This window comes from Elaeis guineensis, chromosome 1, assembly GCF_000442705.2.
Source record: "Elaeis guineensis isolate ETL-2024a chromosome 1, EG11, whole genome shotgun sequence".
NCBI lineage: Eukaryota > Viridiplantae > Streptophyta > Magnoliopsida > Arecales > Arecaceae > Elaeis > Elaeis guineensis.
In genome coordinates, this window is record NC_025993.2 from 3,812,465 (window position 1) to 3,884,553 (window position 72,089).

Genomic DNA, 72,089 nt, shown 5'->3' on the forward strand with positions numbered 1-72,089 from the left:
TACATTGGGCCGGCCCATGTGCTTACCCGAGTTAGGCCTGCCCGCGCCTGGGCCGCATGCGCGCTTGGGCCCGACCGTGCCTGGGTCGGCGCACCTGTGCTGGGCCCATTTGTGCACTGGGCCATGTGCGGCTGCGTGCTAGGCGCGTCTCTGTCGGGCCAAGGCACGCTCCGCTAGTCACCACCGTCTCGTGCATCGTGCCACCACTTCGATCGCTCGTATCTCCTCCGTTCGAACTCCGTTTGGGATGATCTTGATCTCGTTGGACTCCATTTTTTGTCGCGAACCTCACTGTAAGCTCAATATGGATCGAATCTCGAAGCATCAAATCCTAACAAGAAGAACACAATTTCAAAATATATATTGATATTGTAAAAATCTGTAGAATATTATTCTCTCGGGCTTCTGTTTCACTGATTTATAGAAAGAAAGTAATAATTTCTTGCAAAACAAGAAGAAAGGGGAGAGCATTTAAACTCAAATTCAAAGACAGGATCTAAGCCTTAAGAGTAAACTTACCTTATCATGCCACCATATGAATAACTTTTTTGTGGATCATATTTTAACATATAAAGATCTTGTATCATCTCTTTTCTATATTTTTGGACAGATATAAGGTCTTTGTACTTTGTGATCTCTGGTCAGTCCATAGAACAATAACCTACACAAAATTGAGCAACGAGACAGATTTAGAAAAACTTGAAGATGATTAATATAAAAAAGCATGCCTCATAAACTATAAAATAGACTGTTTACAAATAAAAATAAAAATAATACATATTTATAATAAATTTTTTTCATCGTAAAAATAGTTTATTTATAATAAAAAAATTTCATCGCAAATAATAATCAATTTTTGATTTTTTTAACTATTGGCAACGAAATAAGTTTCATTGCGAATAATTTTGTATTTATGATGAAAATAATATTTTCGTCATAAAAAAAGTCATTTACGATAAAAAATTTTCATCGCAAATAATCTGTAATTTTTATTTTTTTTTAATTTTTAATTTTTTTAGCTATTTATGATGAAAATATTTTCATTGTAAATAACTCTATTTACTATGAAAATAGTGTTTTATCGCAAATACTTGAATTATTTACGACGTAATATTTTCATCATAAATAATCTATAATTTTTATATTTTTTTAAATTTTTTATTTTTTTTGAAATATTGATAACGAAACTGTTTCATCGTAAATAATTGAGAATTTACGATGAAAAATAATTTTTATCGTAAATACTCATTTATTTACGACGTAATATTTTCATTGCAACTAATCTATAATTTTTAAATTTTTTATTTTTTTTAAAATTTTGATGATGAAAATATTTTCATCATAAATAATTACTTATTTATGATGGAAATCAGTTTTCATCGTAAATACACAATTATTTACGACACAATATTTTCGTCGCAACTAATCTGTAATTTTTAAATTTTTTATTTTTTTTAAAATATTGATGACGAAAATATTTTCGTCATGAATAATCAATTATTTATGATAAAAATTAATTTTTATCATAAATATTTAATTATTTATGATGTAATATTTTCATCGCAACTATTCTGTAATTTTTAAATTTTTTAAATTTTTTATTTTTTTCAAAATATTGATGATCAAAATATTTTTAATGTAAATAATCTATTATTTATGATGAAAATCGATTTTCATTACAAATAATCAACTATTTACGATGAAATATTTTCATCGCAAATAATCTATAGTTTTTGAAATATTTTAAATTTCTCATTTTTTTTCTAGATATTGACGATGAAATATTTTCGTTGGGAATTAGGTTATTGCCGACGAAAAAATATTTTTCATCATAAATAATTAAATTATTTACGACGAAAATATTTTCATCGTGAGTATTTTAAAATTTAAAATTAAAATAAATAATATATTATTTACGATAAAATATTTATCATAAATAATTTGTATTTATGATGAATTTTTTTCATCATGGTGAACTATTTGCGACGAAAATATATTTTTATCATAAATATTTTATTATTTATGATAAATTTAATTTTTCATCATAAATACAATTATTGATGATGAAAATTATTTACGTTGCGAATAATTCCGCCACAAATTTTTTTTTTTTTTATAGTATTATATCAATAATTATATTCATACTTCCAGAATTCAAATTATATCCGTATTTAATTAAATTAAATATAGATATAATTTTTTACATCTAAATAATATCTATATTTATATTATATTCATCAGATAAAATAAATATGAATATGAATATATTGGTATCCAATCGATATCAATATCGAGGGCCATCGAGCTGCATGAAAGATGCAGATTTTCTCCTACGAATGTACGTACGTAACTGTTATATCCACACTTCTTGAAAAAAAAAAAAACCAGCATCTTTTTTTTTTTTTTTTAAAGGGTGAAAGTATAATGTTCGTCAGGAATGTTATCTGCCCATTCACATATTTGTAGCTTTTCCACTCTGCGGCGTTAGTTTGCGCTAACCTTTTCGGTTGAAGAACAAGGATATGATTTTAATGTGCATGTCAGCAAAAACTTGCAATCTAAGACTTAATGCGAAGCTGCGGCTTTCAGGGTCTTCATCGATCTTCTGTGCCATGCCCTATCTTGGAAGGGTTTATGAAGAAAGTAAAGCTATTACGCATAGCAAGTAAAAACATTATTTGCTTATCTTTTCTCATGCTACAGCACAAGTAAACCAATGCAACATACATGCTTCAAGGGGCTGCCTCAACTAGACCACCATCAGGGAAAACATTCAGCAGAAAACAATAGCAACTCAACATTAAAGCTGCTGAACTTAGTACTTAATTTGGCATTTAGAATAATTATATAGAAACTTGTAATCAAATATGAAAACCATCCACCTTTATGAAACGACATTTCCTGTATTAACTTAAAAAGGAACTACCAAAAAAATTTACAATCTAGAGAGCAGAAGATGAGGCAAACTGAACGAGATTGACCATTTGTTTGCCGCACCATGCTTTTCTGAGTTCTAATATATCTGTTTATGTCCAAGGAAGTTTCTAGCATTTCGGATCTCCTTCACGTTTGCCCAGAGAGCAGGGACCTGAGGAAGCTTTTACCTAAATTTTGCTCAATGTATATATGATCTTTCCTTTCAGCAAGCACATTTTTGTCCACATCTGCAGCTTCGTCGGACACTGCATGTTCATGAAATTGGGAAAAAAAAGAAGAAATGGAGTTCTCAAAAGATCCCTTGGACCAAATCTGTGAAGGTAAAAAGGAAGTGATAAAGAAAAAGAAGATAAATGACAGTGGCAAATTAAATGCTAAAGCGCCATGCTAATTCCAGTTCATATAAACACTTCTTTCACCACCTTCACCTCAAGAGCTAAAGAAAAGATGGGCATGCTTAGAGGACTGGTAGTTGATAATCTTCAATAAGATCCAGTGACACAAGTCTTTGTAGGCATAAATGTAAGTGACAAAAAAGAAAAAAATGAATGGGCTGAGTATTAAAATAAACACCTTGCCACAAATTGGAGTTCATAACAAAGTAAAAATGTCAAGGAAAAACTAGTTGAATTTTATTAGACGATATAACAACACAGTTCGTCAACATTGTTCAATAGAAACAACAGGCAATAGGGTATAAATACAAGCACATTAGCAGCTAGATACAGACAATATTCTGTGATACCCTAAAAATCCTTTTGGATTAATAAAACATGACTATCAAATCAATGTGCAATTTAAAGCAAGATGACTGTGTCACATCCCAGACATTGACAAATAATTAATTGGCCCCGGCCCAAATTATGCGGATGTGATCCTCATTCAGGGAATGTGTCCACGTTCATAGGAATGAGCAGCTGTGGTGCATAAACAGAAAATATCTTTACGGGGAAGTAAAAAATACATCATTCTTTTGAATAAGGTATTTGTCCTCATATTGCTAGTTTGTGATATTATTCAAGGCCTTTCTTGGTCATTTCTTGTCTCTGGGCCTGAATCCTCTCCTTCAAGATCTTACTCTTTTCAAAATTAGCCTTCCGTTTCAAAGCTTTCTGAAACAAATCAAGAGATACAAAAGAGGCATTACATAAAGAGACGCATTGGGGAAAAAAAAAAAAAGGTAGCTCAGTGCACAAGGCTTCAGCCACGGTAAGGTCTGAAGAGACTCCAGCCCTACCCCTGCATATGGAGAGACTGTTTCCATATTTCAAACTGTCACAATGGGCAACTTTAGCATTGCAGCTAGGCTTGCCCTCTAAAAGAGGTATGCTATAAATAAAGAAATTTAGCAAATTTGAGATGATTACTGTAGTAGCAGATGGAAAAGGAAGGAAACCCACTTCCTCACGGAAACAGCGGTCCAGCTTTATCTTCAGCTCAGTACATTGCCCAAAGAATTTTGCAATAGGATGGTCTATATGGCACTTTTGAAACTGTTCAATGATCTAAAATAACAAAAAGCAAATTAGCAAACCCAGAGTTACAAATTTCTAGATGAAGGGATAGAAAGAACACATTAGCGATGGAGGAAATGGCAAGAGAATATATAAAACACCATCAACTGATCTCATGAGTTTAAAAACAGGGACCTAAAAAATAGATAGTCATTGCTAATTTCAAACAAAAACTTTATCCTTTTTTTTTATATATATATTGATGGGGAAAAGTCATTTGGTTAATTCTAAAAATCATGAGTACTTGGCTTGCAAATAATTATTTTGTACTAATATTAACTTGTTTTACATTATTTTACCTGATAGCAAGCATTTAATGACCACAGACAAGCATAAAATGCACAGGCATCAGGAACCAAAAGAAATGGAAAAAAAAATGAAAAGGATGGCACTAATATAACACAATATGAAGCCAATAAGGAGATGAACTACCTCTGCACACATCGGATGCCTATGCAAAGTCAGAGGAGGGTGCATTTCCTGCAAAATTCCAACATTCTAAATTAAGAATGATGCGAAAAACTATAGAAACTGAACCCAATCATATTATAATTAGTTGCATTTTTGCAGATGAATGCGGTTAAGTAACTTGAAAGTACAAGAAACGCATTAGATGCAGCCATTTATATTAAGGCTGGTAAAATTTAATTTTGGATAAAAAAAAATGATGGGACAAGGCTAACAGAAAGACTTTGATATTATCACAATTGCCACATTACTTTCCTGCACCAATTTCCAAGCTTAAGGGCCACATGAATGTGAAGTTTCCCTACACTATCCATCCTCAATTGCTATGTTAGAGAAGCACTTCAATGGTCAATGTAAATATATATGTCTTCACATCTAATGTCATTATTCTGTAGAATATGCAAGACCTTAAGTGAGACACATTCTCTGAAACCTGGACTAGAAGTTTTGCACTATAATTGCTACTAAACCTTGAAACTAGGCCAAGCACGGTCCAAACAATTGGCCAGCCTATGAATCAAAGAAGCTTCTGAGGGTTGCACAAAATTCAGCCCAGTTATGCAAGACCAGATCAAAACATAATCCTTCTAGTTTAATTTAACAGGAACCCTTATGTCATCGATTGGAACCAACTGAGAAAACAGCCAAAATATGAAGATTACCTTATTTGATCCATTTACTGACAAAACAACGTATCAGCTCTAAATCCAGTCTGCTCAATTAAGATGGATCATATCATGCCAATTCCTAATCTGTATCCAGTCATGCTCACCATACAAATACATTCATTTGTTCCCATACAACATGATTTACTAGCACCACATCAAACATATCTTATAAATTGAAAAAAAATATTTTCAGGCATACCAACAGACATAAGTCCTAATTTCAGTTGACAAATGATATTCATGATAATATCAACATAACAATATTTATACAAGCAGAAACAGTTTAGGGATCCTTCCCCTGTTGCTATTATGCTGACAATGGCGTAAGGCCATACAATAGCAGACTCATGGTCCAAATAAGGGATGAAATGATCAAAATGGAAGGAAAAATTGTCGCTTATTCAAAAATGAAACAGGGAAAGGATAATACAACTCCATGTAAATCGATGGAAGTCCATTCTATCACTCCATCTGACAAATATAATTTCCAAAAATGATCCACCAGAGCCATTCACTAGCCTAAATTTTGCTTGAGAAATGTGTCAGGGATCTCACCACCAGGGTTCACATGAAGACCTTCCCCAGATTGAAAGTGATGCCAACCAGCTCAACTAAGACTGGTTGGCCTTCATTAGGCTACATTTTCTTCTTTAAAATTTCTAATAGATAGTTACACAATTGTGAAAAAACACTGAAAAGAAAAGTTATTGACCAGTTCTTGATCTAAGTATATAAGGTGTTTGTTTAGTCCAGCAATATATGAAACCTTCTGGCAAAAACAAACTATCTACCACCGATAGCATATACAAAAAATAGGTTGTGAAGGAAATTCATCACTAGCAAAATTGGTCAATATGAAATGTCATGAGAAAGAGTGCAAGTCTTCAGAATTTAGAATTAGTTACTTTCTTAAATACTGCCTTGATGATTGAGGTATCTTGTTAGGAGTCACTCTATGCACGGTTCAAATATCTTAATTAAGTTTAATATGAAAAAAATAGCTATTCAATTTTATCAAATTCAATACAATATAGTGCTGTTTGATGTCAATTCATGACTTATATTATTAAAGAAATACAAGGGTCCATTCAAACTCCCCTTTTTCCTGGTCAACATCAACATTCATTTTCAATAAATATTTAAGAAGTAGGGTACAACTTCGACATATGCACATTGTTATTCATTTTCACATTTTATTATTGGGTAATGATACAAGTATCCATACAAGAATATTGAAATTATTATCCACATTTGGTAAAAATGGACATGGATGAGAATTGGCAAGAGGAATAGCAATGTCCAGTGCAAACAGATACAAACAAAGAGTATATAAGAGGAACACCCAAATGCAGTGCTACCAACTATGCATTGTCAAAGGGTCTAGTACTTGGATTATCGAGGAGCCTATCCCTATTGTATCTTTCTTGTGGGCTCTAACTTCTTAAGTTGTCGACACAAGGGTCCAAAGGTTTAGGTTCAAAAGGAGATGGCAAAATATGAAAGAAGCAATTCTAGAAATTTAATAGTGATCAGGTCTTGATCAAGTTAGGTGCATTGTATGCGTATAAAGGCATTCATCTTTATATTCATAACCTACAAAGCATAATTGCATCTGTACTTAATGCAAGACCGATATGCAATCCACATGTATGGGATGTGGACCTAATGTGCTAGAATATGCTACATATTAACTCAAAACAACCACATGTCATCTACCATCAAAATAAAGGACAGATGTGTGAATTTGCACATTTAAGCATACATAGAAGTTTTCTGGATTTGTCTTATAGTTCATAGATATGGATACAAGGGAGACAAACCTGGAAGATTAAGTTATAGGGAGATGTTTGGCTGTTGGTCCAAAGTTGGAAGTTAGGTACTATGATGCATAAATTAAAATCTGTGCATAAAGAGACTCTTAGAGTTTGTCACAAGTTTCGTATCACTTTTATCTCCCAGGATTATGCATAGGTGAAACAAAGAAAAATTAGTATATATGTCCAGCAGAGAAAGAAGAACAACATATAGGAAGATGAGAGAAAAAAGAAGAAGAGAAAAAGAAGGACAAGGAAAAGCAAACCAAGTTTCTCCTGAAACATAATGCTTCAACTGACCAGTGTTGGCATGTACATGATTCTTGGTATGGGAAGGGTGGAAGGCAAGAATGAAAATATGTGATTTTTTTCATATAGAACTATGGCGGTTACTTATTTAAATGTGCTGCAACATTGTTGATAATCACCCAAAGGCAATTGGTACTTCAGTATGGTTTACATCTCTCTCAAGCTTTGCACTTTAAAAGCATCGCGCATTAGAATGTACCAAAAAAAACATCATACTGATTCCAATGTTAACATCCAAGTACCATGTAGGAAACAAGAAATTCATGCTAATGGGACTATAGAAGCATATTCTGCCATAAAGAAAACTATAGTTATAAATCAACTTGGTTTATTTATCAGGTTCTACTTCACTGTTCATTCTTCCTGCTTTGATCAAAATATCCCCAATCTCCTCTTATGAGTTGAAGCATGTTGAAGGAATATCAATGCCACTTTGTTGTATATTCCCTAGTCTTCACTACAAACAGACAAGTCAATGCAATTGTTTCCACATTACTTCAACAGCACTACTCCTAAGCTCTCTTAATCAGAAATTTCCACACATTCACTTCATCATTCTAATTTCTGAAATTAGTCATCCTATCTCATTTATCTATTCATTGCAAGCTGCTGTATCCACATTTATCTGTCAGATTAAATCAAACAACGGTTATCTTCTAGCCTGACCAGCAGGCAATTGCCATATGACATTTCAAAAAGACATCTCCACTTCTACCACCTAAATCCAGTTCAACATGAAACTTCAAAGATTTTTACTCAGTAGCAAGTAAAGAAAACCTCAAGACCTATATATCCCTACTAAAGTCATATTTTGCCCGTGAGCATTAAGTCTCATGACCTGTCATCTAAAGCATATGGGCACCAATTGGAATACTATTGTAAATTGGAGAATCATATCACGGCAGTAGACGATGGCTACCAATCTGACAGTCTATAAAGCTAAAGAGCAAGCATTAACGAACTGAAAGACTATGAAAACAAATCAAAATACGATTGCAACCATATACATGTGAAAAGGAAGTTTTAAAAAAAGCATTAAGCCGTAACATCACCAACACGAAGTGCCAGTATAAAAATAGGGAGAATTTTTTTTTTTTTTATATAGAAATCCAGGGATGGATCTAATCATCATACCTATGATCTTGAATTTGGATGAGAAGATCGAACAAGAATACAGGGCTTTCAGAGGCAGCAATTATAGTGTCATCTTGGGCTCCATGCCAGCATGGAGGCCGAAATGGGGATGCTGATGACCTGTATCATGCCGCCCAGTGACCCAAGCCAAACCTCAGTCTCAACCAGACAAGGAAACCTGGGAATCTGGGATATTGATGGAGGATTGTGGGCATAGATAAGAGAGAGAGGTGGCCCGAAGCCCAACAATTCAGAAGGAAAGCCGAAAGTTGGACTACCAAGCCATCAAAAGGAAGGCCATAGCCTAGAAATCGAGAACTGCAACCCATAACAGACGACTAATGAACCTATTGAACGACAAGCCTTAGAAACCTAGATTTTCAATTATAAATGGAGGAGGTAGGAGGTTTTGGGCTCAGATCTAGGTGCTATTGTTTTGCAATTCTTTTGATCTTATTAATTTAATTTAATGATTATATTATTATATTCATATTCAAAGCCAAAATGTTTAATGGCCACACCATCCAAAGATATCTGCATTCCATCCAAATTCCACATTAGACAAACAAGGCGGCAATACTAAAACATTTATACCACACCATGCTCATTTGTTCTGTCTGATTGCAAGACCAACCAACTTGAGAAACCTGTCATGTATAGAAATACAAAGCCCAACACCCTCAAGATGTTTGGCAGCACCCTGTTTGCAGTCCAAACTCAATGACAGACCAAAAAAAAAACAGTCCATGTAAACAGCATGAAGCACAAAACCTAGCAAAAATAGCACATCAAGCATTTCCTGGTTACAGTCAAGGATATTGCTGAATAGAATGCCCAACAATCAAAATTTAACATTAATTCTCCATGTTTTCTTTGAAGCAGATAAACGGTGCTATTCTAAACCTTCTAAGAACACTCGGAGGGAAGGGAGGTAACATTAATCTAATGCAAGTTAGATATTTAACCTTATAAGAACAATCAAACTTTAACAGTTATTCGTCATGTTTTCCAGCTATTTCCGTTAATCTAATGCAAGGTAGATATACTGCAATAGGATTCACGGCAATGGAAGGATAAAATCAAGAGATTACGGTATGACTTACTCGGATGAAATGAAACCCTAGAAACGTCAATGGATGGGAACTCTGGCAAAAACTCAGCAGAGGAGAAGCCGAGGATGGTCACAAGCTGGGGGAAAGGAGGACGGCGAGTGGTAACCGGCTTTGATCGGAAAATCAACGAGAGGAGCGTCCGCCAGCTTTGATTGTAGAACGGCGACCGGCGACGGCACGATTCAGGGAGAAGGCTCTCGCACGTGATCGAAGACAAAGAGTAGGGAGAGGCGGCGGAGGCAGAGCAGAAGAAGAAACCCTGGTCCGAGAAAGGAGCGGGATCTGGGGAGGGGAGATTGGGTCGTCGGTTTCACCGTGTCAGGCTTTGCGATTCGAGCGGGATCCCAGCCCGAAAAAGCCTCAACCCGGTCCAAGCTTTTCGGGCCCAGCCTGAAGCCCGACCGGGCCCGGCATGATGGGCCTTGAGCCGGCCACGAGCCCATTGTCATCACTTGAAAAAAAATTTCCGTTCACTTTCTCCTCTTTAGGAAACCCAAGGCATCGTGGCCGAGGAGAGAAGGCGAAACAATAGAGAGATGAGCGAAGACGTACACGGAAGAGCCTACCGACAATTCGTCCTCCTCGCCGTGATATCTCTTCAATTCATCTTAGGTTTGCGTTTCTTCTCCGACCCGGAATCAACAGTTCGCAAGAGAGTTCTAAAATTTCAAATCTTCTCGATTTCCATCGTCCTAGATCTCAAAGACACCAGCTTCATTTTCTGGCGTCAAAGTCCCCTTTTTTTTTCGATTTTTTCCGCGATTCATGTATCGGATATTCCTGTTTTACCTGAATTCCGGATCGCTGGATTTGTACGCGTGTGAAAATTTCAGAATCCTTTGATTGTTGCATTAATTTCTTGAAGATACGTCGATTTCGTTGCTATGGTTTGTTGTTCAGAATTTGTTTCAAATTTCTTCACTCGTTTTCTGTGTATGTGATCTATTTGATTATCAAAATTCGGTCTGATTTGCCCTGCCCTACTTTATATAATGTTAGGGGTAAACGGAATTTGGTGACATTGCGTCAGTAGAATCACTTACTTTCATATCGTGGGACGAAATTCAGTTTGATTTATAACTGAGAACCAAATGCCAGTGTGTGATGTTTGTTCTGCGGTTTGTAGAGATGTTTATTACTGGAAATATTACAACTTGTTTCCTCTTTTCTGTTTATTATGAGTGTTTTGTTGTTCAATCATTTGTTTAGGCTGTGTCTCGTGGCTTGGTGAATGTTGTTGGACTCTCTTGGATTCCATGTATATGTGGTGTATATTCCCTGCAGACTCCATATCTGAAACTCCAGGGGATGAAAACTTGAGTAGGGTGACATATAGAAATTGCTTCCTAGTGAAAGTATGGTTATCAAAAAAAAAAAAAGAGAAAGAACCAATACGAGAGAAGAATTGTTTAAATGGAGATATAGGATGCAACAAGAAGTGTGAAGGGCGATTTGATCACCAGGATTAAATTTTGATGATCAACAGGACAAATTGAAGCAAGCTGGATTGAAGAACCCTTATTTTGTGAAGGAAGTTCTCTTAAAGAAATGTTGTTAATATGTCAAAAAGTTGCCCTATATAATGTTCAAAATGATATTCAAAATATGACTTAATAATAATGAAACATGCTAGAATTATTTTACTGCAAACATAGAAATCACTGGCTCTCGTAGAGCTTGGCATAAGCCAGCTGGTCATAATACCTAGTTGCTGCACCCTATGCTACATCCCTCGGTACTATATTTCTCTTTTTTTTCTATACAGAAAATGTTCTTGTCAGTCTTGGCCTAAAGCAATGGTTGTTGGCAATTGTTTTAACCACAGTGATAGCTGTTGTCTCCTTCTTATGTGTCCTACTTGGTGTAAAATCAGGCCTTAATGCTTCTGTTGGGAAGGAATCCTCACGAGTGTGGAATACGGATCCCCTATCTAAGATCGCTAATTCAGGTGATGGTGTCAATACCGCAATAAGAAGAAAAAAAGATAAAAATAGGACACAATCAAATACGTGGATCAGCGCAAAGCCAACCTCCATGGGACATATAAGCTTCACTATAAAAGAAAATAAATACAGGAGGAGATTACACACTCTCAACTCTCATAAACCTCTCTTTCAACAAGAAGCACTTCTCTTTACAATGCTCTCACAAAGAATCCCTAAGGAGATCCTTTGCAGCTTCCTTTGCTCCATGGGCCGTTCTCAGCCGCTACATCTCTCTCTCAGCCCATGTACCCCTTTTTGTGGGGCCCAAACTCACTCCAGATCGAAATCAAAATTTTATTAGGACTCAAAAAACACCTCTGATCGTTCAATCACGACCGCAAGCTCTTCTGACCTTCAGATTGCGCAAAACAATGCATGAACCGCGCATAGACCGCCCTTTGCATGAATTGGTTATGAAATAGACCCTATCCATGCATGCTGCATGTTGCGCACTTGTCCACGCACGTGTGAGCCATGATAAACTCGCTATAGACCGCGGCGGTCCACGCGCGATGCGTGGACTGCGACTTCCTGTGGATGCGTGGTGGACCGTGCTGTGCACCATGTGGGCGCGCTAGTCTGGGCTGAGCATGTCCACGCACGTGTGCGCACCTGCACAACTGGGCCACGTGCTGGACGGGTCGCATGCGTTGTAGCGAGCTTGGGCGGCTTGCGGGCCTACGAGCCACGCTTGTAGGCTTGCCGCCTGTGTCTACATGCCTATGGGGCTGGACTTCTCTTTCTTGGGCTGTTGTGGGTCAAATTCGAGGCATCAAAATTCAACAATCTCCACCTCGACTCGACATTCGGCCTTCACCTAACTTTAAGAACTTCTAGATCATCTTGCCCCCATGTCTTGGGGCAAATGTTTGGCTGCTCATGGATGGGCAAACATGGGAGTCGAGCCAGACCGCTCGATACCATCTTTGTTATATGCTGTGATCTGTTTGACCTGAGATCTGATCGGGGTAGCCTCCTGCAGTAATAGAAACTTCATTCTGCGATGTATCCTGTCATCCTTTCGAGTCTTTCGTCTCATGCCCAATCCATCTGTATCTGGAGCTCCACCTCGTTCTGAGCTCCCATTGGCTCCTAAAGCTCTACCTCATGCTGAGCTCTCTGTCAAGAGGTAATGTTCTCCATACCTCTTCCCTTTCATCACAATCCTACTGTCGTGCAAGACTTTAGGATTTTTTCCTCAGCTCTCCATCTGTAACTGTTCGAATCCAGTCTACTCAGTGAAAGTAGATTATTTCTGAAGCTGGATATATATCGGATCTTATCCAACTTTCTCACTGCTCCATCAAATATCTGTAAGTTGACAATCTCAATGCCCTTGATCGCACAACTTGATCCATCCGATAAATGAACAGTGCTTTCACTACTTTTTAGAGAGTCAAACAGCTCATCTCTACAACAAACATGATGAGAACATGCAGAGTCTAAAATTCACTATGGAAAAAAAGTAGATACCTCATCAATCACCAAAAGAACATTATCACTATCTTCTGTATCGCTATCTTGGACTGCCATCGCAGTAGCACTCATCCGATCTCTGAGCTATGGGCAATCTCTGACTCGATGCCCCAACTCATCATACCTGTAACACCTGATCTTGCTGTAGTCCCTCGATTTGGATTTGGACCGCCCATCTTGAGATCTTCTATTGCTTCGTTTTTTGCCACCACCTCCTTCAGTCACTGCCATTGCCGAGTCATCATCTGAACTCGAAGCTCAGTTCTTCCATCTGAGAACCTCATTCTGGAGAAGTGTAGAAGTGACTTCTTTCATCTTGATGGTGCTCTTCCCCATTAGAAGAGTAGTCACCAAAAACTCAAAAGGAAAAAAAAGTAATGAAGGCAAGACCAATGCCTTGGTCTTCTCCTCAACCTTCTTGCCAATGCTGAGAAGATCAGTGAGGATTTTTTGAAAGTTGCTGAGATGCTCCTGCATGCTTTGTCCCTCACTCATCTGCAGCTGATAGAACTGCTTTCAAAGAAAGAGAGCGTTGGTGAGTGACTTCACCATGTACATCTCGAGCTTCATCCACATCGCTATCGAAGAAGTGTCGCTAAGCATATGGATCACCACATCATCCGTCAAGTACAAGTGGATCGTACTCACTGCTTACATCTGGAGCCATCTCCAATGCTTCTTCTCCATGGTAGTCGGCTTCTCTTCGCACAAGAGAGTATCAATCAACCTTTGTTGGATGAGCACATCCTTCACCCTCGCTTACCATAGGGAGAAATTGCTTTTCCCATCATACTGATTGATCTCCATCTTGATTGAGCCTGTCTTCTCTATCTTCTTCAACATCGATCAATACCACTACAACTTAGGCAACCACGTATGCTCTGATACCACTTGTTGGAAAAGATCCCTTACGAGTGTAGAATACATATCCCCCGTCCAAGATCGTTAATTCAGGTGATGATGTCGATACCGCAACAGGAAGAAAAAAAGGATGAAAATAGGATACAATCAAATAAATAGATCAGCCTAAGGCCTACCTCCATGGGGCATGCAAGCTTCAATATGAAAAAAAATAAATACAAGAGGAGATCACACACTTTCAACTCTCATAAACTTTTTTCCTTCAACAAAAAGCACTCCCCTTTATAATGCTCTCACAAAGAACCCCTAAGTAGACCCTCTACAGCTCCCTCTGCTTCACGGGTTGCTCTCAGCCGCTACACCTCTTTCTCAGCCCATGTATCCCTTTTTATAAGGCCCAAACTCACTCCAGATCGAAATCAAAATTTTATCAGGACTCAAAAAAATGTCTGACCATCCGATCATGACCGCAAGCTCTCCTGACCCTTAGATCGTGCAAAACAATGCATGAACTACGCATAGACCGCCCTATGTGTGAATCAGCTGCGAAATGGACCATATCCATGTGCACCGCATGTCGTGCACTCGTCCGTGCGCACGTGAGCCGCAATAAACCCTCTGTAGACCGCCGCAGTCCATGCGCGGCACATCTTGGGCTGTGCGCGTCCGTGCGCCTATGCGCGTGGGCCGCACGCTGGATAGGTCGCCCACGCTGTGCAAGCCTGGGTGCCTGCAAGCCGGGCCTACGGGCTGCACCTGTAGGCCTACTTCCTGCATTTGCCTGTGGGGTTGCGCTTCTCCTTCTTGGGCTACTTTGGGTCGAATTCGAGGTGCCAAAACTCAACAGCTTCATCATTACAACCCTTACTACATGAAAGAAAATACCTACCATTAATCTAAAACCATCAGTCTGGAAAGAAGAATTTGGAGGTCACCTTGAAGAAAGGACAATCAGAGGAATTGTTTGTTGATGTAGTCTGTTAATGGTAGCTCAATCATTAGGGAGGTCGACACATAGAAACAAAGAATTATCTTACTTAAATAAAATGGGAGTAGGCATGAGAGCAGATTTATGTATATGTGTGGGTAGGAAGTTTTTAATATCATACAATGAAAGTTTTTTTACCTTTTAGCAAGTTTAATTGAAATCTCCCACTTTGTTTCATTTCACCTACTTTGTTAGAATTGGAATTTTGGGAGTGTGACTCCACCTTAAAGTTTTTTGTTTAGTGGCATTCCAATGGTTTAGCTTGGTTAGAAAATTTTTGAGGATGGGCCTCTTGCTAGCTAATTTATAAAGTGATTGAGGGTGACCTCTACTCAACTCTTACCAGTCGGGGGTGTTACCAAAAGATAGATTGAAACAAAGGATATAAGGGCTCTTTTCGTCAAATCTTGACTCATCAAATACCATGTTCATCAGTGGTGATATTCTGATAATTGCTTGCCTTGCCTGGCTTTTTTACCCCATTAGTTCAAAGTGTGACTTTAGTGTGAACAGAATTCAAGAGCATGTAGAAATAAGGAAGAGCCACTGGGGCAGCGAGGAAGCATGCCAACATGGAATTCTTTCTATTTTCTTTCTCTCTCTTGGGTCCCAATGAATCTTCCTTTAATACCTAGATAATGATGCTTTGTTAGAGGGTGGTTTACTTGATTCCCGCTACTGCTTGCTTTCCCCTTGTCTGCTAACTTAGCCATTAAAGAAAAAGGAAAAAAGCTACTAGGGCGGGCCATGGTAGAGTTTGAAGTTAGAAGTTGCTATTGTTAAATCCGCTCCTCAATCTTGATCTTATGGATGATTTGATTTGTGAGTGGAGTGGAGATTCCCGAAAAAGCCTTTGCAACTTTGCTATAAAACAATATTGTCAAAATAGCATCTCTGCTATTCCCTTCTTCCCCTCCTTCCCACCACTCTCCCCTTAATGGATTGTCTCGTTCTATGTCCTACTAAATAGGTTGGATGGACTTAAATTCCACTTTCTGTTTTTCTAGAAAAATGCTTTTCCTTTCCATGGTGACTTTGCTTGGTGTCATTTTCTGCTCTTTATCATGCTAATTCCTTCAACAGAACCAACTCGGGGTGTTTGAGACCTTTGTGAGTCGCATGCATTGCATGTCCCTGTCTAATAATTTGTGAAATAAATGGACATAGACTTACTCAAGAGTAAAGCTCAAAAATCACTAGTCAGTCCAAATCACACCAAGGTATCCAACAGAGAGTAAAATAATTAACATCATTTTATGCAACCTCCAAAGTCACAACCCAAAAGGCATATAAAAAATAGTAAGCAATTTCATTTTTCCTATACTTTAGCAGGGGTATTGTTCTGCAGTTGCAAAGGGTTGTCTACTAATTATCTGTTGAAGATGGAAAGGCCTTCCTGGTTGTCGATTGCATATCATAGATGCTTGGTATAGGATGTCCAGGATGATAGAACACTGAATGATGGATTTCTAATGAACTATAATTATACTTGAAAAATGAGTAATAAAATATACTTGTTTGAAAATGGGTTTAAGAATTAGGAAGCAGGTGACCAAGCAGGTACACAACCATAGGAGAAAATTTTTGGCTACCAGGCACAAATGCACATCACAAAATCTTGATTCATTGTTTTTGATTTCTATAGATTTCTCCCTTTTTCTTTCCTCTTCTTGATCTGAGAATTGCAGCGATATCTTATGCATAAACAAAGCTCAATTAGGTGCTGGTCACTGAATTCATGGCTACTAAAGCTTTTTCCAATTTTCTAAAGATTCAAGAGTCGGAGAATCCGGTTAATAATGAGCTTAACTTTTGTTCTTTGAGGCTTGAATGCATCATTATTGATTATGAAAAGTTGTCTTTGATAAACTGCTACTTGTAGAAGGAAGCCAAGTGGTTTCTGTACATCAGAACATATGAAGAGATGGTCTTTTGCATGCTATTCTTTCCTAATTCTTTGGTCGTTACTTTATTTTTTGGTTATATAGATTAACAGTTTTGAAAGTTTAGTGACCATACTATCACTTTAGATTCTTTAGACTTGTTTTGAGTTAAACTCAATTATGTTGATGGCATAGGATAGTTCCTACCAGAATAAATAAACAAATAAGTAAATAAATAAATAAATCAATAAAAAACACATAGGCTAGCTTATTCAAAAAGATCCAATTGAGTTCATGGAGGTTTAAAGTGCACAAGGCTTAACAAAGGCCCTACTTTCTTGAGGTTCATATCCTAGATTTCATTAGCAGTAAATAGCTAGGTTGAACTTTTACAGAATGGCTCGTGGTTGGTTGAATCTCTACTAGGGCTTCGGAATGCAAGGTTAAAAAAATTGGCCTTAAAGCAGTTTAGATGAAAGGACAACTTAGTTCTAGTGTTTGCTGCAAGTTTCTGGAAAATTATGGGATTTTGTTTTGAAAAATGAAGATTGATTAGGCGAAGTAAAATATGTAAATCATAAGAAAGATGCAAAGGATTGAAGTTTTAGGTCTGATCAAAGGGAAAGGCCTTCATTTCAGATCAAAACAATGACATCTCAGAGAATAAAAAAGGGGGTAAAGGAAAGATAAGAATTATAAAATATTTTGTGGGTGCACTCCATACCTAAAAATTGCTCTTGGACATTCAAGTTGCATAGTTTGATCAGTGGCTCCACACACGAACATAGGTGGGTTTTTTTTCTCCTTCAAAGAGATAGAACGCCTGAAGTTTCACTAAACTTCTTCATAAAATCTTTCTAGAATGCCCCTCTTTTTCCTAAAGGCCAGGACTTCAAAGAAATTTGTTGAGCTTTTACGTGTAACTATTAGCTGTAAAGGTTGCTAAGAAATCTGTCGAGACATTTGCTTGCCATCCATGATCATCGAGCAAGATTTTACATCTCAAATGAAATATAAGTAGTATCTGCAACTTGTATTCCACAGAGAACCAGATCAATATTGAATGGTACAAACTGATATAGGGAAAAGGTCTTAACAAAATTAAAATTGTTCTGGCTTCCCATGTTTGTTCAGCAGGCCAGAATTGGAACAGCATTGGAGATTGTGTTCAATATTGACTGGTTTTGGACTTAGGTATGTTTGGGCTTCTTTCTGGAAAAACCTGCCTTTGCTTAGGTTTATTTATCTTATTATGTATGTACTGAAAATGGATATGTGCTGCAAGTAAACCTCTATGAGTAAGTTATTGGAGACTAGAGAGTCTGTTGTAAGCCAAGGTTTAGGCTGCAGATCTAATTTTATTTATTTATGCTTTTGGATTGGTGGTTTGTTGACAATTATTAAACTAGTCTAGTTGTAATTTTCCTGGCTCTGTTAAATTGTTCTTGATTTTAATTCATTCTATGCAATGCCTTCTGATAGCTTTCATTTCGTTGCAGGCCTAGGCGACGGTCCATCAACTTCCAACAATGCAACAACGGCTGATGCCCGTTCCAGCTCTAGTAGCAAAGCAGGAATTGAGATACTTTATATATGTCTTGGAGTTGCCGGTTTTGGGATATTGTCTATTTTCCTTTTCAAGCATTGGCAGAAAAAGAAGAGGGAAGAGCAACATGCACGCCTCTTAAGGCTGTTTGAAGAGGACGATGAGCTTGAGCTTGAACTTGGTCTTCAGGATTGAGAACTTGATCGTCAATTGATGGTAATGTTATGGGTGAGAATGCACCTCTGAAATCTAGATTCAATTGCGAGAATGGTTACTAGCATTATCACAAGGATTATAATTGGGCATGAGTGTATATTATGAATTGCAGTTCTTTTGTTCTTCCCAAAGATGCAAGTTAAATTTTTTTCTTGCATATGGCAAAAAAAAAAAAATTTTTCCTTGTGGTTGTTTTAGAAAATAACCCCATTATCAGCCATGATATGTACTCACTCATGAAAATGACTTCTCCATGCTAGGCATTAGCAGCATTTTTTTAATTTTATTTTAAGGTTGATATCATACAGTCAGGATACATTTTTAGCAGTTTAACACAATTCAGTTTGAAGTGGAAGGAAGTGAACCTGACAGCTAAATGAGATACATAATTGATCTTAAATTGTTGATTTGGGCCTGCTATGTAGCTGACTGCCGACTCAGTTTTGGTTAGATGATATAACAAAGAAGCTGGAGCAATAAGAAAGCAACTCATTGTAACACATTTCAATTTCTTCTAAAATTCTACCTTTATCAATCATCTATTCTAACTAAAGCAACTCACTGTAACACATTTCAATTTCTTCCAGAATTCTACTTTAATTAATCATCTATTCCAAATCGATGAAGTCCATTTGGTATTATCCCTTCAAATTGCTGAATGATTAGGTGTTATTTCTGCATCTCATTCATTTCTCCCTATCTGAACATATCTTTCTTCCGAAAGACCTATGTGGACATTTCCTTCACCAATCCATTCATTCAATGTCCTTTGTGCTTCCCGATACCCAAGGTCATCCTCGTTGTGAAGTTTTATTAGGATAGTACCTGGCCTTCCACTAACTAGGACTCCTTTAGAGACAAATTCTCATGTGGTGGACAAGGTTAATTGCACCTTTTGCTGATCTTTTTTCCAATATAAACAATCACTACTTTCTGTACCTGGTTATTTTGCTGACACTGACTCATGCACCTTTGTTGCAAAAGTCCGTACACATGAAATTTATCATGATAATGTGCACATTAATCTTTTGGTCTCACTTGGCTCTGTAGATGTATATTATTTAGGAAATTGAGCAGATATCATGGATTCTTTTTCCCATGATTCATATGAAGAGGGGAACTTCCGTCTTCAAGAAGTTGCTTGTATAATCTTTCTACAGGACATATTGCAATTACTTCTGTGTTTATCCTTTATTTTGACCCTTCATGGCGATTTCTAATAAAATTTTTGTTTAAATTACTTGCAGGTCTTGGTCTCCATTCATTAAAATGTTCTCCATTGCTAGTGATTGTTAGAATTTTGTTGTATCCGAAAGTTTTAAGCCACATGCAGATGAGATCAGATGTATTTCATTTTTCTGTATTTAATATAATGATGTTATTGATCAGGAATTCTTCCAGTAAATGGGGATTCCCCTTCTATTTTCATTCAGTAAATTGATCTGAATTTGTACAAATGCATTAGTAATTCTCACACTGCAGGTTCCAGGTACTACATGTTTGATGTATATGAATATTTTGTATGGACAACTTTGTTTCCATTTATTCATGATGTGAGGACAAGCTTGCAAGATTAAGCCAGTTCTGTTTCTCCAAGTTTATTTTGTCATATTGCACTGTCAAACTTTAATATGAAAAATCCCACAGAATGAATGTTAGATGATTAATAACTTTGATTATCTCTGAAAGTTCTGTATTCTAATATTTTTGTTTTTACTTTTTCTATAATGATACCTTCATGGCGCAGATCATTTGAATAGATTGCTCTTCTCTAAAGAGGAAACTGTGATGCGGAACTAAGCATGATATATATGGCCCTTTCTGGCTTAAGCCATCTATGCTTCTGATGGTGGATAAATGTTTGGGTAATGATGTTTTACATGCTTTTTGACGCCCATGCATCCATTATGATTATCTAAGCATGTTCTATATGGCCTTTTCTGGCTTAACCATCTAGGCTTCTGATGGTGTTTAAATGATTGGGTAATGATGTTTTACTTGCTTTTTGACGCCCATGCATCTGTTATGATTATCTAAGACATAGGATACAATAGTATCATTTTTGGTGAGAGGGATAGAGTATATTCTTATTTAAGGTTGTTCTCCTGTATGAAACCAATGTTTGAAGCCTTCATTTTGATCTGTGGATTCCTATTATTTTTCCTAAAAAATGATGCTGATAGATGGTTTGATTATCATGTAGCTTATTTTTTAAGTATTATACTTACTGCAGACACTGTAACCTTGGGACCTATCAGAAATTTGCTCAGATGAATGCTTGCATATTTTTTTGTAGAATGCCAGTCAAGTTATTCAGAAACATTGATAGTTCATTTCCTCATCATTCATTACTCTGAAGGTAATCTTGAGGGGCTATCATGGTGAAGTGGCTTTATTGTTGAAAGTGCTTATATTCAATGTGTTTCATAATTCTGAAGTAACTTTTACGTAAACAATATCAGACACCAGCATTGGCTTACTGTTTTCAGGCAGTGCGATCGTTTTCCAAAGAGAAATGCTGTCATCAGAAGAGGATATTTGTTTTACTCTGCTTAATTGTGTCCTCATAATTCTACTTGATTTCTGGGCCTCCTATTATTTTCTATCATATATCATCAGCTTCAAATGGATATTTTGTTTTGCTGGAAAGAACATTGGTGTATCGCAACTATTGAAGTTTTGTGGTTCTGTAGTTAAAGGTAGGAGACCAGATGTCGAGGCTTATGGTTCTTTTGCAGTGCTGTCAAGGCTTATGTTCTTTTGCAATGCTAGTGGGGTCTGCTGTTTGGCGCTTAAACATCAGAAGATAGACCAAACCTCTGGAATGAACATGTTTGACATAACTGATGAAGCTAGAGGAAGTGGGATTAAATAGATGTACAGGTTGTAGGTTTTAAGTTAAAAGAACAGATCTGTGTGTGCATATCTTTGAAGTAAATGAGGCCAGTTTTGGAGTTCAAAATAGGTCCAGAACGTGGGCCACATTCAATGGCATATATGAGTAAACACCATTGAGTGCATGACACAGCAATGTCATGCACACATGGAAAATGATGAGATGAAGATGTTTTATCAGGGACCAGAGTAAATAACATAGGTACTAGTAGTGACAGAATATGATAGTTTTTTCTGTCCTATTCCAGTTTAGTTTTGAACCTTGGTACAGAAGTTTGTCCTAAGTTGGCCTTTGAATAGATTTTTTCCCCTGAACTTCCCACTCAAACAGGTTAAGCTGGTGGAGTGGGCTGTATTTCCTATTACCATGAGGTGAATGTTTCATAGGTTCTCTGATCAAGTGGTAGCCATGTAATCAAGTGAGTCATGGTTCATTAGTGTTAGTCTTAATACAGCAGGATAGTATCTTCTGTTTATTCTTTTTCCCTGCTTCTATTATTTCCTTACATAGGGATCAATCATCGATGTTTTAGCTGATATCAGCCATTTTATTTGTTGTCGAGGATCCCAACACAGCAAATGTTTTATGTTGATTCACTTGGTTTCAGATCTGGTTTATGGAGCAGTATGCTGAGAATCATATCATGAGTGTTCTTCATATGCACCACCCTTGCAGCACTGATTTGGGTAAAGTTGTTGCAGTATTGATTCAGTAAGAAAAGCTATCATAATGTTCTCACAACCATACGGAACTGTAAAGCAAAGGATATGAGTTGCATGTGATTCTCTTGGACCTACACCATGATTTACCTTAACTAGGATTCTTATTTGGAAACAACAACATGATGTAGTGCACTACCTTCATGTCTAAGCTGTACTGTTCATTGTCACACTACCTAAGTTTGCTGTGAATTCTTACCAAAAGAACTGTTGAAGACACTACATGGGCTCCTGCCTTGTACACTTTGGCTTTCTGAAAGTTCCTTCTGTACAGCCTTTCACCAATGAAATCTGTTTATTTTTGGTTCCATCCACCAATTATTGTTAGAGATTTGAAAATTGAAGATGCAAATCATACTCTTTCATGGTGGTTTCTCAATGTCCTGTGGTCATGAAAAGTTTGGTTCATATTCTGACCTTTATATTGCCAATCTTTTAGTTATTAGACATACTTTAGGCCCTTAACTAATGCTTTAATATCATGAATACAGAACATACATTTGATGAGTTACTTTAAATGTAGCATGAGTTATAGATGTGTAGTCTATAGTTGATGGTCCAGATTGATGTTCACAGTTCAGTCATCAGTTGGAGACTGGAGGGTCTGGGATTTTAGATTGCAAGTCTTACGCAAGCTAGTTTTAAACAAACATCTTCCCCATTGGTCAGCTTTACTGGGCAATGTTTTTCCCAGGGTATCTTTCATGTTTTTATTGGTAATGAGAGCCAGGCTAGATGTTAATTTCAGTTCAGCTACCAAGTTGAATGTCAAGGTCTTGATATGATAAGGTACATTTCTGTAGCTGAAGGACTGTCATGCCATACTAGTTACCATTTTTCACTATGTGAAATTGTCTCTCACTCTGCCAGCCTTTCTATGATTGCTCAGTTTTGGATGGAGAAGATTGTATGGAACTAAAAACATTATATGCCAAGTTCTACAATATTACTCATGGGGTCAGCCTGAGTCACTGATGGTCCTGGTCAATCGTGTCATTTTCAGTATGGCTGTAATCAGGTTCCATGAACTAATTCTCTCTCAATGCCTTTGCCTTTTCCTTTTGTTTGTGCTCAACTTGCTGATTCTCGTCGTGCTTTCAGTCAGAGTATCTAATGACATCTAGCGTGGTACTTCCTGAGTTTTGAGCTGGTGATCGCCATCATATGTATTATTCTTCCGAACAGGTGGGCCAGGAATTATCACGGATAGGGAAAGAAGGGAACTCTGTTAAAATTTTGATAGTGAAAAGGATTTGGTAGGATTTACTCTGGCTTCCTATAGTTAATCTTTTGTAAACTATATTGCTTGAATTTTTGATGTCTCGCTTGTTATAAATCATCTAACATACTTTGGATTTCTTCTACCTTCCATCTTGGTTGGCATAAAACAATCTCAATTCATCTTTATATTATTCATTAAATCACAAGCATACACAGGTATGGCCTTTAAAATCCTAGTTGCTATCAATATTTGCTTCAAACGAACTTGGTTGCTGCAGCAGAAGAGATCTCTTGCCCCTTTTTATATATAGAATATCAATGAAAAGTGGAAGTATATATATTTCTTAAGTATGTTAAGAAAAAACTTCTAGTTGCTAAGCAGAATTGGTTTCATTACTGAGACAAGTCTGTACTCACGAAAAAATGATGTGATTTAATAAGGTGGTTGATCGATTTTGTGAATTGCACTGTACAACACAAACTTTATGGATCAACACCACCATCAACCTCTCAAAATTATGCTCATTTGTAGGGCCACATCCTTTGTCTATTCCTTTATTTTTGGCTTCCTTGGTCCCCTGAGAGCTGGAGATGCTGCTTACCTCAACCTGGCAATGAAAACGACCCTCTCGCTCACACGCACAGATAGCTATCATGTTGGTAGGTGGGATGGGTGTGGGGCAGCTTCAACTTGCCTGCAGGCAACAAATGTCATTGCTTGCCAACAGCCATTGGGAGTATGGTGATCCACATCATGAACTCTGTATGAAGGGAAGTGGGTTATGGAAATTGATTTGTTTTTGTTAATGTTTTTGCCATGGAGATTATGGAAATGGGTTAGGGAAGTTATGGTTTTTGATTTGCTTTTGTTAATGTTAAAAGTGAACAACAATAACTTTACTAAAAACTTCCCCTTTAGACTAAAATATTATGTTTGAACTTTAAATAAATAGTATATTAGTACCAGTAGTTGCTTTTAACAGAAATGTTTTAGAGATGATAAATACTTAGGTGTATGAGAGACAAAGAGGCCAGAACCTTTTCACTGCTTGTCTCTTAAATTTTTGCATGTACCTGGCGTTTCTTCATCTTGTTGCCTCTAGTATATGCCTTTTTAATATCATTTAATCACTCGGCCATATACATATACCTACATGTATGTATGTACGTATCTATCTATCTATATATATGTATGTATGTATATATGTATATATGCATGCATGCGTGCATGTGTGTACATATATAATAGGATTGGACGGGAAGAGGAGGGGAAATCAGAAAAAAATCACAGAAAAGCCCTCAATGGAAAAACACTCTCTTTCCATTACAGGCCCAACTCAAGTATGGCCTAACAAAAACTCTTTTTTCCAGGGATTAGTTATGATTTCCTCATCCCTAGTGTAGCAAAACAAACTAGTAGAAACCTTGGGCAACGCATGAAATAGAGCCAAGAAATATAAGAACGTGTTTGCTTTATTATCTTCTCTAGACAAGCGCAAGTCATGTCCTATGCACATTTCGACGCAAAAATATGAGATTTTATCAACAATTTGAATTATTTTGGTGGACAAAAATTAGAGAAGAGATGAGACTACTCAGAGACAGATATCACACATGTTGTAAAGCAACTAAACATAACTTTTCCAATATTTACAAAAGCAGGAAGCAGTAACTAGAACACTGATATCATTTTTCTAGAAAAATGAAGCGAATGATGGTCTTAATTTTTTTTCTTTTTGATGCAGTTTATAGATATGTATGTTTCCATGCTTTCAGGATTTATTGATGAGTGAAGTTTAGATACTACCTGGGTAGCACTATCATCAAGCTGCCATGCATTGCACTCATTTTAAATTGAGATGACTCAAATGAGTGCTATGTGTCTCCAAAATTATAGATTTACAACTATTAATTAATGTTTTTAAATTTTAACAAATACGTGCCAACAATCAAAGTAACACATGTCCAATGGGAGTATTTGGACAGGGGTTAGCATCATCTGGCTGCCTGCATGTAAGTCAATATGTATTTAATTTCTAACTATGAACAACTTAATAGACTCAATTGTTATGGTTTTCGTGGCAAAGCTGCAGACGACATGGGCAGACATTATTTTTGCTAGACTAAAGAGCAGAGAGACGATTGACGGGGATTCCATCATGGTGGTAGCCTGATTACATAAACAATTATCATCAGCAGCAGCGCATCTTCTCATTCATGATAGTCAGTGTCAGGGAGCTGCTTTTCTATTGAGATTCGTTATATTTATCGAGAGGTCAATAGCTCTACTGACTGGATGATCTTTTATGTGACTGAGCATATCGGAGAGACGGTGTGGACTAAGATCAAAGATCTTCCTTCGACCTTCAAGAATATTTATTTTTTTAATTTTTTTTGGATGTATTCGTATGAATAATCTAGCCTATCAAAAAAAAATAAAGTGACATGTGGCCTGGCACAAAGTCACGTGACCTTGAATTCCAACAAGCATTTTAGATTATAAGCTTACACCATGGGCGAGGGAAGTTTTCCACATTTTCTTGCTACTTCTAGACGCTTGGCATACACTTACATGTCTAACCAAATCTCATAGTAACAGCAAATTGCTTGAAATACAGATTGCTCTATGTCAAATTCTTTAGGCTGCAGTGAGAAAGGAGATAGGCGAAACTGAAGAAGGGGTGGAAAATCTAAAGTTCCATACCACCAGTTCATGCAAACATCACTGGTTGGTCAGCTGACCTCTAACAAGAAAGACTATTCACATGGAGGGATGACCCACTGATGCCCCAAAACAATAATGCAAACAAAGAGAGGGTCGCTCTCTCACTTGAGCAGCGTAGGGATGCCAGTGAGTGCAATAAAGAAGTGGGGACGAGGTATTAGAATTTCGATACATGTGTGCGTGTGTGAGTATCACAGAGAGAGAGAGAGAGAGAGAGAGAGAGAGAGATTGCATGAAAGTCCTCAGAGTATGGGACATCTCCAAAACCAAGTCCAATATCTAGTGATGGGCTCTTTTATACAAAGAGTGATGCGCAAGAAATAGAAGACATGGAGGTGAGAAGCTTGATCCATGCATGCATGAACATGATGTGAGAGAGACCATGAAGCTGAAGAAAGGTCCATAGCCACAGAGGCAATAAAAGAACATGGTTGGGATGTTAAATCACAGTAAATGGTGAAAAGAACATGGTGCAACTATAAGGGGAACTAGTTTTAGTAGTTCATCTTTTTAGGACCACACCGCAAGGTGGACAGTTGGTGTTACATTTAGTCTCTCTTCATTCTCTTTTAAGGGAAAATGTCATCTAGAGTTTGCAGAAGTTTTGAAGTTTTACAATATCGCTTAATTTAATTCAATTGATGAACAATAATATTTAGTGATTGAAGGTGTGAACTGTAAGGTCACTTGAAATTTAGAGTCTATACACATTGGGAGTTCAAAATATCTGGTCAATTTTATTAAAATGTATTGTTCCAATATTAAAATTTTCTCGAGTTTTCTTTAAAGGACTCTAGTGTTCCTTTGATCTAAAAACAGTCTAATTTTTTGCTACCACAAATATACTACAGTAGAGGCAAAAAAATCTAGATAACACAAAGGAACAAACAACTTTATGTTTTTAAGCAAGCAAATAAGTACATATTCTTCCAACGTTTTCTCCAAGAACATGATCAATAGTTCAAAATGTTTGTCCCTTGATATTCTTTACAGAAAAAACTCACGGACAATAAGCTTAAATCTTCATGGCCAGTATATTTTGTAATATATGGTGAAACTGGAGTTCAGTTGTTCTACAATCCTAATAAGATCATAGGGGTGCAATTCTTGTGTCCTTACACTTAGGGAAAAAGCTTTATGCCCCAGCTAGAAAGATTATATCGATGGTCCCGGAGGAGTCTTGATTTAGTACATAACTTCTAAATGTGGAGCATCGCCCAGGAAGGAAATATATCCATATTAACAAAGTTTGCAACATTTGGATTGGATGATAGTCCAATGAAGAAAAATTGACCTACTCAACCATGACAATGGAGCTGTCCTCCTAACATGATAAGGACATAGCAACCATACTTTGGTGACATTTTAAAATCATGCAATTACTTCATCATGTTTACCATGGAAAATTACACAAGAAGATGGAAAACATAGCATAGCATTTACCATAAAGAACCATGCATCGTTACGTCATCCAAGCGATTCAGGTGCATGCATGTAGATTTTCCTCTCTTTGATCTATATATATATATATATATATATATATATATATATATATATATATATATCTAACTTAATAACGAAGTCTTATGTATGCTAAGTTTTCCCTTTAGAATACTTGGAAGGCTTGACAGCATGCAATCATTCAATCAAAACAAGAGAGATAATAGATTGTTTCAGAGCTAGGCTTTTGGAACAAGTAAATATAGTAATACAAATAGACAATACAAAAGACAACATTTTTGTTTCCAGAAAACCATTATAGAATTTTCTAAGCCTTTCCCTTCTAATGAGGAACATGTTCATTGCAATGTTAGAGCTATATGACTAACTTGTATAACGGACATGCCACGTTAGCCTTGAGTGATCTTGAAATTGTTGAATTAGTCCAACAAATACGACTATTTGCTGACGCCTAGCCCAAATAAAACAGAATTAACATGCAGTCTAGTCTGAATTAGTGGCTTCCACTAAGGATTAGAATGTTTCTCCTAACTATAGAGCAAGAAGACCTCTTGTATTTAGCAATGTTATCCAAGCTGGTCGTTATTATTCCTCTAGAATTGGCTCCCACTGATCAGCTACCAAAGTTAGTCCACAGCACATAGTCCCAAACATGTCATTAGGTTTACCATAAATTTAGTATTTCTTGGTAAATAGAGGCAAACTTGCTGACTGTTCATGCAATTAAGTTACCTTGACATATGTGATGCATTAATTACATGCAAAGAAACCATCTATCATTTGGAGCTTATACTGGAAATTGAATTTCCCGAGAGAATCTATATATTCATATTCGTTCATCCCTCGATTGTATTTTCAAGAAAAGATTTGAATTTTAGGCAACATACCTTTTTCTCTATTGGTCTTAATTTTTTACATTTCCAACTACTTAATGATATGATTCAGATACATAGGGTTTCTACCCATTTTTCTTGAAAAGAAAAGAAGGAAAGGAAAATCCAATAGAATTTACAGTGCATTGTTGAATCTGCCTAATCTGAACCATGACTTTAAAAAAAAAAAAAAAAAAGAAGAAGAAGAAGTTTCTGGCTACATTTTTATATCAGCTTATAATTAGTTTTTATTAATAGTACTCACCAGGAAAAGTGTAAATATTAATTGTTCTTATGTATTATTGCTTTTCTTAGTGTTTTTCTGTTAGGAAAACAAAAGAAACTTGAAATTGCACTAACTACAAGTATAAAAATGAAAAAAGGTAAGGCCAATGTTAGAGAGCACTAAGGCTTCATGGTATAACCTTCAAAAGTTGTGATGGATACAATACCATAGGTATTTGTTCTTGCTAGCCATAAAAATATACAAGCATATGAGGGTAGCACATGGTAAGTAGACACAAGGTATATTTATCTTCATGATATCACTACAATAACCTGATGATATGGTGATGATGTTATCCATAACCTTATCAATAATTTGGTTTTGATTTTCTACAAACAGGGATGTGTTTTTATTCTTTTTGAATATATATATATATATATATATATATATATAAAGAAAAAAACCTTGGCACCGGTAGGGCATCATGTTAATTAACAGACATGATAATGTAGTACTAAAAGCTACATCTAATATAATTGTACTTTTACTAACTTGATGTGAAACTTAAAATTGTATTGCTTGGGATCACCACTTTATGTTGCACCACTTTTGTGTGTTCTTGAGCATATCTGCGCATATCCTCTTTCACTCGCATTATTTAGATATTAAGTGCAAACATTTAAGAACCAGTTATCCTTGAAAGACATTTGAGACTGCATGAATGCCATCAGATTTCTTGGCCAATGGAATGAAGCAGGAATGGATGTAATGTGATGTACGTGGGTAGAAGGGACAGCGTTAACATGAAACATGTGGAAGTTTTAATATTTTGAGAAGAGATACATGCAAGTTACAAAAAAAATTAAAAAAGAACATACAAAAAAAAACTATTTATAGATGAAAGAAATGAAAAGAAAGAAAAACTTTAAAAGAAAGAAAAAAAACTTTAAAATACACCGCAACGATTAATTTCTTATTCACCATGTCACCTCTTCTATGAATAACGAATCAAGAAAAGATCTGTGGCAGGTATTGCCAAGCCAAGCTTCAATAAGGTTTTGTTACTTCTAGAATCCAAACTCCCTTGACCTCATAGTTATGCGAGAGTCTAGTCTATTCATTACTTAATTCCCCCACCTAACCCTAATCTGAGAAGGAATTATTATGGCTTGGGGAGATCACGTGCGGAGGAGGCGCCACCGATCGTTTTCACTTTACCGCGCGCTTTTCAGTCCTAGCAGTGCCCCCCCAGTCCCCACCACTTCCCTGTCAACTGCTCCACCGCAACCTCTCAATCTCCTAACAATCACTCCAATAACGACAAAATGATGGAGCTAACCCATGACATTTTATATCGAAGATATAGTAGCACAAACTCCATCCGGCGGTACAGCTTACCCAGCCAACCCACCCTCCACTCTTTAAGAGGAAACCCACATATCCGATGCCAATTGCATGCAGTGGAAAGAGAGAGAGAGAGAGAGCGCTGAGCTCCCTTCTTTTCCCTCGGAATTTGCGGTGTTGGACTTCACCTTCTCTTCCGGCGTGGAAGCTGAGTTCCCGGAGTGGTAGTTTTTTCCTTTTTTTTTTTTTTTTTTTTTGAGAACAATTTCTGTCTTTCTTTCTTTCTTTGTTGTTTCGGCTTTTTGATATTTGTTTCCTTTCTTGAGGAATAGTTTTTATGATAATACCGGAATTGGGGGTTGCTAGAAATCGTGAGGTGTCATTGTTATAGGTTTTTTTTTTTTTTTGCTGGATCTTCGGCGATCTTTTTGCTGATATTATCCGTTTTTAACGATCGGAACGTTGGTTGCGTCACCAACAAAATGCGACTTTGTTCTCGCTTCTCGCTAGATTTGCTCCACGAAAACAGTAGCTTTGTCGGATCGGATCGTTTGCTCCATGTCTAGTTTTTAGGGTTATCTTTTCACATGTTCTTGAATATATCTTTGTCAAGAAAAAAAAAAAAAAAAACTTTCCTTTTGTTCTATAACAAAAATCTTTTCTTCCACGTATTTTGGTTGCCCTAGTTTTTTCTTTTTTTTTGTTTGTTTGTATTTGTTAGAGAATCGAGATTTGAGCCGTACATCTCGTTCATAAACTGTTTCATTTGTCAGAATTTAAAGAAACTAAACTTCACGTATGCATCGTTATCCATTTGTCATGATCTTGTCTCATGAATATATGTATTCTGTTCTTGTCTTCGCCTTAATTTTTTTCTCACTTTCTTTTCCGAACCCTAACCCATTCAAAGTTCCCACCTTTTCTCTCTTACTTGCTTTCATGTTTTTTTTCCTTTTTTTTTTTTTTGTTGCTTTTAATTTTGCTTGAATACCTTTTGATCTATGGAAATTAATAAGTCAATATGTCAGTATGTGAAGGTCTAGGCCATGTTAGTCCCATCATTTCATTTATAGTTTAGATGATGATTTTTTCTTTGTTCTTGGCAATATTCTAGACCAACTTCAGCAGACAGAGGTGAAAGAGAGATCATGGGTAGAGGAAAGATTGAGATCAAGAGGATCGAGAACACCACAAGCCGGCAGGTCACTTTCTGCAAACGCCGAAATGGACTGCTGAAGAATGCTTATGAGTTGTCTGTCCTTTGTGATGCTGAGGTTGCCCTTATTGTCTTCTCCAGCCGGGGCCGCCTCTATGAGTACGCCAATAACAGGTATGCTTTGATGACGCCTTCTCTTCCTTCGCTCATATCAAGTTAATTTTATGGCTTCATTTGTTCTATGGCCAAGCCAAATTCTTTTTAAAGTTCTAGAATGTTAATGATGGTAGTTTTGCTCCTCTTCAATTTATTTGCTTCCCTTTTATCCCTGATCCAAATGGTTTTTTTCTTATTTAAAATTACCCTTTCAAATTATCACATTTAATTCAGCTTTTATTATTATTATTATTGCTATGAGATTAGTTTGTTGTTAAGATTCTATATAGGAAGGAATGATCAAGTGATCATTACTTTATGTAGTAAGAAATTAACAAGCAAAAGCAGCGTGCTTGGTCTTACCATGAGGATAGAGGAAGAGTTTTACCTTGACTAGGGCAACTAAAAAGGGTTTGAGTTTTGCCTAACATTCTTGTTATATGAATTCGATCTGTACACGACTTACTACTCTGGTATTAGAACGTATGTACTAAGAAGTTTTCTTGGGATGGAAAGAAAGAAATAGTGAAGTAAATCTTATTAATTTGTCTTTACATGTTCTTCTCATATTTTCTCATACTCTTTTCTTATGTTCAGACTTACACCGAAAAATTAAGATGGATGATATTATGTTCTTGGTATAGGATTTCTTTTCCGACGTACCAATGTTTTGTTAAGGAAACTTTGTAGTTGACTTTTCGATTATAATATTTTCCAAAGGACTCCACGAAATGGTAACATCTCCAGTCGTTTCAATAAACTTCCGATCATATTATGGGTTTGCATTTAAGGTTTTCTTCTTCCCTTCGCTTCCTCTTTGCCTTTGCCTTTCTCGTGTTACACTTCTGGCTCGTCAATCTGCAGTACTCTCTAGCCATCTCTCTCTCTCTCCATCCACACCCCCCCCCCCCCCCCCAAACAACACACACACCCTCCCACCCTGTGCAACTAATTCCGACAAAATAAGGGTCTCCCATTGTTAGAGCACCTCCTGTATGGACTGCATTCTAAAGATACGGGAAAATGAGCCAGATATCTATTCATCAATCATTTAGTAGAGTCTCTAAGGTTCCTTTTTAAAACTGTCTTGAACCGGCTTTTGCACAAAGAGCACCACTCCCTTTATTTATAAGTTGAACCTTCCTGAAAGCTAACTTGGGTTTCAGCTTTCACTGTTCAAGTAAGTCATAAAGTTTTTCTGGTCATTAAACCTTGTGATATGGAGATGGAAACTGCTTTTCTCCCTGCCGGATTTCTCTTCTGGTGCTAAGCGGCTAAAACCCATCATCCATGTCTGCCTTCCTCTTTTATGGGTAGTTGCTGGACTTCGGACACCGGTGAAGGATGAAGGCTCTTTGTGATTGGTTATGAGATATTTCTTGGGCCCCGTGCCTTTGCTGTCATTCCCCACAACTCGGTGGCCATCATAGCTTTTTTGTTAGCTTTCGTCCTTACAAATTCCTCTCTGGTTCTTTCTTTCACCTTTTCATGCATTTAGCTTCATTGTCAACATCAAGGGAACACAGACCGGAAGAAGAGCAAGAAGAACCCAATCAAGACTGGATTTTACAAATCACCAAAAAAAAAAAAAAAAGACTGGATTTTACTCGACGACGCTGCAGTCTTCTCTGCTCTCACTCAATTAAAATAGGAACAAGGAAAATGTAGATATTTTTTCCCTTTTCGTTATGATAATTATAATCTAAGAAAGATTTTAAAAGCTTACTGTAATCATCTCATGTTCAACTATTGTGTTGCACCCAACGAAATTTCTGTGTGCCTCATGACGAGCATTACCTTTCCATGGTTCTGACACGACATTGCATACTAGATTTTACTGTGTACGTAAAAAAGCACTGCATGACATCATCTCTATTCTTCTTCTTCATCCCTTTTTTTTTTTTTTTTTTGGTAATATCTATTCTTCTTTAATGTCCTCTCTGATAACTGGTCTTATGTACAGGTACATCTTTACAAGCCTTCCGAGAGAATATGAATGCGTATTTTCTGCAACCGAGTATATTCTACAAATAAAATGTTAGAGATTGTCTCGAACTGGTATACAAGCACATTCCTGTACGTGTTGACATGAAAGAAGCATAGATCAGACAAAAATAATAGTACGTGACAAAGATCATAAAGGGACTACAACATTAGGAGGGCTACAATTAATAATAACAACGGGAGCAACTAGCAGTGTATACGGTTCAGACCAGATCAGTTTAGAGTTATTTTTGGAACCGAGCTGACTTAGTTGTTTTTCTAAAGCCTAAATTGAAAGAGAAACCGATTCAACCTGATCCGAAATACTCGATTTGGTTTCATTCAGTTTATTTGGGTTGATGTTCCATAGTTTGGGCTACATTGATTGCACTAAGTCTAAATATAAAAATTTCATTTTATATAGAATTGATGTTCAATGGACCGGACTAAGTTTAAACATATAAAAATATTTAAATTTTGAAATATATATGTACATATACACATGTAGGTCGGGTAGGTTTAAATATAGATACTTACATATAAATGGATTGGGTCTGGTTGGGTCAATGCGAGTCTGCTTAAATATATATATACATATGGGCTAGGTCAAATCAGGTTAGTTTATATATATATATATATATGTGTATGTGTGTGTATCGGATTTGTTGGTTTGCACTGATTTTCTAAAAAATAAAATCGAAATCGAATCAAATTTTTTCTGTTCAAGAGTATCTCAAACTAATTTTTAAAAAAAAAAATGATATAACTAGATCAAAAAAGACCGATTTGAATAGGCACTTTATGATTTTGTCACTTTTTTGTATACCTCTACGAGCAACAATAATAGAAACAATAATAACAATTGTAATAATCAATATAAAAATTATTAATAGTAATTAAAAAATATATACAAAATTTTTGCAAGCATTCAAGTGGACACAAATCAAAGGGCACTAATGCATTCATAAAAGGTTGCTAGCTTTGATCCATGGTAGCATCGTGTATCCTGAATCATTTGTAGGTTAATTGAAACCTCCTAAATTGCATTTTAAATAAAAATAGCATGCATTTTATGAAGATAACCTTACTATTATTAGGTAATAAGGTTGTTAAATTCTAACCTAATTAATATCTCCTAATTAAGAGATAATAGTTGTGGTGGAAACGAGATGGAGAGAAAGCACTTCATCTCTCATCTTTCCTCTCTAAATAACATTTCACTAAGAGATTTAATTATTGGATCAAGGCTAGCCAGTTTGTTATCTTTTTTTGTTCTAGAAGTGTTGACCTTTTACCATTTCTCATATGAAAAAAAACATTATCTAAGAAGAATAAATTATTATGATCATGAGGAGAGAGAAGGGGTGTTAAGGTTATTGGATTAAAATCAAACTGATTAGAGGACCTTGTTTGCTATTATAAACCCATGACAACAATCAATATGCACTAAAGTTTTGGTATAATAAGTTATCATCAAGGGCCAAAAAGGATTAACTCGAGAACACAAGCATACAATTTAACATCGTACATAGATAAATTCAATTTAGGAGGTAATTATTGATGTATATGCTTAGACAAGAAGAAAGTATAGAAAGTAAGGAAAATTGCTTGAATGATTTAGAAGTGCATAAATATAATCTAAATTTGAGGAGTCTTATTTATATTTTGAGAATTAGAAAGGGGGAGAAAATTGAACAAAACTTTGATAAATTGATTGTAAGAATTTTCAAACCTTAAAGCGAAAGTGATAGTGAAGTGGAACCATTAACCATAATTTGATATTAAAAGGTTATCTATATTCATTAATATCATTTTTTTAAATTATTGTATATATTTTTTGGGAGGAAAATTATGTTCTTTAAAAGTTAGATTGGTTTCGTACTTATCATAAATGATAAATGATCTGAATTTAGTTTGAAAATTATTTGACATATAACCTTTGATAAGAAATTACATATTAGGATTTTATGGTTTACTGTCATATAGTTCTTTGTTTTGTATTTATTTAACTTTGACCATAAATGATTTGAAGTCAAGATACTTTAATTCTAGCCTCCCCATCAACATGTTGATGGCTTATGATTTTTATTTTTTATAACATTTATTTTTATCTATAATATTTTTCATTATTAATTTAATGAAAGTGGATTACACGACATCTAACTTATATTTTTGAAAATAGAGAATGATATGGTATACTATTTTGAACATGTTCAGAAATTAGAATCTTATTATTGTTTTCATAAATTTAAAATATTATACTTGTCAATATGAAACATATTAAAAATGATCTAAAATATTTTTTAAAATTTAAATGTCATAGGTTTGAAAAATTCTTACTTGTAAATATATGATTTGTAACTAAATATTTTTAATGGCATGATATTATTTTCTAATTCCATCAAAGATCTAGAACCTTTCAAATTAGTTGAACTTAGATACGTGTTTTAATATGTCTTAATCAAGATCAACAATTTGACTTCTTATTTTATATGATATATGGTATATTCTCACTTGATGCATCTGTAAGAAAATTTAAAATTCTTTTATTTTATTTTATATATGTGTCAATACTATAATTCTTGATTATATGGATTTCTAGTACACTTAGATTGTGATTGTTGTTTGGCATTGGAAGATCGAGACAATTAATACCATAAGTGGGATATATACTTGCTTAACCCAACATTAAACCAAAATCACCTCTCGACAATCACACAAGGACAAGTGTACTCAAGATAAACATGGATTGTCAAGATATATATAAGAATAATAAATCATGTATATAATTTTTTTTCATCTACAAACTTCTCTTCTTTCTCTTAATTTAGTATATAACTTCCATACCAATAGATTACTTTTTATTTGACCCAAAAATCAATTTAACCTTTTGTTTTTAATTTAATCCTTTGTCTTCTTAAATGACTCAGCTTGTAATTTAAATATATCATTACTTATGCAGTAATGTCCATTTGTTGTAAATAAATATTTGGCAATAGAAGAAATACTATAAGGTCAAAAAATATAAACAGGACAATGAAGCATTTCGTATAGTCTATTATAAATGTAGAATGAAACATAATAGGCTTTTCATTTGATCTATAATTAAATATAATTATCAAATATCAAAATTAATGTACCAATTTATGAGACATCAATATTATAAAGGGATACTAAGAAACTAACGAGAGTACACTGATCAAGAAATGTGATCGACCAGTGAGGCATGTTGTTTATAAATTAATTAGACACGTTTTCAATTTATGAGAATTTGTATTCAAATATTTATAATTGATAAATGGATCACTTTTTATTTGCTCTTTATATTTAGACTCCAAATAGTGCTGTAAGAGAAAAAAATTTGAAAAAATAATTTATATTTTCAAAAAAAATATTTTTATCAATTTTCATTACCATAAAAAAAGATCGAAAATAAAATTAAGAAAGAATGAGATAAGTTTGATAATTTTAGACATCCGCTTGCATAATAGTTCATGTTTAATATTAATTTATCACTGAGAATGCAAAAATATATAAAATTTTTAATTAAGCTTTGCTACATATAATTATTATATATCACTTACATAAATGATTTGATTAAATATTTTTAAAATTTTAATCTAATTTTTAATTGCATAGATATCTATTGCAGTAATTTTCCTCTAAATAATAAATTAAACTAAGAAAATAAAAAATATTTAATAACAATTGGAATATACTTATCAATCCTATAAGAATAATTCCTGTAAAACTCCATCCATTTAACTTGCATCATGCATCATTTATTTTTTTTATTTTTAATCATTTAGAAATTTAAAATCAAAATTCAACTTTTATAGATTTATTAGAATGCATGGAATGATTTCATAAATGTTGCATTGTACTAAAAGAATTTATGATAATCTATACAAGTCAAGCATTTAAATTACTTATTATACTTTACAATAGTAAACTACCTTTTGAGCAAAATGGTGGTAACCCATCATAATATGTCATATGATAAATAAAATGAAGTACAAGGCTAGATAAAGAAGGGGGACAGAAAGAGAGATATAGGGCTCCCGAGCTTAAGCAACCAAGCAATTCAATATAGTTGCAACCAATAAAATCCGATATGAGCAAATATAAATATAACTCACTAAAAGCCCAAAATACACCCAATAAGCCCAGGTAACCACTAGCCCAAACATAATGGCCTACTAAGTTTGAATTTTAAAGTTTAAGTCTTTGCCCATTCACCACCTCTACCTTCCAAGCTCTAATTATTTTAATGCCATTGCAAATCATCATGTCTTCTCTTCTTCTAATTTGGTGTACTATCATTTTCAATGTATTGCAACTCTATTGCCAATCGATGCTCCTCCAAGGCATCTCTCAAGATCTCATTTGGCTCTATTGCGCTACCACTACCATCCATCCTATTACTCTCTAGATCAATATCAAAATTAATGCAGCTCTTTTCTCGATACTTTTTGCATCATCATCTCACTCCATCATCACAGTCTATACTTGTTATTTGGAGCCTATGCTTGCTACTATATTGTGACCTCAATATTACAATCTCTACTTGTTACCACTCAATGTCCATGCCCATCTTCCATGAAAGCTACTTGGCAAACAATCCTAATAGGTTCCAAAAAACCCCACAGCTAAGGACTAAACACACAACCACACAGGTTCTCTTATACTCTCTTTATTTAGATTCAAATCTACATACTAGGCTAAGAGTCCAATTCTAGTCAAACTGAATCATAAACATCATAATCAATCCATGGTCAACTCCAACCATTTATGAAGCATAAGATCTTATCTAAAAAAAATCAACCAAAAGTTATTATTTGGCTTCCTTATCCCTATATAAGTATCTAAATATCCTTTGTGTACAACCAATATCAAATAAAATACATGCTTGTGCGGAGATCCTCACAAAAATATTTAGCAAAATAATCCTATCAATGTTGTTAGGATTGATGTTGAGTCATAAATCATATATATAGTGGATTGGATTAGATTCATCATCGATCGAATTATAGATCATTAGATCTTTTTGAATTATTTAAGATTTTTAAAATATACAAGAAATGCAAAAATTAAAAGTATAAGATGAATATAGAATTGATGAATAAAGAACCAAAAAATATACTGAACTAAAAGAGAGAGTATGTTGGCTTAACCAATTGTAGCAAGGTAGAAACCCCACTATGGTATGTATAACATAAGAAAGACCGTTATTAAAAGAGAAACAGATGCAAATCACTTTATTCTAAGATTAAAAATACTATCTTAGCTAGCTACTTTAAGGATACAACTTTTACACATTCACTCACAAATCCTAGAGATTTAGCAAAAGAGAAAAGAGAGAAAAAAGAGGAAAGGCAAGGGAAGAATAGTTCCTATAATAGAATTTTCACTAGTTAATAACTCAAGTATCTCTAGGATGACTACAAGAGTAGCTCCAATAGGATATTTGTAGGTAATATATAGGAACTCAATTCTTAAACTTTTCAATGTGGGATTCCAAATTTCATTCTAACTCCAATAATTGTAATGCAAATTTTTCTAACAACATCAAAAGTTATTAACAATAAACTCATAACAATTAAAACTTTTCAAAATTTATTAATATCAAACTCTCCTAACTTAGACAAAAAATGGATAGAAAAATAAGTAATCATAAAAAAACTAGTTGACCCAAGTTTATAGGATTTGAGACCTATGTAGCCTAAACCTATAACCCATGTGGTTAGAACCCACGATCTATGTTGTTAGGACTTGCAACCCGCTCTAGCATCACATACATTTAAGAAATCTAATTTGCTTCCTTATAAGTTCATATATATGGAATGTCTAATAAACAAATATTGTGCCTGATTATTCAAGATCTATATTTGTACCATCTGCCAATTAATTATCATTTTATTTAGAATGTGGTTAAAAAATATAAAAATTTCTCTTTTAAGTCCATAAACTCCAATACTATATTAGTTACCTTACTAACCAAGATCTAGAAATAATTTAAAATCTATAAAATTTAATGAATTATAGAAATTGGACTACATAATCCATAATATGACATTAAATTCTAATTTCTTAATAGATAATGATTCAAAGATAAGGTCCGGATTGTTTATGGCCATTTTATCTAGATTGTAAGATGCATAACTTGAATGATAAGATTTTAACAACAATAGCTCCTATTAAAAATTAAAAAAATATTTCTTATATAGTTATCATAAAAGGTGGTAATCAAGTCATATTATATTTATCAAAGCACTGTCTAAGCAATAGCTACATGATACTCTATAGTATCTAAGCACTATTCTCATTATCTTTATTTCTCTTTTTAAAATTTAGTGAGATGGTTGCATTGCCTCCATCTATGACTTAAATTTTTGGATAACAAAGCCATATCTATTAAGTTTCTTTAATGAACATATTTTGGCTCAAGTCCATTAGGATAAAAATCTTTTAGAGAGCATGAAAATTATATGGTTAGAAAATGTTACTAAAGGTGATTTCATATGATTCTTAATGTCTAAAATAGTGTTTAACTTTCTTTTCTCTATTTTTAGTAACCAATGTCAACAACCTTAATGAAGCACTTGAAAAGATCGTCTCCTTAATAATTTATATTGTAAGTTTAAATTTTAGTTCCTTGAACTATTGATAACTAATTGTTACTTCAGTAACTCATCAAACTATTTTTAATAATTCTCTCCATGATTCTCTTACATGTCCTTTTAAAATGCAACATGATATATCAATATGCTTTTCTATTAGACAATTCAACTTCTAATTATGAGTAATTAAATATATAATTTTTATTAAAATGGATCTAATTTTTTTTGGTTTGGCAACTCTTTTGTTCAGCATAAGATCAACAATTGATAGGTACAAGAAGGCATGTGCCAACAGTTCAAACTCAGGTGCCACCATAGAGATTAATTCTCAAGTAAGAAAGACATGGCAATTTAATCTAAAATAGATTTCTCTGAAGTCCATATATTTTTGCCTCATATGCTTATCAGTTAAAATTCTTCATGCTCATAAAGGCATAAAAGCAAGTCAGTAAATTATTTGTACAGTTGATCTTTTTGTTGTTTGTTCATAGCCTTACATGTATCTTTGAATATTTTGTTGATATATTGATTGCACAGATTTTTTTTCTTATTTCCATTGATTGTTGCTTTTCTTGGATATATTTGATAGGTTTGATTGAGAATAGTGGATTAAGGTGGTTTACAACCTTTCTTTGAGAGTTGTAAGGGTGTAAAGGGCTAGATCTACTAAGAGATGAGGGTGATGATACTACTAACTATTAAGACTATGTCGGAGTCCTTTTTCTTATGGATAACATATATTTGAAGTTGTCATTCCTTATAATGTAAGAGGTAATGAAAAGATTTTTCTTGCAAATTAGAATCACTTTGCATCAACTCCAATACTTTTCTTTATGCTAATAAGGTAGTGAATTTTAGTGATATCGTCTAGGAATGATTCAACTAATACCTCATTGCTTTTGAACCATAATTGCTTTTCCTCTATTTTCTTTTTTTTCATTTCAATCATATTTGTTATGGTGTAGGAGGGAAGGTATCATTAATCCCATATTAGTTGTGAGTCAAGGAGGACTCTGAAGGAACTACCCATCCTACATGAGGTGCTTTTTGGATTGAAATCCAAAGGGATAAAATTTTGAGACCTATGAGCCAAAACGGACAATACGTAATAGCCGAGCCATGAGCTCTTGGTTGCAACAGTGGCACACTAGGAAAGGAATCACCCTTATGACTGTGGGATCCCTCTCATCCGTACACAAACTCCTTGACTGGAGGGCGGTAATAAAATAAAGATGATGGTACCTTCCGTCTATCCATAGACTTCTTCTTGACTGGGGGCTATATTGTGGCGTAGGAAGGAGGGCATCATTAGTCCCACATTAATTATGAATTAAAAGGCTGGGACTCTAACTTATATAGGAAGGAAACACTCATCCTACATAAGGTGTCTTTTGGATTGAAATTCAAAGAGACAATCATGAGGCCCATGGGCAAAAACGGACAATACTTCACATGCCAAGCCATGAGCTCTTAATCATAATAGTGGAGGGAGGGCATCATTAGTCTCATATTGGTTGTAAATCAAAGAAGATCCTAGCTTATATGGGATGGGACCTTTTCTTCTCTGTGACGCCCCATGCCATGTCAATCAAAGATCGAAGTGGATAATACCTCACATATACAAGAACGGAGATCAATCTACCCGAGCCATGAGCCCTTGACTGCAATATTGATGTGCCAGATAAGGGACCTCCCCTACGACTGTGGGGCCTATCCCTCTGTACATAGACTCTTCCTTGATTATAGAGCTATATTATGGTGTAAGAGGGAGGACATCATTAATCTTACATAGGTTGTGAGTTAAGAGAGACTCTGATTTATATGAAATGGAATCTTCTCTCCTCTGTGAGGTCCCATATCATAGTGGCTAAAGATCGAAACGAATAATACATCACATATGCGGGAGTGCAGACTGACCCATCTGAGCCATAGGCTAACAATATTATCATAGAATCATGATTTGTAGTGAGCATTCATCTACTATTTTTTTTCCAGAACTCATTTCAATTTATCTCAATTTTCATGTTTTAAAAGAAGGATAGATCTTGCCCAATAATACATATAATATTTATGAAAGTCCTATGAAAGCCTTATTGTAGTCAGAAAACAAGGTCAAAAATACATTCTAGTCTATGGTTGAGAACTTCAACCAATTGACTACGTTGCCTGAATGTTCAAAAGAATTCAATAGTTCAATCAACAAATAGAGATGGGATCATATCATCTTTTTATTTCATCAATTTTGCTGAATGATATCTATAATATATATGTGCCTTCGCTCTAAAAATCTTTGGCCTAAGTTCAGATTTATGATAGCAACTCTTCAAAAAACCAAAAATTGTGATGACAACTGTTGCCTAGGCGACATGTAAGTGGTTAAGATTGAAAACTCTAAAATAGAGTGCAGCTACTCTAGGTAAAAGATCACTGACATAGACATACATCAAAGTTCGTCTGCTCCTTAATTATTTCTTTTACTAAAGTAGATGTTGAATCATAGGCGAACAATACTACTGAACAATACATATTTCTTGCATACATTGGCTTGACTATTAGTGCTATGCACTCTAGGTTCATTTATACTTCACAAGAGTTTTTATTTGTTTGCCAACATCAAATTTCATGCAATCAAAAACACAACTTGCAGAAAAAATGAATAAGAGTTAAGTAAAAGGACCTAATTATCATAAGCTATGGAAGACAAGACAAGGGATACTGCCATTGATACTCTTAGTAAAATAGTGTTATAAGTGATAGTAATAGCAATATGAAGAAAAGTATGAAAGAACTAGTTTTTTCTTAAAAGAGTATGAAATGCATACAAGTTGCGGTATCATTTGTGAAAGAGAAAGTATTTTCTTTTATTTACGTTTAGTCAAAACCATATTTATTTGTTATAGCTGATCCCTGAAATTTCATAACTCACACCAATTGGCATGATGTTATTAGCTTAGATTTGCCATTATACCGCCATTGGTAAGAACAAAATGCCCTCAATACCAAAATAAACTGCATTTGCAAGTTATTTGAAAGAAGTGCAACTCTATTATTGTGGCATGTTAACGAGCTTTTCTATAATTTGAATTTTTTGTACCGTCTATGATGGTTATCAAATTGTATAACGAAGGCAAAAAACTATGGCTAAATGATTCGTTTTTATGAATTATTGTATGCTACTCATGCTATACTTTGTTTGTTTCATCATGATCATTACCTGCAAATCATCTACTCGCATGATACAGCTACGCATTTGTCACATTCCGAACCTAGCATCTGGGTCAGCCATGCGATGGCCTCATATTCCCTAAGGCAAGGCTCTAAAGAATATACAAAGTCTTAACTTCTTTACATCCTCAAAATCACATGAGCACTATTGATATCAATTTAAAATAAATATTTTTAATTAATAAATACCAAACTTTATACAATTTATAGAACTCAAGTATCTGATTGGTGTTGATAATGCTCCATCTAATTAATTCCTTCAATCTTGATCTCAACTATAACCAAAAATACATATATCCTATGACTCTTAAAAAGAAAAGGAAAAGAGGAGATGTAAGCTTTACAATCCAATAAGAATTTTCACACACCAACACTAATATAATAATAATAAATAAAAAATAAGTAATAGTTGTTACTCTTATAAGTCTTCTGTCACAAGATACCATAATAATAAAACATGCAAAGAAAGTACATCTTTTTATATAATAAATCATATTAAATACTTTTCTCAATTTATAGTTACTGGATTCGATAATATTTAGGTACTCGACACTGAACTATCACAATCATGTTTCTGGCTCATGGCAAGATATCGACATAGTGGCTAGTCTCCTAAACTATCACAATCATATTTTTGATCAGTGGTAGGATATCAACATGATGGCTAATCTAGAGGGCCATATGTGCTTAACTCTGACTACTACAGCTAGATTTTCAATCTATGATCAGACACTAATAAAGTAGCTTATCTAAAGGATTATAAGTGCTCAATTCTAAACTATCATAATCACATTTTCAGATTACGGTAAGGATCAATATAGTGGCTTATCACACAGACTACCACAACTATATTTCCAGCTTGTGGTGGGGCATCAACAATATTAATAGCCTAAAGCACCACAACCCACTATTCAGTTACACAATTCAATTAACAATTCAAGATCATACTCTTTTGTAAAATTCAATACACAAGATTATCGAAACTACTCAAGTTAGGATTAGTGATATATGATACATAACTTCATACAGATCTCTCTCTATATATATGTATGTATATATGTATGTGTGTTTGTATACATACAATTAACAAATAAGCACATAGCATGCAACTATCAAAAATCATATAAATCAAAATCACTATGCACAAAATAATTGTTATATAAATAGATGATCAATGTCTAGAAATTTTTCGCTCTACGTACTGATGACAAACTTGGTTATAACTATTTATTAGTCCATGCCTAGCATGTCCAATCAATCAATATAATTTCAGTTCATCCTGAATCAACCATTAGCATAAAAATTAAATAACTTATTGCCAGTGTTTTAATTTCAAAGCTCTAATATTCGAATTAATCTTACTTTTAATTTCTCTATACTTTCTAATTAAAAATTACATAATTAAATAAAAAATTTGGATTTTATCTTGACTATAAACTAGAGCATAAAATCCCTTGCTCAGTATTTCTTAATTGGATGATTGGTCCCATCCAAAATCAAAATCAATAATTAGAAAGAGCCATAAAATGGTTATCATCGATGGTAGAAAATTTAGAAGAAGAATATAGCTAGTCGAATAATAGCATCTGGCAACCTAAGTGGGTCAGGTCTGGCTGATTTAGCTGGTTATTCATGAATACAACAAAGATCATCTATGATAGATTTTGAGGTTGCTTGATCAAGACCAAGGTGGAGAAAGGCAATGCTAGTAGCATCCAGTGACTAGTGTTAGCCCAATATACATAATCCAAATGATTAGTCTACAAATCAAAAGCCAAATTATAGCTCAATAGGAATTTGGTGATGATAAAATCAAACAATGCTTAGCAGGGTCGGGTTTGGAGTTAACTATTATACAGAACAAGTCCAAAACCTTCTTCTAGGATCAACATAGGGTCTACTATCAAGTCTTCAAAATCCATCTTTTTTTCTTCTTTTTTATCCCTAAATATAAGAAGAGAGAGAAAAAGATAGAGGAAGAAAGCTGGTAGAAAGAGATGTGAGAGAGAAGGGAGAAAAAAAGAACAAACCAAATCTCTCTCTTTCTCTCTTCATTATCTTCTTTCTTCAAAAAGGGGATTTTCCCCTTTCTCCCTCTCTTTCTCCTAGCGGATGGCTAAGGCCAGCAGTCTATGGTGGTGTCTAGTGGTGAAGATGCGATGGCCGCAGTGCTACAGCGATGGCAGTTGTCGGTTGGTAGTGGTAGTGGGCGATCCAATAGAAAGAAAAGGAAATCAAAACAAAATAGAAAAAGAAGCCTTGCTTTGATATGATAAGAAGACTACAAGGTGGTCAGCGGTAATGACAAGCATCCGCATTAGCTTAACCTCTTATGATAGTTGCAAAGGCAATAATAGCCACAGTGGCTGACGGTGGATAAACTAAAGAAAACAGAAGGTCCTTAGTGCGGCAACATCCGACGGTCTTCCAAGAAGATTTCAGCCAATGATGGCTGTATGAAAATAAAAAAGAAAAAAAGGTACCAATAAGATGGGAGGCCACGATGCCTCGATCATCTCTAATGATGGCGTGACCATGGTTGTGCCAAAACTTTTTTTTCCTATCTTTCCAGTGATATGATCAATTGATCACTGATCAATACAGTGGAAGCTTGGCTTTATAAATGATGGAGGCTAGGGTTTTCTAGCCTCCGATGAGTTGGAGAAGGAGCCAGAGTCAAACTCTTTCTTCGACTCAAATAGGGGAAGGGAAGGTCTTTCCTTCCTTCCCATTGTTTCTTGGGCTTGATGAGATTTTTATTTTAGAAAAATTTCAAGCCTCTACAACCATATGAAATCATAATGTCAAAGCTAGAAAAGGAGATCTATGCCATAATATTCCAATTCCAAGCCTAATCAAAGAACCATCAATCCATTAACACTAACTTTAAGATACCTAAGTTCTCCCTAGCATTATCTATGGTAAGAAAATCTATTAATTAAAATTGCATAATTATATCTAAATCAGTCAAAGAACAAATAATATTCTCTCTTTCTTTATCAAAATTATACTCCTTTACCAGGAAACTAATTCGAATCTTCCATAATATCTTTTGGATCAAAGAATTAATGTATTTAATTAGTTTCAAAATAACTCAAACCATCACACTTCTGCTATACACTCTAATCTAAATCCATCGATTCCTCTGGGTTGACTAGGTGAATTCTAACAAAATACCGCTTAATATCGGAACCAAGAAGATCCAAAATTTTAACTTAAGGCAAACTAGAACAAAACTTTTGCATCTTTTTATCCTTACAAAATCTTGAGCATACCACATCAAAAGTAAACCTTGAGCCACTATCCATGTTTGAAGCATGACATAAGCTTCGCCATCCTCTCAAAACTTAATAACTCTAGATAAATTTAAATTAATCCTGACTTCTCTAACAGTTCAATTAGACTATCAAGATCACCTTTTCTCTTGGAAAGTTAACTCAAAATTCTAACAAGTTAGAAAACTCTAAATCAACATTCTTATTAACTTGTTTATTTTTTATAGAGCTTCGTTCACTACAATTCTTAGTATCAATCGACAAACCACATGAACGCCCCTTATATGTTAGACATATACAAGTCCACCAGAATCAATTTCTCTACTCAATTAAATATCGATAGCAAGATACTATAGACCTGCTCATAAGCCTAACTCTGATTAGAATTTAACACATCCAACTATCTCCAACAAATATAAGAAAGACCAAGTAAGCTGATCTAAAGATGATAATTTAAATTATCAAAGATTCTACCAAGATGCATATCTCATATCCAATTGATAAAATCTAATCCATTAATAGAATCAAACATACTTTTCTTTTACATGCCAGTTTCATATATGATCTTCTTATAGGTTTGATTCTCGAAGAATGTTTATTTTTAACACTATGTAATTCTTTCTTAGGCCATATCCTAAACAACTTGCTAGTAAAGTCTAAAATTTTAATGATCAAACAATTAATAATAAAATTAAAAAAGTTATTATGATCTCCCCCTATATTAAGTTTAGAATTTCAAAAATATCTAAGTGACAATTGAGCAAGTACACACAGCATAACACAATCTACCAATATATCATACTTTATTCTAGGGTCTACAGCTCCTATACTTAGGTCAAATCTTACTTATTGAAATTAGAGACATAACTTATCCATTCCTTTTGTACTCATAATATGCCAAGTCTTATGCATAAATTTTTATCATAATGCTTAGTGAGCTTAAACCTGAGCTTTGAATCTATTTCTACTATGTACATTACATCCCTAGTGATCACAACTTTAAGTTCAAATATCAATTAAGTTATAATCCCTAATAATCATAACCTAGCTCTGACACTACTTTGTCATATCTCGATCCCAGCATCTGGATTGGCCACATGATGGCCGTATACTTTCTAGGACAAGATCCTAAAGAATATGCAAGATTTTAAATTCATTACAATCTTAAAATCCCATGAGTACTATTGATCTGAATTCAAAATGAATATTACACATTAACAAATACCAAACCTTGTATAATTTATAAAATTTGATCATCTGATTGGTATTGATGATATTCCATCTAATCAATTCTTTCAACCTTGATCCCACCTATAGTAAAATACATATATCCTATTACTCTGAAAATGAAAAGAAAGATGTGAGCTTCATAGATCAGTAAGAATTTTCACACATCAATATTAATATAATAATAAATAAAAAATTATCAATAGTTATTACTCATATAAATCTCATACAATAGGATATCACGATCATAAAATATATATAAAAAAATATATTTTTTTGTATAATAAATCACATCAAATACTTTTCTCAATTTATAGTGTATCAGATCCTATAATATTTAGGTGCTAGGCTCTAAATTATTACAACTATATTTTCCACTCATGGCATGACATCGACATAGTGGCTAATCTCGTGGACTATCACAATCACATTTTTAGCATGAGGTTGGACATAAGCATAGTGGCTAATCTAGAGGGTCATAAGTGCTCAACTCTGACTACCACAATCATATTTATAGTCCATATTGGGATATCAATAAAATGGCTAGTTCAGAAAACTACAAGTACTCAACTCTAAACTATCATAACCATTTTCTAGCCCATAATGATGCATCAACAAAATAGCAAGCCTAGAGCACCACAATCCACCATTCAAGGACACAATTCAATTAATAATTTAAGATCATATTTCTTTGTAAAATTTAATACATAAAATTACCAAAACCACTCAAGTTGGGATAAGTGACATGTGATATATAACTTTATACAGAATCATATATATACTTAAGAAATAAATGTATAGCATATAACTATCAAAAACTATATAGATCAAAATCATTAATTCACAAAAATAATTTTTATATAAATAGATGATTATTATCCAGAAATTCTTATCTCTACTAATGACAAACTCGGTTACAACTATTTTCTTGTCCATGCCTAATATATCCAACCAATCAACATAATTCCAACTCATCCTTAATCAACCATTAGCATAAAAAATAAATAAATTACTCATAGTGTTTTAATTTCAAAGCTTTAATATCCAAATTAATCTTAAATCTAATTTTTTTGTACTTTCTAATTTAAAATTATATAATTAAATAAGAAATTAAGATTTTATCTTGACTTGTAAACTAAAGCATAACATTTCTTGCTTTGCATTTTCTTATTGGGATGATTGCTCTCATCCAAAATCAAAACCAACAATCAAAAAAAGCTATAAAATAGTTATTGTCGATGGTGGAAAACTTAGAAGAAGAACAGTTGGTCGAATAATAACATCCGATGGCCCAAGTGGGTTTGATCTAGATGCCTTAGCTAGTGATTCAAGAATATGACAAAGATCGTCTATGATGGGTTTCGTGGTTACTTGATCAAGATCAAGGTGAAGAAGGGCAAGATTAGTAGGATCCAATGACCAGTGTCAGCCCATCTAGGTGATCCAAATGATTAATCTATAATTAAGAGCCAAATTATAGCTCAATAGAAATTTGGCGATGATAAAATCCAACAATGCCCGGCAAGAGTCGGGTTAGGAGTGAACAATTATAGAGCAAACCTAGAATCTTCTTTTGGGATCAACCTAGGGTCTACCATCAAGTCTTCTAAATCTATCTTTCTTTCTTTTTTTTTTTATGCCTAAATCCAAGAAGAGAGATAACAATAAAGGGAGAATGTAGAGAGAGATGTGAGAGAGGGAAGAACAAATCGAATCTCTCTCTCTCTTCCTTGTCTTCTTTCTTCAAATAGAAGATTTTCCTTTCTCCCTCTCGTCCTCCAAACATGGCAGTGGATGGCTGAGGCCAATAGCCTGCGATGGCATCCAACAGTGAAGAGGCGACAACCCCAGTAGCAACAATGATGGCAGCTGGTGGCAGCAGTGGGCAATCGGATATAAAGAAGAAGAAAATCAAAGCAAAATAAGGCAAGAGGCCTTGCTTTGATCCAATGAAGAGGACTTCAAGGTAATCGGTAGCAATGGTAAGCATCTGCACCAGCTCAACCTTTGGTAATGGTCGCAATGGCAATAATGGCCATGGTGGCCAATGGTGGATGAATCAAAGAAAATAGGGGATCCTTGGTGCGGCAAGATCTAATGGTCTTTCAAGAAGATCTTAGCCAACAATGGCTACACGAGGATAGGAAGGAAGGAGAGAAAGTGCCCATGAGATGGGAGGCGATGCCTCATCTCCTATGATGGTTCAACCACGATTGGGCTAAAACTTTTTTCTCCTCCTTTTTTGACAATGCAATCAATTGATTTCTCAATAGAATGGAAGCTCAGCTTTATAGACAATGGAGGCTAAGGTTTCCTAGCATCCAATGAGTTTGAGAAGAAGCAGGAGTCGGACTCCTTCGACTCAAACAAAGGAAAGGAAGGTCTTTCCTTCCTTCCTATTGTTTCTTGGGCTTGATTTTGGGCCTATTTCGATGATGGGCTGGGTAGGGTATCACAACAGTTTTGTTTCTAAATTGTCATTATCAGGAAGAGTAATTCTTTGTACACCACATTCGATGTAGAAAAACTGCACCACTCCGCCTAATTGAGCCACATATAACCACCACTTTTCAATGTAATTTAGTATTCGCAATTCTGCTTTTTTTTTTTGAAATTTTGAATGGCAAAAATGTCCATCCTCTTTTAAAAAAATATGATATCTTATGGCCATATTATAATATCCTGCAATCAAATTATGATTTCTTATATACAGAAAGTTATAATTTGACCACAGGATGTCATAAGAAAGGGGTGGACATTTTCATCATTTAAAAATTTTTAAATTTTTAATAATGAAAATGTCCTTTCCTTTTTATGACTTTTGGAAGAAAAATTATGACATCCTATGTGTATTAAGACATAATTTGACCGCAAAATGTCATAATTTTTTTAAAAAAGGATAAGCATTTTCATCATGCAAAATTTCAAAAGAAAAAGCAGAAATGCGGATATTAAATACACATTGGAAAACGGTGCATTACATGACTCAATCAGATGGCGCGGTGCATTTTTTCTACACCAAGTGCGGTGTACAAAGAATTTCTCTTACTAGGAAATATCTTGAGTCTAGACCGGCCCATTTGTCATTTAGACCAATCAAGGACTATGAATTTTGGTCCATAATAAGTATGAGATCGTCATGGGATTGAAAAAGATGGGAAATAACTCCTCAGTTTGCCCCTTGACAGCTCACAATTCTTCAAATAATAGCATAAATCATTTTTTGAATCATCAAATTTATTACATTTTAGCCTTTTAGAAGAAACCAATGCTATCCATATAAAAGGTATTTGTTTTCTATTAATGTCATTGCACTAATGAAGACAGCTTCAGCAAAGATAGAGCAGAAATCCTTTAAATTTTGTAAGATTCATTTGATCATCTTGAATTTTCTTTGATGATGTGGTTGCAGCAATACTATCAGCAGGAATCAGCAAAGTTGCGCCACCAGATACAGATTTTACAAAATGCAAACAGGTGAACCTCAAACTTAGATCAGAACTGATTGGTCTCAAATACAATGTATATGCATTTTCAAAGCTTAAGATTATGTCTTACCATGATTCCTAATCTACCACCTCTACCTTTCAGGCACTTAATGGGTGAAGCTTTGAGCACTCTGACTGTAAAGGAGCTCAAGCAACTCGAAAACAGACTTGAAAGAGGTATCACACGGATCAGATCGAAGAAGGTAATCTGCATCTATATTTTCTTCAAACTGAGATCTTCATATTGCCACCAGCACATGGCTTATCTGAAGTACATGATTATTAATCATGAAACATCATGCTATGCAGCATTGAAAAGGGAAATCATTGTGGTTCACAGGTGGGGGTAGAGCATGTAAGATACGATGGGATCTAAAAATCGAGTCAATATAAATAAGTGTAATTTGTATTCTGTTCTGCCCCCAGAAATCAGCATAGGCACCATGATGCATGTACCATCACCTAATAATATGCAACTTCAGAATTTTTTGGCCCATCCAGCTCTTTAATTTGATTTTTGATGCATCTCATTGTTTTTTTCGCATCAGCATGAGCTGTTGTTTGCAGAGATCGAGTATATGCAGAAAAGGGTAATATTCTAAACTTATTCCCTGCAACTTAATTCAAAGTATTGATTTCTTTCATTCATGTCTCCCTCTGAGTGGTTCTTTGTTGTTGAACTGTAGGAAGTAGAACTCCAAAATGACAATATGTACCTCAGAGCTAAGGTATCAATGAGAACAAAACTCTCTTCCTTGTCCTTGTCTGCTATTTCTTTCTGATATAAACAAAAGAAATGGATATCATATTCGTAAAATATTTGATATCATCTATCATGCTTTTAGACTTATATGTGGTACTAGCATGGAGCCAAATTATATGCATTTTCATATGTTTAGAATGCATGACTAACGAAACAGTGACTTATGTTTAAAATGCATTTTCTCATTGATCAAATTTTTTTTTACATACTGTTGAATTTAACAGAGGAGAATAGTTTCCAAGAGATATTACAAAACAAGAGTTTATTTGTATTTGCTTGTCTTCAAGAAATGAATTCAGCTCCACTAGTGGTAATCATGTGGTCATCATCCATAGTGGCCTGTATGGCATGGCATAAAAACTAGGTGAGATTGTAAACAATCTTCATGATGATAGTATATATATCATAGAACATTGAGCCTTTGTGTGGAGGCTCATCTGAAAATTAGTCATATCTGAATGAGAACCAGATTGATGGACCGTTTGAATCAAGAGATAGGACAAGCAATACTCGAAAAAGTGCCTTAGTTACAGCCCAAATTCTGGATTGCTGATTTCTCTATTTATCGATGCACCAACACCCTTCATGGGCAAGAATATTGTTTAAATCAGTGTTGCATTTGACTTCAAACCTCTAACATCTCAACAACCATAACTGAAGCCCCTTCAAAGCTAAAATGCCTGTTAATTTGTTCTTCACAAAGAAAATGGCATTTTTTCCTAGATGTCCATACCGATACTAACGGTATTTTGGAGGCTTGATGATGTGCTAATGACACTTTGGATTCCTCAAAGAAATGGCTCCTCTGCTCCATCTCGGTCACAAGTCTCTAAAATTTTCACTTGTTGTTTCCATTGATTCTATTTCTTTATATTTTATTTAGATCTTCACAGACACAGTCTCAAAGTAGCAAGGTGGCATCTACATTCTTATTTCTCACTTCAAAATTTTTGGTGTTCTCAGATAGCAGAGAATGAGCGAGCACAGCAAGCAGGTATTGTGCCGGCAGGGCCTGATTTTGATGCTCTTCCAACGTTTGATACCAGAAACTATTACCATGTCAATATGCTGGAGGCAGCACAACACTATTCACACCATCAAGACCAGACAACCCTTCATCTTGGATATGAAATGAAAGCTGATCCAGCTGCAAAAAATTTACTTTAAGTATGTCGCTGCTTGTTAATGACATGTTCTAATAACATAGGCTACAAGACCTGTACTCTTACTGATAAAGGTGTGTTAGAAGACTTGTCTGATTTCTATATTCCTAATATCAATAGACATGTTAGTGTGCCTTAATTTGTCTTGATTTCAGTAATATTTTGCAGATTGGAAGAAAAAGCACTTTTTTATTCATAGAAGTTCTCTCCACCAACCATCATCTATTGAGTAGATCAGAGTAGCATAAATGACATGTGTATGCATATCCTAGAGCTATAATTGACATGCCAAATGAAAAACCTAAAATGCTGAAAGGAATCTCCACAATTATGGAGGAATTAGTACTTCTTAGACCACGAAGCTAAAACTAGATCTGCAATCCTCATAAAGAATGGCTACCCCCTACTGCCGAGTGTCACCAAAACATTATTGAAGTTGCTAAGCCAAGCCCTCAAAGTTCTCTTTTGCTATGTTTCTCCCCAGCTGCGAGCTTTTGATTTTGTTGCTTCTTCAAAGATCATGTACATGTAAGTGGTTTCTTTTGCTGCTGTCTCTCGGATCTTTTTGCGTGATGCATATAGGCCTGGTAGATCACCAAAACCAGACTCGCCATTTGTGTAAGTCCAGGTTTTCCAGTAGTCCTGTGATTCTTGCCTCCAGCTAATGCTTTAGCAGACCATTGCAAGCAAATCTCTGTCAGCAACTATATGGTCACTTGGAGTAGATGGATATTAAACATGCTTGTCTTTTTGCTTATAGCCTTCAATTTATTTGATATTATAGTATTAACCCAAGCTCAAGCTCGACTCGATGAAAAATAGACAAAACTCGAGTTGAGCTTGAATATCAATGGAGTTATACTCGAGTTCGAGATCAAGTCTTAGCTTACTAATAAGATATATATATATATATATATATATATATATATATACAAACTCAAATAGGCTCATAAGTTTTTTAAACTGAGTATCCTGTTATTCAAGGTTGATAATAATCGAGTTGAGTCAAGCTTGAATAGTTTATAAGCAACTTTGACTCATTTGTATACATCGTAAGCTTCTAAAGATAGCCATAAGAGATCAGAGATGTCCATGCCTGTGGTACCAACCTATGGTAAGCATTAAGGAGGGTGGTACCAACCTATCGGCTGAAGTTTCGTTGGTGAATGTTAATTTTTGCAAATCTCTAACACTATAATATAAAAATCTCTAGGATCTTACATGGTCAAAAATGGTTGTAGACGTTATATGCTAAATAATGTGTTGTTGTCCATGTCAGGATCTAATGAAGAATAACCACTTGTTTTGTTGTGAGAATCTAATCAGTGTAGTGCTATACAAGCCAATGATCTGTATTTAATTAGCTCCCAGTTGCTAGATGGAATCGTACTAAAGTTTTTTTTTTTTTTTTGGATTGAAGGTACTAAAGCATTTAAAAATAAAAAATTTCTCACAATCCGGCATTAGCTTAGTTGGTAGAGCAGAGGACTTTAGTTGGTATTAATCAGCAATCACTAGGTCGCAGGTTTGAATTCGGCAAGTTAGATTTTTTAAATTAAATGCCAATTATTTGTAGTTTTTTCTAAACAATTTGACACTATTTTTCAAAATTATGCAAGACAAAAATTGAAAAATTCCAAGGTGTCATGTTATCCTTTAAAATTTTTACATCATAAACTTTAAATTATAATTTACAAATATTTATTTCATTTACAACAACAGAACATATAGCATGAGAAGAATTATGCAAAAGAATAACTAAGAATTTCTGATAAAATATACACCTTTTTCTGACCCCAATTTATATCACTAAATTCAAAGATGAGGATTATGCAATGTTGGAGCTAGTATGGCTGAAAATCTAACATCCTTGCTAAGCATTTCTGCTTTAGGAAGGCTAATATTCTTGAAAAAACAAAATAATTGGCTTGGGGTTTAAGACAGCTTCAAACTGGGAGTGGCTTACATGTATACAATCAGAACTACTATAAAAGCCATGGAAGCAGGATGGGAAAAAAGAAAATGATTTAGTAATTTTTTATTTATATTTAATTTTTTTTTATTAAGCTATCAACTATTTCCCTAAATATCATAAGACCCACATCAAAGCTATTAAAAACAAATAAAGGTTTTGCATCAATGTATTGGGTACATCCCAATCTTATTTCTCAAAAATGTTTTTGTGTCAACACATCTAACAATATCATTGTCAAACTTTTATATAAAGCACCTACTACACAAGCTATACTACACTCTGCAAGTTAAACCCATTTATTTATCAATTTTCTGCCAAATTATTTATTAATTATTTAAACAAAAAATTTAAATTACTATAATGCTAAACAATTTTATAGCTACTTAAAAGAAGCATGTTCGGTTGCTAAACTATCTCACTTGCACATATCTTCCGTATACTTTATATCATTCCAAATTTTTTTCATAGGACTTATTTGGACAATCGGGAAACATGTTTTCTTTACTATGAAATTGCATTCAAGAGTATTGACAAATCCCATTGTCTTTTTTATTACTAAATATGCATTTTGTATGCTCATATACTAGTACATAAATCTATTGGTTTTTTATTCTCTTGGTTAGTATAAATTGACTATCTCAAGATAGCAATTAATATGTATTATATTATTCAATACTTTTAATCTTGCCTTTGCTATGCCGCTTTTAGTTTCTTTAATATTAAATATCAAATGAAATGATAACTAATCTCATTTTAGTGATATTGCCTGACATTTTGATATCCTATTCTTCAATATCACTTGAGATATCAAGATATCTTGACTATTTAAGATCTATTTTCTATTGAAATGAAGGTAAATTGGTATGTTGGTTTGTCTTGGTTAGAAATGAATTTGAGACTTAAAATTTCAATAGAATTTGATGAATGATTTAACCTGAATATATAAAAACAGCACGCAAGTTAGCTGATATTCATCCTTTTGATCTTGTTTCAAATTATTTATCGGGATAATTGATATTTATGTATTTATAAAACAATATTACAGGTAAGAGAAATCAAAATACAATGATTCACTCCACATTCCTATCCTCCACATCCAAAACTCCTCAAAATTAAAACCAAACTCTAAAATGCTCTCTATATATTAAAATTTCAATGTAGCTTTTGATAATGTTATAAAAATAGTTGTTTTGATATAAATGGTTGTTGAAGCTCATATGGATGATCCCTTAGAAACTGGAGTGTATTATAAATGATCGTTGAAGCTCGTATGGATGATCCCTTAGAAACTGGAGTGTATTATAAATGATCGTTGAAGCTCGTATGGATGAGTCCTTAGAAATTGATATAAGAAATATTATTTCCTTCAAATGAAAAATATTATTCCCTTGGTAAATAAATAAGAAATATTATTTCTTTTGTAAATAAATGAAAAATATTATTTTTCTTTATAATTTAGATTAAAAATCTATAAAAGAGCTTGGAATGAAATGAGAATTGTTGCGGCCAACTCTCCGTCGCCTGTCGCCGGTAACGAGCACCCGCAAGACAGCATCCACATAGACCGAATTGATGTCCGACGAAGACCCTCCGATGCTTAAGTCAGATAAGGAAGTTGATGAACAATAATTTTTGAATGTAGAAAGTAGCAGAGTTCTGGCCCTGAGATGGCTTACCAGTACTGCTCACTTAACCCCTTTTTATAGATGCTTTTGATGTAACCGTCGAGCACATAGTCCCACTTTTTATGACGCTAAATTATCGGGCCATAAATATAAAATTAATGAGGCGTTAATTCTCCTTAATAGCCGTGACACACAGTTGATAACCGTTTGTGACGGTTATGATATGTTGAGCAGATTAGCCGATCATATATCGGTAGAACCGACTATATGTCGGTAGAATCTATGAGCGACCATCGGCTAGTAGTTCTGTTATGCCGACGGTCTAAGTCATTCACTGTCGATCGGTAGTAGTCGAATCATTAGTCGGTCAGCCGATAGTAAGTCGGCGCGGTTCGCTCAGTCGGTCGATGAAGAGTCAGAACTGCATGTTCAACCGATATGCAGTTGGAGTCGTGGTGACCAAAGTCTGAGGTCGGTCAGTTTACCCCAACAGTTACCCCCACTCTCAAAGTCCAAGGTGAACCGACGTGTATATTGTCACGTAGTTCGTCATATTAGATGAAGGGAGTTATTTCTATCATATCGAACCTCGATTTTGATGTCGCTTTCTTCGAGATATGGGCGATCGACTGCTTTGTCGTTGTGGCGGATACGGTCATCTTTAAACTGTCACACTAATCAGACGATTCGGTATCAGTTGTCAGTGTCAGACATCATTTTGGAAAATCAATTCGACGTCGGATGATATGATTCTGACAAATAGATTTGTGCCATATGTCTGAATGTTATTGGGTCGGATCTGTTTACGCGGATTAGGATGACGTGGCTCGATCTGGGGCAAATACGTCGAACCATCTGATTAATGGTCGGTCTAGATGTTGCCACATGTCACATCTGATAAATTTTCGATTCAATCACCTTCATCTCCACTGTTGAGGGATCCTATATATATAGGATCGCTCTCAACCAAACTTCTACTTTTCATTTTATCTTTCTTGGTGCCGAAACTCTGTCGGACAGTCGTCCCAACGTCTGAGGTTGTTATTTTCGTCTTTTTCAGATCAAGTTTCTGTCTTTTCTTGAGTCCTTTTTCTTTCAGAATCTCCGTCTTCTTTAGAATCTTGTCTCTTATGGCTAGGACTTCTTCTTGGGACGGTCGGTTGGAGAATCCGACTGACGAATCTCAATCAGATCCAGAGGTTGAGGTTTCTTCACTTTTGGAGTCAAATATCGAGCAGCTTCAGGAACAGTATTGTATCCCGGAGCAGTTTCAGCTTTTTGCCCCTAGGGCTGATGGTCGGATGAATATCCCTTTTTTGGGCCAGGTGGCCTTCTATGTCGAAGATTTTCGAGTGGATCTTCGATTTTTGATTTTAAAATTTATCCGAAATATTTTGGATTACTACGGACTTTGTCTGGCTCAGCTGGCACCGAACTTGATCTGGCTGGTAATTAGTTTTGCCTTGTTGTGTCAGTTGCTACCGACTAAACCTCGTCCTTCTCTTTTTCGAGTTTTCTTCATCCTCCGACCTCATCCGAAGATCCGAGGGTGGTGGTTCTTCAACCCTCGAAAAGATTTTTCTTTTATTACTGATCTTCTATCATCCATTCATAGATGGAAGAATCAATTCTTCTTCGCTTCCTCTACCCTTCCTTGGGGTTTTCCTTCTCGTTGGAGCGATCTACGAACTGATTGCACGACAACAGCCGAGTAGAGATTGACGATCGGGAGGACTTCCATTGACTGAAAGACATGACGGTCCTGGCACAGAAGGAGCTTGTGAACGAACAGACCCTTTATGATGCCGACCTTAGTTCGATTGCCCGATTAGATATAGTACAGTCGGTCGGTTATTTCGGACTTTACTTTTCTTTTACTTGTTTAGTTGTACTGACTTCTATTGTAATTGCAGCCATGTAGCCGAGGGTGCGAGTGTCGAGCATCGATATTTGTCAGCACGCTGCCAGGAAGAGGGCAGCGTCCGAGGTTGGACCTTCTCGACCATCGATGAGGCATCATACTTTGGTGCAAGTTCGAGCGGCACTAGCTTCAGTCGTCGCTTCAATGCCGACTGAGGAACCCGATGCTCCATCTGCATCGGTTCCTGAGCCGATCCCGATACTATCAGCCCCGACAGTGCTCCCTGCTGCATCATCCGAAGAAAGGGTGGCAAGGAGAACTGCCGAAGCACCATCGGTAGTTCCATCAATTGAGGAGGTTTGGGTCAGGGCTGGAGAATCTGAACAATCTGTGGCTGCGCCAGTTGCTCCTTCAGCTGGGGCGCAGTCGAGTTCAAGTTTTCCCTCGCTTTCGAACATGGGACTGCCGGCAAGGGATCGGGGGAAAGCTCTGGTGACTTCGACGGAAGATGCAGCATCGGAGGGCTACACGGTTCACTTCGACCTTCAAGTACCTGATGATAAATTGACCCTGGCCAATCCGACATTGGCCAAGCGACTGTGCCAAGCCGCTCTTCCTTCGCTTTATCAGGAGCATCGAAAGAAACGGACAGTGGCCGAGATGTTTTCATCCTTTTACTTGATGATAATTAGGGTAAGTTTCTTTTCTTCTTTTTTTCTTTTTTTTAACCTAACTTATCTTCTGCTTGCAGTTGATCTACGATATGTTTGACCTGGAAGTCGCCTATGCGAAGGTTGATAATTTTCGTAGGTCGTAGATGAATAAGGTGGCAGCCGTCGATGCTGAGAAAGCGGCCGCACTCGAACAACTTAAGTCGACAGCGGAGCGGGAAGCCAAGCTTCAGGAGGAGATTTTCCAACTAACTGATGACTTAGCATCCTTGGGGGCCAAACTTAAGTTGGCTCGTGAGGCTATTTCGGCTCTTGAGTCACAGGTCAAGAGCAAAAAGCACTCTATCCATCGGCTTCGATGGGAGCGAGACGGATGCATCGAAGAACTTAAAATCGAACGTGGATGTCATTGGGCCAGCCTGAAAAGATTGGCACTGGCTGAAGAAGAGTCATCCTCTGCTCGAGTCGATGCTGATTTGGTGAAGGCGGAAGCGGAGTCGGCAAGGGAGGTATTGAGTCAGACAATCAAGGATTTTTGGAGTTCGAAAGAATTCAAGGAAGAGATCCTCGAAGGTGGCTTCACCTCGTACTGTGTCGGGTATGAAGACGGTCGAGATGCGGTCAGAGAATTATACCCGAAGCTCGACTTGAGCAGTATCGTCCCTCCAAGATCGGAAGATGGGGTTGTTGAAAAAGAAGCCGCACCGACTCAAGATGAAGCACTGACTGTGCCTGAAGTTATTCAAATTGCCAATACTACACCAGAGCAAAGGAATAAGAACGGTGATGAAGCTTAGTTGATGTATTTCGCTTTCCTTTTTGGGTAATCAAATACCTATAATCGGACTTCAGTCCAATTTTGTAACTTTTTTTGACAATGAATGAAAGTATTTTCTTCTAAGTTTAAACTGTTTGTCTAGATTATTAAGTCTGCAATGTCTGCAATGTAAAGTAGCCATCGAATATTAATCGGTGATCCGATCATTCGATAGAACATGTAGAATATCCGTTAGTCGCGTAATCTTTGACATACTTAATAGAAGTTAGGATAACGATGGTAAGTCGAATATCCTATACCCGATACTTGATCGAGTTTATATGTCAGATCATTTGATAATCGGTGGCAAGTTGAATATCCTTCGACTGACCGTAGCCATGTCAGTATAATTTCAATCCGACCTTGATCATTTTTGTATTTCATTCTGCTTAGTTAAGACTAAGTCGGCATATTAGTCTTTCGACTGTAGTCAGTTTTTATAGTGGAAAGCCAACATTAAAAATCAAAATATAATCGGTACTACAGCTTTTGCAGTGAAAGCCTATATATTTGATGTCGGTTTGAAATTACAGTCGGTATGTCAGTTTTTGTAAGAGAATCAAAATATAGTCGACACTGAAACAATTGATTCTCTGGCGTTTACAGTGAAAGCTGAAATAAACTCTATGTCGAAGTACAGTCGATAGTTTGGCTTTTACAATAAAAACCGACATATAATTAATCATTGATAGAACTTGACCAAGGTTTCTGATTATAATACTGAAGATTCTGTATTGTATTTCAAATAATATATATATCAACAACTTTATAGGTGATACATCTTCAGATTGTCGGCATTTCATGTTCAAAAAATTATCGATCCTTCAAGGATTTCTAACCGATATGCATCCGGTCTAAGAGTTTCGGATATTCTGTAAGGTCCTTCCCAATTCGGAGACAGTTTTTCTTGATCTAAAGATTTTGAGATTTCAGCTTTTCTTAAGACCAAATCTCTTGGTTGGAAGACCTTCGGCTTGACTCTTGTATTATAATACCGGGTTATTCTTTGCCGATATGCAGCCATCCGAACTTGAGCTTGCTGTCGGAGTTCTGAAAGGAGATTTAAGTCGGCTCTTCGATATTCAGAATTGCTCGGCTCACTGTATTGTTCCATCCTTATTGATGGCAATCCAATCTCGAGCGGGATCATTGCTTCTGTTCTATAAGCCAAATTAAAGAAGGATTCTCCAATCAGTATCCAGAGAGTTGTTCGGTACGCCCATAAGATCGGATATAATTCTTCCACCCAGAGGCCTTTGGCTTCATTCAGTCGGATCTTGAGTTCGTACAAGATTATTCGGTTGGTTACCTCCACCTCTCCATTTGAATGTGGATGGCCGACTGACATGAGTTTGTGTGTGATATGAAACTTCATACAAAACTCTCTAAAATTTGATTGTCGAATTGTCAACCATTGTCGGTGATGATGGTGTGCGGTAAATCAAATCTATAAATAATAAATTTCTAAATGAAGTCTTTTATTTTATTTTCAGTGATTTGAGCCATAGGTTCAGCTTCTACCCATTTGATGAAGTAGTCAATAGTAATCACTATGAATTTTCTCTGATCAGATGCCGGAGAAAAAGGATCAAATATGTCGATTCTCCATTGTACGAAGGGCTATGGTGCTACAATCGATGTCAACTGACTAGCCGGTTGATGTTGTATATTTACATACCTTTGACATGGTTCACACCTCCAGACAAGTTCAGCTGCATCTTTCTTCATGGTGGGCCAATAGTATCCTTATCGTAGGACTTTATAAGCTAGAGATTTATCTCCCAAATAATTTTCACAAATCTCTTCATGTACTTCTCTAAGTGCATAGTCGGCATCTGTAGGTCCCAAATACTTTAGCAAGGGAAGTGAAAATGACCTTTTGTAGAGATGACTATTCATTATTATATATTAAGAGGCCATCCATCGAAGTCGATTGGCTTCTAAAGGATCTACAGAAAGAATCTCATCAGTCAAGTATTGGACGATCGGATCCATCCAGCTTGGTTCGATAGTGAGCTGCAATACTTCCTCGACTTTGTCGATACTTGACTGTTCGAGGCATTCAACGAATGTCCGACCCAGTGAGTTGAAAGCGGTAGTAGCTTATCATGAAAGTATGTCGGCTCGAGTATTTTTGATTCTGAAAATATGAAAGATCTTGAAATATTTCAAGCTTGCTGTAATATCTTTCACTTTCTAAAGATACTTTATCATAGTGGGGTCTCAGGCTTCAATTCACCCTTGACTTGTCCAACAATCCATTGTGAGTCGGTGAAGACCTTCAAACTGTCGATCTCAAGCTCTTTGACTATCTTCAAGCTGACTAAGAGTGCTTTATATTCAGCTTGATTATTTGAGGCTTTAAAGTTGAACCGAAGGACATATTCAGTGACTACTCCTTTGAAATTTGTGAATATAAGACCGGCTCCACTATCTTGTGTATTAGATGCTCCATCGATGTGCAGCACCCAGGTCAACCTTAGGTCGGGTTCGGGAGTCGTAACCTGCTTTATTATATTAGCATCTGTATCATCTGGCTTATTGTCAGATATTGTACATTCTACGATGAAGTTGGCCAGAACTTACGTCTTCATGGATGGTCGTGGATGATATTGTATGTCAAGCTCGCCAAGCTTTACTGCCTACTTCGTCATGCGACCTGACGTATCAGGTCGATGTAAGATCGTCTTCAACGGCTGATCTGTCAAGACCATAATTGGATGTGCTTGAAAGTACGAACGAAGTCGTTATGTCGATATGATTAGAGTGTAGATCATTTTTTTCGTTCTTGAGTATCAGACTTCGGCATTGTGAAGTACTTTACTGGTATAGTAGATCGATCGATGGATTCGATTTTCATCTTCTTGGATGAGCACCGAACTAACCGCTTCTGTTGAAGTCGCCAAGTAGAGATACAATATCTCTCCGACCTTCAATTTTATAAGTAAAGGTGGAGAAGTCAAGTATTTTTTCAAGTCTTTGAAAGACTGTCGGCATTCATCCGACCATAAGAAGTCCTTTGTCTGTCATAAAATTTTGAAGAATGACAAACATCGCTCGACTGATCTAGAAATGAATCGACTGAGTGCGACGATCCTTCCATTGAGTTACTGTATCTCTTTCTTTGAGCTCGGGTACTTCATGTTAATGATGGCCTTTATCTTTTCAGGATTAGCCTCGATTCCTCATTGTGAAATAAGAAATTTGAGAAATTCTCTGAAGGTTACCCCAAATACACACTTGATCGGGTTTAACTTCATCTGATATCGTCGAAGTGTGCCAAAGGCTTTCTCCAGATCTCGAATATGATCTGAAGTTTGGAGACTCTTCATCAGCATATCGTCCACGTACACCTTCATATTTCATCCAATCTGGGCCTTGAAGATCTTATTGACGAGCCGTTGATAAGTAGCTCCGATATTTTTCAAACTGAAAGGCATTACTTTGTAACAGTATATGCCTTTGTCGGTTACAAAAGTCGTGTGCTCCTCATCTTTTAGTGCCATCCAGATTTGATTATACCCGACGAAGGTATCCATGAAACTCAAAAATCGATGACCTGAAGTCGCATCAATCAGTTAATCAATCTTTGGCAATGGGAAGCTATCTTTCAGACAAGCTTCATTCAAATCCGTATAGTCGATGCAAATTCTTTATTTTTCATTGGCTTTTCTCACCGTTACCACATTGGCGAGTCAATCGAGATATGTAGCTTCTCTGATGAAGCCTGCTGCGAGAAGCTTATCGACTTCATCATCAATGATCTTTTGTCTTTCAGGGGCAAAAGGTCGCTTCTTTTGTCCCATTGACTTAACGTTCGGGTTGATGTTAAATTGGTGAGTTATTACTTCTGAAGGAATTTCGGGCATGTCAGTGGCCGACCAAGCAAAATATCAGCATTGGCTCTGAGTAATTTTATTAATTATTGCCGCTCTGAGTCGGACAGTTGCGATCCAATTTGGATTATTTTCTGGGGATCTTTTTCTTTCAGCGAGATAGAATTCAGTTGTTCAGCTGGTTCATCCTTTTCTGATTCTCTCTTTGGTCTAATTTATCGATAGACAAAGAGTCTTTAGACTTATTATTTTGGGTGGAGACAAGGAAGCAGCATCGGATAATTTATTGATCTCCATGCATCTCTCTAACTCTATTTTTTGTCAAAAATCAGACTAATAAATGGTATGTCGAAATCACTGCTTTCAGAGCATTGAGTCTAGATCATCCGAGTATGGCATTATGAGCCGAAGGTACTCGAACTATCGTGAACGTTATGAAGATGGTGTTCTGTTGTGGTTCAGTTCCAGCGATTAAGGGGAGGAAGATTTTTTCTTCCACTGTGACAGCATCTTTTGTGAAGCTGACTAATGGCGTCAAGACTCTTCTGAGTCATCAGTCGGTAGTCGCATTCGAGAGAAAGTCGAATAAAATAGAACATCAGTTAAACTTTTATTATCTACAATAATTTTTTTTACATCATAATTTGCTATTGTTGTCGAGACAACAACAGCATCATCATGGGGAGTTTGAATTCTCCAAACATCCTCTTCTGAAAAAATTATTACATTGTTGAGTCGTCGTCGTTTCACCGACTCTTCTTCAGTAGTTGCCCTCAAGTCCAGTCGTTCGGAGATCATGTTGATCACTCCTGCAGTCGGCTGATTATTTACAGCTTCCTCAGTCGGCTGAGGTCGTCAATCGGTAGGAGGTTGAGTTGGCGGATCTCTCCGATATTTTTTGAAGTAGCCTCATTAAATCAGGGCTTCTATCTCATCCCTGAGTTGAATGCATTATTCGGTATCATGACCATGATCACGATGGAACCGACAATACTTCCTTCGATTGCGATTCCTTAATGATGCTTTCATCGGTGGAGGATGTCGTAGGTATTCTACTCCTTCGATCTCCATTAGGATCTATGCACGGAGAGCAAAAAGAGGAGTGTAGAAGTCATACCTGCTGTAATTCAGCCTTGGACTCCGTCATCCGGGCGAAGCTTGCTTATTGGATGGCGGCCGACTTGATTCAGCCAGAGCTTCTCCCTTCTTTTGTTTCTTCTTCTTCTAACCGTTGCCTTTTGTCGGGCGTCGGCCAGAAGCTCCTTCGTCTATGTGCATATACTTGTATGCACACTCTAGAAGTTTAGCATAAGTCCAGAGGAGAGTCTTGTCCAAAGAATATGAGAATCGAGATCTCCTCAGACCTCTTTTCATGGTCGATATGGCCATGTCTTCATTGAGGTCCTTGACCTCAAGCGTGGCCGTATTAAAATGGACCATAAAATCTCAAAGTGTCTCAGTCTCTCTCTGCTTGATCGAGAAGAAATTATCAGAGATTTGTGACGGCCTTCGACTGCTACTGAAGTGAGCCACGAAAGAGTGTTCGAGCTATCCAAAGGAGTATATACTTTTCGATTGAAGCTCGAAGTAGCAGACCAAGCAGCTTTCTGAAGAGTCGCTGGAAAGTCGATGCACAAGAGGGCGTTGGTCACCCCCTGAATCATCATGAGAGCCTTGTAGCTCTCAAGATGGTCGATCGAATCAGTGGAGCCGTCATATGGCTCCACTTACAGTATTTTGAACTGAGATGGGATCGGCTCGTCCAAGATGTGTCGAGAGAAAGGCTGGACAGTGTGAAAGTCATAGTCGTTGGAGGACTTCCGATCTTTCACCTGAAGCTGGGCGAGTCGGCAATTGATTTTTTGAAACTTGTATTCGTAGTCGTCAAACCATCATTGCTGGAAAACTCTGAGGGTAGAACTCCCTGACGAGCTTGAGGGAGAAGCAGAAGGTATCCGCGATCATTTTTCCTTCCTAATACGGTCGAGATGGGAAGGAGAGGAATGTCGCGAGTGGTGGGTGGCACGGCAAGAGTGCCGAGAATGCCGCTATTCATCTCGATGGAAGAGCCAAGATGGTCGCTCTAGAGAAGGAGAAGGTGATCGTCACGGATGACGGTGGCTGTGCATGGACGGCACCGACTTTGCCACCGGTTGCTCCGTCGGCAACTGCTGCTGGGTTTGCTGTTGTTGGAGGCTTTTGACTGCCTCCATAAGAACATTCATTTGCTGCACAAGCATAGTGATCTGGACATCCGTAATGATCACGGGACGTGAGGAACTAGACTCTGCTATTGGAAGAGGAGAAGGAACCTCTTTTTGATGGGAAGAGTGCCTCGCTGATCCAGTTGCAGTTGAGTGTTGGGCTCTGGTCTTCGTCATGGTGTGTATGATCTTTACCCCTTCCTGACATACCAATCTGTTGCGGCCAACTCTCCGTTGTCTGTCGTCGGTAACGAGCATCTGCAAGACAGCGTCCACACAGACCGGATTGGTATCCGGTGGGGACCCTCCGATGCTTAAGTCAGAGAAGAAAGTTGGTGAATAATAGTTTTTGAATATAGAAAGTAACAGAGTTCTGACCTCGAGATGGCTTACCAGTACTGTTCACTTATCTCCTTTTTATAGATGATTCTGGTGTAATCATCGAGTACATGATCCTATTTTTTATGATGCTAAATTATCGAACCATAAATATAAAATTAGTGGGGTGTTTATTTTTCTTAATAGCCATGACATGTAGTTGATAACCGTTTGTGACGGTTATGGTATTTTGAGCAGATTAGCCGATCATATATCGGTAGAACTGACTATATGTCGGTAAAATCTATGAATGACCATCGGTTAGTAGTTTTGTTATACCGACAGTCTAAGTCGTTCGCTGTCGATCGGTAGTAGTCGAATTATTAGTGGGTCAGTCGATATTAGTCGGTCAGCCGACAGTAAGTCGGTGCAGTTCGCTTAGTCAGTCGATAAAGAGTCGAAACCGCATGTTCAGCCAATGCACAGTCAGAGTCGTTGTGATCAAAATCAAAGATCGATCGGTTTACCCCAACAAGAATGATTATTATCGTGTAAAAAGATTTTCTCTCTCTCTCTCATTCTCTCATTGTGTCTCTCTCCTTTCATTATATATTTTATTATTCTACAACACGTTATCAGTACAAAAAGTTTTCCAATCTAGTGCTGCAAGGTGTCTCCAAGTAGAAGGAAGTCTCAAATTTGAATCCACTTTGGTTTGTTTTTGAAGGTATATTTTAAGTTTTAATTACATTTTTTTTGAAAATATTAAATTCTCACAATCTATTGGGTTAATCCTCCTCCTCAATCTCTACTAAGGGAATCTTGAGGATTACTTCCAGAAGCCTTCACAGGTTATTCGGTTGTAGATTAGATCTATAAAGGACATAAGTTATGGATGTTTATTTACTTTATAATTTTCAATTTAAATATGATGAATCTGGTAAATTGGCAATTCACTGCCCTTGATATTACGGGCAAGAATTACCTATCTTAGATTCTGGATACTAAAATGCATCTTAATGCCATGAATTTTAGAACCATGATTCAAGAAGGAAATATTGCATTCCTGCAGGATCGCGCAAAATCTTTAATTTTTCTTCAGCATCATATTGATGAAGGTTTAAAGGTTGAATATCTTACTATAAAAGATCCACTAGTATTGTGGACTAACCTGAAGGAAACATGTGACCACCAGAGGATGGTCATTCTTTCAAAGGTACGGCATGATTGGATGCACTTGAGGTTGCAAGATTTTAAAACTATGTCTGAATATAATTTTGCTCTATTCTGAATCAGCTCACAATTAAAACTGTGTGGAAAGAATATAACAGATGAGGATATGTTGAAAAAAATATTCTCTACCTTTCATGCCTCAAATATGCTCCTACAGCAGCAGTATCGAGAATGCAGATTTAAAAAATATTTTGAACTGATTTCATGCTTTCTGATAGTGAAGCAGAATAAAGAATTATTAGTAAAGAATCATGGGTCTCGCCTAACCAGCTTTACATCATTCCCTGAAGTGAATGCTGTGTCATCCCAAAATAATGAGCATGGGCATGGATGAGGTCGTGGGCATGGCCATGGTGGTTTCAAAAATATTGGGACAAGCTACTTGAAGTAGTAAAATCTAAAAATAGGTACAAGCTCTGATCAAGAGAAAAAGATACAGTCAGATGAAAATGTTTGCTATAGATATGGAATGAAGGATCACTGATCGCATACCTGTCGTATGCCAAAGCATCTGACAGATCTATATCAAGCTTCCATAAAGAGAAGGAAAAGAAGCTTGAGACAAACTTTACAGATTTGTTTAATGATGATGATGGCAATCCAAATGTGCCTCCTTTTGATGTCTTCGATTTTTTTGCCTACCCTGAAGAAAAAATTGACTACATGATCATTGATGGAGAAATAGTTAAAGAATAATTTTTATTGTATTTTTTTTTGATAAAATTATTTTATTTATATACTTATATTTTGAAATTAATAAATAAATTATTTTATAAAATTAATATCTTATTTATTTTCTAGATTAAATCTGAAAATGAATGCGAAAGAATTTTGCATAGTTGATAGTGCTACAACTCACTCCATACTTTGGGATCAAAAATACTTTTCACAATCAACCTTTACAAATAAAAATATAAGTATAATTTTTAGTACTTCTAATATAATTGAAGGCTCCAGAAGAGCAACTATAATACTGTCAGGTGGTACAAAGTTAGAAATCAACGAAGCTTTTTACTCAACACAATCTAAAATAAATTTACTGAGCTTTAAGGATATCCGCCAAAATGGATATCATATTAAGTCTAAAAGTGAACATAGAAAAAAAAATTTGTGCATCATTTTTTATGATTCAAACAGAAAACTTGAGTTAAAAAATTTTTTTGTTCTTTCGCCAGGATTGTATTAAACGACTATTTGTGCAATTGAAATAAATATAATATTGAACCAGAATTTCACTAAAAAAGAAATGTTTATTCTCTGACATGAACGATTTGGTCATCCTGGATCAATGATGATGTGCAAAATTATTGAAAACTCAAATGGTCATCCATTAAAGAACCAAAAGATTCTTCTAATTAGTGATTACCCTTGTTCTGCATGTTCATTTGGAAAATTGATACATAAACTTTCATTCACAAAATTAGCAATTGAATCTCCTACATTCTTGGAAAGGATTCAACGAGACATATATGGTCCAATTCATCTCCCTTGTGGACCATTTAGATATTTTGTAGTCCTAATTGATGCTTTCATAAGGTGGTCCCATGTTTTGTTGTTGTCTACTTGAAACAGTGCATTTGCTAAATTGCTTGCTTTGATAATATGGTTACAAATACAATTCTTCGATTTTCCTATAAAATCTATCTGATTAGATAATGCAACTGAGTTTACTTTAAAAATCTTTGATGACATTTGCATGTTAGTTGGAATCAATGTTGATCATCTTGTTGCTCATGTGCATACTCAAAATGATCTAGCAGAATCATTTATTAAAAAGTTGCAGCTTATTGCTCGATCATTATTGATGAAAACTAAATTGTTTGTATCTGTTTGAAGGCATGCTATTTTACATGCTGCATCACTGATTCGAATTAGACCAACTACTTATCATAAATATTCTCCGCTATAACTTATAGTTGGTGAACAACCAAACATTTCACATTTATAAATTTTTGATTGTGCTATGTATGTTCCAATTGCTCCATCCCAAAGATCTAAGATGGGACCTCAATGTAAACTTAGAGTTTATGATAGTTTCGATAGTCCATCTATCATTAGATATCTTGAACCACTGACGGATGATGTATTCACAGCTCGATTTATAGATTGTCAATTTGATGAAATAGTATTTCCATCATTAGAGAGAGATTAAAAGATGCCAGAAGCATAATATAAGTTATCATAGAATGTACCAAATTTATCATTTCTTGATTCAAGAACAAATTAGTATGAACTAGAAATTTAAAGGATTCTTTATTTGCAAAGTATAGCAAATAATTTACCTAATGCATTTATAGATACAAGAAGGATTTGCAAATCTCATATTCTAGCTGAAATACTCTAGCTCGGATAAAAGTTTCAATAGGACAATCGATCCCTACGACTGCAGAACAACCTACGCCATGCTTAAAGCATGAAAGATCGCTTAGTGCACAAGATAAAATTCTAAGGAAAAGAAATTCAAGTAAAGTGGTACATGAGGAAAATGAAACTTTTGAAGCAAGATAAATTATTGATGATGTAGATTCTATGGATAACCTATTGGGAATAGTGTCCCAAAGCCAATCGTCAACCTGTTGACGATTGTGCTCCTTTTGTATTAGTACATAAATTATAAATAAATAAAAGTTACTTTGGTATTTTTTCATCATAAATGTTTCATCTTCTAATGAACTCCTGTGTTGTGGTGAAGTCCTTGGGACTATTTAGACTCGATAAAGGAAGATTTGTCGCTTAGTCCTTAAACCTGTTTGCGACCAAATGATACGTTGTTACCAAGGATGACAACGTTTATCGAGCATAGGTCGTTGTGTGCCATATGGGTTGGTTGTCCTCATAACCAAGGAGTGTGGAGATACTGATATGGCATACAGGTGAGATATAATGGTATATTTGTACTGAACGTGACCGACTCCGGAGCTATTTCTGCTGTCAAGATTTGCTCCGATGGGATATGGGTATAAATATCCCTCCGACCTGAGACCGCCACGGTGACTTGCAAGCAACTCACTGCACTTAGGCACTAGACTACCTGAATTTCTAATTCAGTGACGGAAGGCTGCTGGGTGTAGTCAAGTACTTGACTTGTAGATGCGTGTGTCAAGATGGGATTGACCACTCCAGTTTAGGAGCTGTGTACAGTCGTGTTTCAATTTAACAAAATCTTGGCCAGGGTAGTCCTAGTGAGGAGTCATAGGACTAATTGAGTTGAACACGACTCGGATGATCTAATCAGAGTTGACAGTTTAATCCTGAGTCATCCTAAACACAGGGGTCAAAAGGGATGAATTATACAGTAACCATATTCATGTAGGTTCTGAGTGTTGCGATTGTAACTATTCGACTTATCCGGACGTCGGGTACCATTGCTAGATAGTCACTTCGATTAGTACAGGAATTGGTTCCTGTGCTACCGGCTTAGGTTCGAACCTGCGGGGTCACACACATTAGAGGTTCCTTTCTGATCTGATGGCTGATTATGAGTCTTATGCGTTTGAAACTCTATGATTGAGAATTAAGATTCTCTGATCATGAGTTCCACACATTTTGGGTACCGGGGTCAAAATTTTGAATTTCAAATTTTAAATTTGAAATTTGAACTCTTCGATCAAGGTTTTATATTGATGGACTTTGATATCCGATTACCCATCGGATTTGGACTCAATAATTATGAGAGGTTTTATTAGTGATTTGATCGTTAATTAACTCAATTTGATTAAGTAATTATTTTTGGATCAAGTCCAATTGAATTGGATTCAGTTGGGTTTGATCCGATTAGGTTAAGAGTTGACCTAATCGTCGAGATGGTTTGGTCCCTGATTTGATCAGGGATTGGACTTAGTCAATTTCTGATTTGATTAAAATTTTATTGAGCTTAATTAGGCCTAATTAAATTAGATTTAATTTAGTCTAATTGTGCTTAACCTATTTTGATTAGGTTGGTTCAATTAAGATCAAACCACCATTTGAATTTGAATCCCTGCACCACCTTAAATCTCTACGCCCATTTGAATTCACGAGAAGAAACTTCTCATAAATTTTTTCTCATATAAAGCCCTTCTCACGCCCACTCTTGTGCGCCAATATTTGGATAAAGATGATTAGTTAGCCATTCAAAT

At 35.8% G+C, this 72,089-nt stretch overlaps 4 protein-coding genes across 6 annotated transcripts; 3 read left to right on the forward strand and 1 right to left on the reverse strand.

Moving 5' to 3' along the window:
* Positions 1-3,547: 3,547 nt before the first annotated feature.
* LOC105034547 (uncharacterized) lies at positions 3,548-10,259 on the reverse strand. Of its 2 annotated transcripts, none has more exons than XM_010909761.3 (4): positions 9,948-10,259; positions 4,884-4,931; positions 4,305-4,442; positions 3,548-4,049 (listed from the first exon to the last, which is right to left on the reverse strand). In XM_010909761.3, the coding sequence occupies exons 2-4, from the start codon at positions 4,926-4,928 to the stop codon at positions 3,951-3,953; spliced, it is 282 nt and encodes a 93-aa protein (XP_010908063.1). In that variant the 5' UTR covers positions 4,929-4,931; positions 9,948-10,259; the 3' UTR covers positions 3,548-3,950. The 2 variants fall into 2 exon arrangements, with proteins under 2 accessions (XP_010908063.1, XP_019703551.1); XM_019847992.3 differs by having other exon boundaries at positions 4,338-4,442; positions 9,948-10,255.
* Positions 10,260-10,412: 153 nt separating this feature from the next.
* LOC140858099 (uncharacterized) lies at positions 10,413-20,492 on the forward strand. Of its 2 annotated transcripts, none has more exons than XM_073257645.1 (3): positions 10,413-10,568; positions 18,649-18,923; positions 20,159-20,492. In XM_073257645.1, the coding sequence occupies exons 1-2, from the start codon at positions 10,493-10,495 to the stop codon at positions 18,888-18,890; spliced, it is 318 nt and encodes a 105-aa protein (XP_073113746.1). In that variant the 5' UTR covers positions 10,413-10,492; the 3' UTR covers positions 18,891-18,923; positions 20,159-20,492. The 2 variants fall into 2 exon arrangements, with proteins under 2 accessions (XP_073113746.1, XP_073113786.1); XM_073257685.1 differs by having other exon boundaries at positions 18,649-18,911.
* Positions 20,493-20,644: 152 nt separating this feature from the next.
* LOC109505502 (uncharacterized) lies at positions 20,645-22,889 on the forward strand. The gene is made up of 3 exons (XM_073257595.1): positions 20,645-20,776; positions 21,208-21,270; positions 21,401-22,889. Exons 1-3 carry the CDS (start codon positions 20,749-20,751, stop codon positions 21,784-21,786), a joined length of 477 nt encoding a protein of 158 aa, XP_073113696.1. The 5' UTR covers positions 20,645-20,748; the 3' UTR covers positions 21,787-22,889.
* Positions 22,890-30,484: 7,595 nt separating this feature from the next.
* Positions 30,485-53,570, forward strand: LOC105034563 (agamous-like MADS-box protein AGL11). The gene is made up of 8 exons (XM_010909778.4): positions 30,485-30,599; positions 31,490-31,705; positions 40,541-40,622; positions 51,430-51,494; positions 51,609-51,708; positions 52,054-52,095; positions 52,192-52,233; positions 53,232-53,570. Exons 2-8 carry the CDS (start codon positions 31,524-31,526, stop codon positions 53,433-53,435), a joined length of 717 nt encoding a protein of 238 aa, XP_010908080.1. The 5' UTR covers positions 30,485-30,599; positions 31,490-31,523; the 3' UTR covers positions 53,436-53,570.
* The last annotated feature ends 18,519 nt before the right edge of the window (positions 53,571-72,089 follow it).

Bases quoted from the DNA above. Each gene is read 5' to 3' on its own strand.
- LOC140858099 (XM_073257645.1), top strand. From the start codon at position 10,493: ATGAGCGAAGACGTACACGGAAGAGCCTACCGACAATTCGTCCTCCTC. The intron at 10,569-18,648 runs GTTTGCGTTTCT...ATTTCGTTGCAG, and splicing joins ATCTCTTCAATTCATCTTAG to GCCTAGGCGACGGTCCATCA.
- LOC105034547 (XM_010909761.3), bottom strand. From the start codon at position 4,928: ATGCACCCTCCTCTGACTTTGCATAGGCATCCGATGTGTGCAGAG. The intron at 4,443-4,883 runs GTAGTTCATCTC...TTGTTATTTTAG, and splicing joins GGCATCCGATGTGTGCAGAG to ATCATTGAACAGTTTCAAAA. The intron at 4,050-4,304 runs GTAATCATCTCA...GATTTGTTTCAG, and splicing joins CTTTTCCATCTGCTACTACA to AAAGCTTTGAAACGGAAGGC.
- LOC109505502 (XM_073257595.1), top strand. From the start codon at position 20,749: ATGCTTCTGATGGTGGATAAATGTTTGG. The intron at 20,777-21,207 runs GTAATGATGTTT...ATTTTTTTGTAG, and splicing joins GATGGTGGATAAATGTTTGG to AATGCCAGTCAAGTTATTCA. The intron at 21,271-21,400 runs GTAATCTTGAGG...TACTGTTTTCAG, and splicing joins CATCATTCATTACTCTGAAG to GCAGTGCGATCGTTTTCCAA.
- LOC105034563 (XM_010909778.4), top strand. From the start codon at position 31,524: ATGGGTAGAGGAAAGATTGAGATCAAGAGGATCGAGAACACCACAAGC. The intron at 40,623-51,429 runs GTAAGAAAGACA...ATGTGGTTGCAG, and splicing joins CCATAGAGATTAATTCTCAA to CAATACTATCAGCAGGAATC. The intron at 51,709-52,053 runs GTAATCTGCATC...TTTTCGCATCAG, and splicing joins CACGGATCAGATCGAAGAAG to CATGAGCTGTTGTTTGCAGA.